The sequence below is a fragment of the Canis lupus genome, chromosome 11, assembly GCF_011100685.1.
Source record: "Canis lupus familiaris isolate Mischka breed German Shepherd chromosome 11, alternate assembly UU_Cfam_GSD_1.0, whole genome shotgun sequence".
Lineage (NCBI taxonomy): Eukaryota > Metazoa > Chordata > Mammalia > Carnivora > Canidae > Canis > Canis lupus.
In genome coordinates, this window is record NC_049232.1 from 60966492 (window position 1) to 61027439 (window position 60948).

The 60948-nt window shown below is 37.2% G+C and overlaps 2 protein-coding genes and 1 pseudogene across 2 annotated transcripts; 2 read left to right on the top strand and 1 right to left on the bottom strand.

Annotated features, from left to right (window-relative positions):
* Positions 1-115: 115 nt before the first annotated feature.
* LOC100685799 lies at positions 116-927 on the top strand (annotated as a pseudogene).
* A 26140-nt stretch (positions 928-27067) lies between these two features.
* On the bottom strand, positions 27068-28030 carry OR13C1 (olfactory receptor family 13 subfamily C member 1). Its single transcript, NM_001256444.1, is given in 1 exon segment — positions 27068-28030. A coding segment is annotated over 1 exon segment (963 nt).
* A 15997-nt stretch (positions 28031-44027) lies between these two features.
* Positions 44028-44966, top strand: OR13D1 (olfactory receptor family 13 subfamily D member 1). The gene is given in 1 exon segment (NM_001389020.1): positions 44028-44966. A coding segment is annotated over 1 exon segment (939 nt).
* Positions 44967-60948: the final 15982 nt, after the last annotated feature.

Here is a 60948-nt window from a genome sequence, read left to right on the forward strand (position 1 = left end):
GGTGAAAGATCTGTATTCTGAACACTGTAAAACATTGATGAAAGAAATTGAAGATGACACAAAGAAATGGAAGGACATTCCATGCTCATGGATTGGAAGGCCAAATCTTGTCAAAATGTCTATACTACCCAAAGCAATCTTCACATGTAATGGAATCTCTATCAGAATCTCTATCAGAGCTAGAACAAACAATCCTAAAATTTGTATGGAAGCACGAAAGACCCCGAATAATCGCAGCAACCTTGAAAAAGAAAAGCAAATCTGGAGCTGTGGTGGGGCTTGCTGGGGTCACGGTGGAGAATCACTGCGAGCTGCTGCTGCTGCAAGCCCGGGGTGGCCTCGGGGCGGGCTCGGTGCCCTGGCCCAGGACCCCCGCCGCGTGTCCAAGTGGGTCCGGCTCAACGTTGGTGGCACCTACCCCCTACCACTTGGCAGATGCCATGCAGGGACCAGAAATCCTTCCCGTCCTGTCTGTGCCAGGCCAACCCCGACCTGGACTCAGACAAGGATGAAACTGGTGCCCATTTAGTCGACAGAGACCCCTACTTTGGGCCTGCGCTGAACTACCTGAGCTCAGGAAGCGGGTCATTAACAAAGATCTCGCAGAGGAAGGAGTGTTGGAGGGAGAGGAATTTTACAATATCACCTCACTAATAAAACTTGTAAAGGACAAAATTCCAGAACGAGACAGCAAAACCTCCCAGGTGCCGGTGAAGCACGTATACCGTGTGCTGCAGTGACAGGTGGAGGAGCTCACCCAGATGGTGTCCACCATCTGATGGCTGGAAGTTCGAGCAGCTGGTCAGCGTCGGCTCTTCCTACAACCACAGGAGCCAGGACCAGGCCGAGTTCCTCTGCGTGGTCTCCAAGGCCAGTGAGCCCAGTGAGAAAGCCAAGATTGTGCAAGAACGGGGTTCAAGGATGTGAGAAGCACAGCGTTGACAGCTGAAGGCACATTTTATCTTGTCCCAAGTTGCAACGATCTGCCATGTGGAGGAAGCTTGGCCCTGCGAAGAAACCTGCCTTTGACAATTCTCCATGGAGATCTGGGTGTGGATCCTTCTTTTTGCCTCTGAGGTGGGCGGTGAGAGAGGGGACCACCTGCCTGAGACCTTTTCTTGACTCAATATGCTACCTCTAAAACTACTTTTGGATAAAAGTTTCCCATTAATTATTCATATCCCAATCCAATAATTTAAGTATATTTTCTTTTATTGCTTTAGTATGTTTAACCAACTTGGAAGATTTATTAATTCAATCCCCCCTGGGAGCAGGCGTGCTAGCCAGGTGGGTGTCCCCCTGGGGGCCTCTGCTCAGTGTTCCCCATGCTGCATGGGCCCAAGGCAGGAAGCTTCCAGCCAACCCCTGTAATCACAGAAGGTCATTTGAAGGACAGCACTCTTGGTGCTAACATAACATAAACAGTCTGTGACAGAGCCTGGGCCTTGCTGGTAGGAAGTGGCTGCAGCGCCGTGGCCACAGGCTCTGGGTGCCCACTGGTCACCGCACACGTGCACCAGGCCCTGGTCCTCGGGTCAGGGAGTCCACTCTGCCTTCCAGGCAAAAGAGGTTGGCAGTTTCTTGCAGCCCCAGCAGGTGACTCCTGAGAGGTGGCCTCCGCCCTCACTACTTCCCAGGCCTCATCCCCGAGGCCCAGCCTCCTTCAGAGCCAGGCTCCCCCTGCCTGACCACATCGGGAACAGTCGAGGCTTCTCCACTTACATTTTCCAGGCAAGAGAACTTTGCATCCCTTCTTCCCCAGGGTGGACAGACGACCCAGCGTTTTTACTTTTTAGAGATGCCTCAAAGTGTTGCTGATGCATTAAGTCATTGAAGGGGAGGTAGAAGCTTGTCGGGTTTGGCCCAACCTCGGGCCTGGGTCCCGGGGCTGGGACTCCCGGTCACCCTGAAAACCAGATATTTACAATGCATCACAAATCTCTCCCTCTCGCTGGCTCGCTCGCTCGTCTTCTTTGCCTAACTATGCAGTTCTCTCTGGGGTTTGGGGTGTTTGAGACTCACACGACCTGCACGGGCTCTGCCCACGGGACATGACGTTGGACCTACTGGAATCCCTGCAAAAAGCACTGCTCGCAGGCTTTGAGGACAGACCTTTCCTAGCTGCGGGGGGCTGCAGGGGGGCAGCTCTCCGCTTCCTTGCCGGGGCCACCCCCGGGTGCTTAGTTTCCAGGGCTTCTGGAGGCTCCGCCTGTGTCCTCTTCTTTGCCAATAACCTGATTAACCAAGTTCTCCGGCACCTGGGACTTAGCTCCTCCTTCCTGTGCGGTCTGTTGTCTGTTGTTAAATGTTTGGCTTCACATTCATCCCAGTCTTTCTGGAGGACACATTTGGGCCCGGCAACCGCCCCCCAGGGGTGCCCGGGTGAGAGCAGCCCCAACCTGTGCATGCTCTTGGCCACGTGGCGTCGTTGGATTTGTGATCTTGACATAATAGATAGGCTTGTGGTTTTTTTATTTAAAGATATTAAGACTTAATTCACTAAAATTTATTCTGAGGGGATATTTATACTTTTATACTTTTTTAGGTATCCGTATTTTATCAGCTTACAGTTTAATGCCTAAGTTTCCCCTGAAAATAGCAAATAAAATTGTGTATTTATGAATGAGAGAAAAAAAAAAAAGAAAGAAAAGAAAAGCAAATCTGGAGGCATCACAATTCCAGGCTCCAAGTTATACTTCAAAGCTGTAATCACTAAGACAATATGCTATTGCTACAAAAACAGATCTATAAATCAATAGAACAGAACAGAAAAGCTAGAAATGCATCCACAATTATATGGTCAATCAATCTTCAACAAAGTAGGAAAGAATACGCGATGGGAAAAAGTCTTCAACAAATGGTGTTGGGAAAACTGGGCAGCAACATGCAAAAGAATGAAACTGGACCACTTTCTTACACCATGCACAAAAACAAATTCAAAATGGATGAGAAACCTAAATGTGAGGCAGGAAACCATCAAAATACTAGAGGAGAACATAGGAAGTAACCTCCTTGACATAAGCTGTAGCAACTTCTTTCTAGTTATGTCGCCTGAGGCAAGGGAAACAAAAGGAAAAATAAATTATTGTGGCTACATAAAAATAAAAAGCTTCTGCACAGCTAAGGAAACAATCAACAAAACCAAAAGGTAACCTACAGAATGGGGGAAGATATTTGCAAATGACATGTGATAAAGGGTTAGTATCCAAAGTAAAGAACTTATCAAACTCAACTCCAAAACACAAATAATCCAATTAAGAAATGGGCAGAAGACATGAATAGATGTTTTTCCAAAGGAGACATGCAGATAGGGATCCCTGGGTGGTGCAGTGGTTTGGCGCCTGCCTTTGGCCCAGGGCGCGATTCTGGAGACCCGGGATCGAATCCCACGTCGGGCTCCCAGTGCATGGAGCCTGCTTCTCCCTCTGCCTATGTCTCTGCCTCTCTCTCTCTCTCAATCTGTGTGACTATCATAAATAAATAAATAAATAAATAAATAAATAAATAAATAAATAAATAAATAAATAAATAATTAAAAAAAAAAAGGAGACATGCAGATAGCTAACAGACACATGAAAAGATGCTCAAGGTCACTCATCATCAGGGAAATACAAATCAAAACTACAATGAGATATCACCTTACACCAGTCAGAAAGGCTAAAATCAACAACACAGAAAGCAACAGGTATGGGCAAGACTGTGGAAAAAGGGGAACCATCTTACACTGCTCGTAGGAATGTAAATCAGTGCAGCCAGTGTGTGTGTGTGTGTGTGTGTGTGTGTGTGTGTGTATATATATATATATATGTTTAGAGGGAATATAATTCAACATAAGAAAGGCCATGAAAACCCCTCATGTATTGTGTATATATCTCATGACCCTTCATATATATATATATATATAAATATGTATATACATGAATTCATATATATAAATTATATATACATATATAAAATAGGATTATACACACAATGGAATACTACTCAGCCATAAAAAAGAATGAAATTTTGCCATTTGCAACAACATGGATGGAGCTAGACAGTATTATGCTAAGTGAATTATCAGTTGGATGAAGACAAATGCCATATGATTTCCCTCATGTGGAATTTAAAAAAAACGAATGAACAAAGGAGGGGAGAAGGACAGAGAGACAAAACAAGAAACAAACTCTTAACTATAGAGAACAAACCTATGGTTACAAGAGGGGAGGTGGGTGGAGGAGGAGCTAAATCGGTGATTGGATTAAGGAGTGAACTTGCAATGAGCACTGGGTGTTGTTGGGAAGTGTTGAATCAGTATATTGCACACCTGAAACTAATATGACACTGCTGTTAACTAACTGGAATCTAAGTAATAACTTTTTTAAAAGTAGCAGGCAATGATGGCAAAATTACCTAAAACTTCAAATCCTATGGGAAATAAGTAGAAATTTCTAGGTACTGTCAATATTTTTTTTTCTTTCCTTTTCCCAAACAGATTCTGGGTCTCCATCTTACAAAGAATTAAACAAAAATACAGGAAGCATTTCAAACACAAATGTATTTAAGACAGTACTCTTTTGAAGAATGGAATATTTGGAATCTATCAATTACCTTTAAAAGGAGGTACTCTAACATTGCAAGAGAAATATAAATAATGACCTATGCTCTTCGTTTAAAGCATAAAAAGAGATGAGTGGCTTCCTGTAGGAATTATTGTAAGTAAAATCTTTAGTCAGTAACAATTTGGGGACTGAGTACCAAATATAGTCTCAGCATAAAATAATTATTTTCTGAAAATAATTTCCAAACAGAAATAAACATTTTGGACATTTTAAAAGGGAAGAAATAGCATTTGACCTGATCTGTATCTTGCCTAAAATGGTGTCAGTATAGACTCCAGATTACTGATGCTTGTTCAAAGACTCTATCATAGAGTTTTACTGGTGAACTAAAAGTAGGTTGATTAGGCTCGTGCAGTAACTCAAATTTCATTCTTAAAGAGTACTGAACAGGAGTATATCTTGGCCTATCCACCTCTTTGTGTTCTCTTTGTAAACCTTCATAGTTTGGTGCAGCTTACATTAGATAAGGGTTCTCTCTCCCATAGCCAATAGGGTTATAAACTTCCTTCTAAACTGACTACGTGGTATGATCATTGTTTCCTTAGGGAGCAGCACAACTTACTGTCAAATGGCTATCACAAGGCAAATCCTATACCATCTCCCCAGCCTTTGTTTGAAAATACTAAGTAGTGATTCATCCAATGGATCAATTAATTTATGTATCTAGGGAAATATTTTGTAACTCTGGTTAAAAACATACCAAGCTGTTTTGAAAATGTCATTCTGTGATTCATTTACTATAAATAGGGAGGTTATTTGTTAATATTTACTGTCTAATCTTTTTTCAAATAATAAAAAAAAAAATTGTTCCATGCCCTTTGGCACACAACCCAGGTGCTCACCCAAAGTTCTTTCTTTAAAAAAATATTGGCCCTAACTGTAAGATGAATAACTTTCAGATGGATGGCCTATGCGCGTGCAATTTGGTTGTTTGTACATCTATAATCTAAAGAACATGAAACTGTTTGCAATAAAGTACATAGAACTCTTACTGCCAAGTCTTACCAGAATGTTCAGTTTCACACTGCCTACTATCCAGCTACTATTACACACGTAACTGAAACACCAATGGCTCTCCAGAGTATTAGAGAGAGTTGCATAAGAGGCCTTGTGACTCATGTGTGTTCTGTAGAAAAGCAGCATCAGCATCACCCAGTAACACATTAGTAAATGCACATTTCAGAAGCCCCTTCAAACCAACTGAATCAGAATCTATATTCTTCAAAGATTCACTCAGGTGGTTCACATATGTCCTAAAGTCTGCGAGATGCCCCTAGATCAGTGGCTTTCCTCCTTATTTCCATATTTAAATCATCTGGAGAGCATTATTCTTTTTTTTTAGTAATAAATTTATTTTCTATTGGTGTTCATTCTTAAAAAGGTTTCCCACCCTTTAGCTAACTCATAGAATTTTGGGATGACAATAAAGTGTAATTAAAAAATACATGAGATTTAAAATCAGAAAAACCAGATTTGAATAGCAGCTTATTCACTTATGATTTTATATAAATTTCTTCTCTCTGGATTTCATTTTCTTCAGAGAATTATAGTGATAATAAAATAAGTAATATGTGTGAACACATTTGTAAGCTATAAAACTCTAAACAAATGATACTGTTAGTGACTGTCAAAGTGTAAAATCAAGTAAATCTTTGTTGAGAAAAATAAAGTATGCTATCTCTAAAATATTGATTTTTAAAGTAGAGTTTATGGATTGATTGCATAAGAAATAGCAGATATTTGTTAAAATGCAAATCATTCTTCTCTGCCTCGGACCTTGTGCATCACAATCTCAGAAAACAGAACACGGAAGCCTGAATTTTTAATAAGTTACCAATGTGCATCAGCTGCTTTATGAGCTAGAAGAGGAATCCAACAAACTAATCCCACTGCTGTTACCACTACACCAGTAAGGCTTACATAGTTGTTGGACCTCCTACCTCACTTACCTTTTACTTTATATAATATGGGACCACCCATTTAACTCCTATGTTGTTTCTTTTTCTGGCTTATTCCAGGTGTGAAAGAGAAAAATGGAAAGGATTAATTGGACAGCTGAAATTGAGTACATTCTGAGAGATCCCTACGAGTTCCAATGAATTGACAAAAATTCCTTTTTGTCATTTGGTTAGTGGTATCCCTGACAATCTCCCTAAGGAAAAGCACATTGGTCACCTTAACCCTCCTAGAAGACTGCCTCCACATGCCTCTTCATCCTGGATATCTAGTATACATTCTCTTTTGTACCCTCGATGTGACAAATTTCCTACCATTAAAAACAAAAACAAACAAAAAAAAACCCTTTCATTCACAGGTTGTATTAGATAAACAACTCTCACTTTATGTAATGGGGTCCACAGTGTGTTCCTGGGAGTGATAGCATATGGCTTCTACATGGTCATTGGAAAATCTCTGAAATAGCCCATCATCATAAACAAAGCACTTTGTGTTTAGTTTAGATAGCAGCTACAGACATGGTTTTCTTTTTTTTAAGATTTTATTTATTTATTCATGAGAGACAGAGAGAAGAGAGACAAGCAGAGAAAGAAGCAGGCTCCATGCAGGAGCCTGATGTGGGAATCGATCCCAGGACAAGGATCATGCCCTGGGCCGAAGACAGGCACTAAACTGCTGAGCCACCTAGGGATCCCCAAGATTAGGTTTTCTCAGTGGAATGACTCACATTAAGAGTCTTCCTTCACAGGATCCCTGGGTGGCGCAGCGGTTTGGCGCCTGCCTTTGGCCCAGGGCGTGATCCTGGAGACCTGGGATCGAATCCCACGTCGGGCTTCCGGTGCATGGAGCCTGCTTCTCCCTCTGCCTGTGTCTCTGCCTCTCTCTCTCTGTGTGACTATTATATATAAATAAAAAATTTTAAAAAAACAAACAAACAAAAAAAAAGAGTCTTCCTTCATGAAAGAAGTGTCATTAATCATTTTGTGTGAAAATACTGACTTTAATAAAGCTAGCCTGAACCAGTGTTTCCTTGAATAAGAGTATATTAATGTTGGAAAATGTAATATTTTCATTTGTTCCATTCCTGCTAATCTCCTTTTCTGTATTTTCATCATCTGCATTTTACTGAAAATTACTTCAGCTAAAGGAAGAAAAAAGGACTTTTCCACACATGGAAGAATGGTGACTATATCTTATGCGACAGTCCTTTTCATGTACATGAAGCTGAAGTCCAAAGATACAGACTTCAGACAAAGTGATTACCCCTTTCTATGAGGTAATCAACCCCATGCTCAATTTTATCATCTATAACCTGAGAAATAAGGAATTACTTGGGGCTATGAAAAAACTAAGTAGACGCTGGTTCTGAAGAAAATGATGAGAAACTGACATCCTTGAGTTCACGCACAAAAGAAGCTCACACATTCTGAGGCAAAGTTTTTCAATATAAAGAGAACAAAGGAAGGTCATATTAGACTCACAGAACTTCAGAGTTAGAACTTCAAGAACAATGGTCTAATTATGTCACTGTCTGAAAATGACTATGACCTCATGGAAAGGTAGGGTTAAGTAGTCTAAGAAATAGAAGTAAACTTATGGGAACAAAACAAAAAAATATTTGAAATTAAGCCTTTCCAAGAAAATCCAACACATATAGCTACTTAACAAATAAAACATATATTTTTAGTAGCTTTTACTTGAGATACTTTTGATATATTTGTTTGTCCTTATTTTTTTTTTATTTTTTTTTACCCAGAGACCTCATTTGGCACCAGCCTACATTTCCAACTACACATTTCACTTTCTTGTTTCCTGCCTATAATGCCCCCATCCCCTTTGTACATACTGTACTCCACTCACTGGATAGTTACCTGATTATTTCATGTTTTTTCTCACCTAAGGACAAAAGCAAATGCTATTTCCTCTGCATTGTCATATTTCTCCTTCTCTAATGAAGTCAGCAATGACAGAAGAAATAGGCCAAGTGTTATGTCCTCTGTAAAACCTTCCAATAACTCCCTTGAGTCAGGTCTTCCCTTCTCAATGCTATCCTGACCCTTACCTCCTACAGCAATTTTTCTGTTATATTATAACCATTTGTTAGCTTCTGAAATGTTCCCAATGGCAGAACTATGGCTCACTGTTCTCTGTATTAAGTACAATGCCAAGTTAATTAAAACTAGTGGGTAGTCATTAACTGTTGAAATGGAAAAAGAATAGAAAAATTACAAGTCCAAATATCTGAAATACCACTTAGGGAAATAAGAGAAATGGGCTCTATCTATTAGTTCATCTCCAACTACAATTCTGAGTACTTTTGTAAAATAGCAGCTAATCTTTAAGTGTAGGAGAATATAGGAGACAATAAAAGTAGAACTGAGTAAAATATGCTGAAAAGGTCCTAAAAATGTCTTCTTTGCTTGACTATTGAGTTGTAATATGTAGTGGTGTTTTGTAAGGTAATCCCCTTGGATTTTATTTCTACTCTAATTCTGTACTATAAACTCAGATTTCATTTCTAAGAACAAATTTTAAATTAACTCCACATACAGGGTGGTGAGATTTCTGAAGAATGCTGTCAAAATCCCTTGGAAGACAAAGATTTTTGGTTTTGTTTCATTTTTAACACACACTGTCCCACACACATTTTGTTTGCAGCACAAATGAAAAGACCCTGATTCAAAATCAAAATTCAAAAAAAAAACAAAAAAAAAAAATAAATAAAAATAAAAAAATAAATAAAAAAAAAAACCAAAATCAAAATTCAGAATCAAAATGGTAATTCTCTTTCAGAGAAATGGTAACATCAGTAGTAGACAAACTTTTATTCGCTTTTTAAGAATTTCTCACAGTTTTTTTGTTTCCTCCTGATATATTGCTTCATATTTAATTTACTCCTCAGTAAATTAGCATAGGAAATATATACAGAAAATAGACTTAACTTTTGGCTGCCATTTAAGAACTATGCAACCTTTATATGGGCCTAAATTTTCTTATGTGCCTTACAAAGCCATCTGAAGCTAATCTGTGACGATGTAATTGTCAGCACTGAATCACCAGCTCCTACCTAGTACATACACTTTTGAATAAATAAGAGATGTAATCAACACAAAAATGAAGGCAACGTTGGCATTGACAATATTGTCATTAATTAATGAAAATAATTTTAAAATATTACATATTATGACACCTAGCACACCACATAGTATATATTATGCACTTATTAAATAATATTGCCTTATCCATCTATTGTCTTCCTCATTTGCTCTCTGATTTCTTGAAAATAAGACGTTAAACAAGAACTCCTGGGTGTTTATATTTGAATAAGACAGTGAGGGAAAATCATATGTTGCATTTTCCACCAGCATTAGTTAATAAAAAGGAACTTAATTTTTTTAATAAAAAAAGAACTTTAAATGGCATATATAACTTATCTAGTTACCTTGCACATTTTACATACATATGCATTATTTAAATTTACTTCTCATCCCTTTACTTACCTCCCTTATTTCTTTTCTGACTTCTGGAAAATAAGGCAATTAATCATTAAGTCCTAGATAGTTATATTTGAATAAGGTACAAAAAGGAGGGAGCATTAACAAAAAGTGACCAAAGAGGATGACACACTTAAAAGCAGGTAACTCTGAAAGTCAGACTTCATTTTATCTAATCAAGGAAAGAATGCACTTGGGTTATACTAAGGGTACAAAGAGACTAAAAATCAAACAGAAAAAAGGAAGATAATAAAACGTAATAAGTCCCACCCATGATCCAAGTGCCTTCACATAAAGCCCCATTTAACCCTCAAAAGGATAATAATACATCCAAATTGGACTTCTGAGTTATTCTATATTATTTAACCTTATGGTTATGCTCGATTCTGGCCTCAGGAGGATTTCAAATTCATTGTAGCATATTACTCATTCCAAATATTAGTTTTACTTCATTTATGAGGTAAATTAAAAAACAATTCTGTACTCTGAATTATAGAACACTTATAAAAGAAATTAAAGATGACACAAGGAATGAAAAACATTCCATGCTCATGGATTGGAAGGACAAATATTGTTAAAATGTCTATACTACCCAAAGCAATCTACACATTTAATGCAATCTCTATCAAACTACCAATAGTATTGTTTGCAGAGCTAGAACAAACAATCCTAAAATTTGCATGGGAACCACAAAAGACCTTGAATAGCCAAAGCAATCCAGGAAAGAAGAAAAGAAGAAAAGAAAGAAAAGAAAAGAAAAGAAAAGAAAAGAAAAGAAAAGAAAAGAGAAAAGAAAAGAGAAAAGAAAAGAAAGAAAAGAAAAGAAAAGAAAAGAAAGAAAAGAAAGAAAAGAAAAGAAAAGAAAGAAAAGAAAAGAAAAGAAAAGAAAAGAAAAGAAAAGAAAAGAAAAGAGAAAAGCAGGATCACAGTTCCAGACTTCAAGATACATTGTGGAGGCTGAGAAAATTAAGGCCATTCCACCTTAAATTCAGCATTAGCACAAGTAAAGCCATTTCAGGCCCCTGTGAATAAGAGCTAAACTTTACCTTACTTCAGTTACAGGAAAAAAACAGCTTAACGCCTTTGAAAGCCCCATATTAGAATGAAAACAGAGCTTAATGCCCTTGAAAGCCCCATATCAGAATGTAAACAGAACTTGAGAAATTCCTCCACCCCTCTGGAGGTCCCCTAGACCAGCCCATAAAACTCAACTGGAACCCACCTCAGGGTCCAAGTCCCTGCTCCAGTTTACTTGGACCCAAGCTCCAGTTTGTTAATAAAGCCTCCTGTACTTGCATCGGTGCCGGCTCCTTAGTGGTTTCTCGGATTCACAATCTTGGGCACAACAATATTACAAAGCTATAACCAACAAGGCAGTATAGTACCAGCACAAAAACAGACTCATAGATCAATGGAACAAAACAGAAAACTTAGAAATGCACTCACAACTGGGGCACCTGGGTGTCTCAGTGGTTGAGCATCTGCCTTTGGCTCAGGTCATGATCTCAAGGTCCTGGGATTGAATCCCACATCAAGCTCCCCCTGGGAGCCTGCTTCCTCCTCTGCTATGTCTCTGACTCTCTCTGTGTGTCTCTCATGAGTAAATAAATAAAATCTTTTTATATGGTCAATTAATCTTGGACAGAGCAGGAATATCCAATGAAAAAAAGACAGTCTCTTCAACAAATGGTATTGGCAACACCGGACAGCAACATGCAAAAGAATGAAACTGGACCACTTTCTTATACCATACACAGAAATAAATTCAAAATGGATGAAAAACCTAAATGTGAGGTAGGAAACCAACAAAATCCTGGAGAATACAAGTAGAAACTCCTTGACCTCAGCCATAGCAAGTTCTTACGACACATGTCTCCAGGGGCAAGGGAAACTAAAGAAAAAATGAACTCCTGGGACTTCATCAAGATAAAAAGCTTCTGCACAGTAAAGGAAACAATCAACAAAATTAAATGGAAATCTACAGAATGGGAGGAGATATTTGCAAATGACATGTGATAAAGGATTAGTATTCAAAATATATAAAGAACTTATCAAACTCAACTCCCAAAGCATAAATAATCCAATTAAAATGGACAAAAGACAAGAATAGACATTTTTCCAAAGGAGACAAGCAGATGGCTAACAGACACATGAAAAGATGCTCAATGTCACTCATCATCATGGAAATATAAATCAAAACTACAATGAGATATCACCTTACACCAATCAGAAAGGCTATAGTAACAACATAGGAAATGGCAGGTATTGGCAAGGCTGTGGAAAAACATTACACTGCTGGTGGGAATGTAAACTGGTGTAGCCAGTGTGGAAAAGAATGTGGAGATTTCTCAAAAACTTAAAAATACAACTATCCTATGACCCAGCAATTGCACTGTTAGGTATTTACCCAAAGGATACAAACATATGATTCAACATATGCACATGCATCCCATTGTTTATAGCCACATTATCAATAATAGCCAAATTATGGAAACAGCTCAAATATCAACTAATGAATGGATATATAAAATATATGTATATAAAATGGATATGTATATATACAAAGAGGATATATACACATATACACACAATGGAATATTAGTCATAAAAAGAACAAAATCTTGCCATTTGCAATGACATGGATGGAGCTACAGTGTATTATGCTATGCAAAACAGGTCAGTCAGACAAAGACAAATATCATATGATTTCACTCACATGTGCAATTTAAGGAACAAAACAGAAGAACAGGGGGAAGAGGGCGAAAAAGAGAGAGAAACCATAAGAGACTCAACTACAGAGAAGAAACAGGATTGCTGGAAGGGAAGTGAGTGGGGGATGGGCTCAATGGGCAATGGAGAGTACGAAAGGCACTTGTCGGGATGAGTACTAGATATTATATGTAAGTGATGAATCATTAAATTCTACTCCTGAGGGATCCCTGGGTGGCGCAGCGGTTTGGCGCCTGCCTTTGGCCCAGGGCGTGATCCTGGAGACCTGGGATCGAATCCCACGTCGGGCTCCCGGTGCATGGAGCCTGCTTCTCCCTCTGCCTGTGTCTCTGCCTCTCTCTCTCTCTCTCTGTGACTATCACAAATAAATAAAAATTTAAAAAAAAAAAAAAAAATTCTACTCCTGAAACCAATATTACACTATATGTTAACTAACTAGATTTTAAATAAAAATTTGGAAAAAGAAACAACATAAGTATGATCACTTAATGAATGAGGGAGCAGTCCATCACAGGGAAAGTCAGAGATGCAAACATTCTAGTCATAAAATATGAAGGAGGAGGGGCAGAGCAGGATGGCGGAGGAGTAGGGTCCCCATGTCACCTGTCCCCACCAACTTACCTGGATAACTTTCAAATCATCCTGAACACCTACTAATTCGGCCTGAGATTTAAAGAGAGAACAGCTGGAACGATATAGAGAGAAGAGTTTGTGCTTCTAACAATGTAGGAAGATGGGGGGGGCGGTAAATAAATAAATAAATAAATAAATATCCAGGGGGGAGGGGCCCCACAAGGAGCCGGCCAAGGTGGGCGGCGGGAGCCTCCAGGACTAGGGGAGAAGCGGGAACTTTACCAATCTTCCCTGACAGAGAGGCACTCGCAGGGAAATCGGGCAGGATCCCAGGAGGAGCGGGGGACCCCTCAGGCTCCTGGGTCACTAACAGAGGAGGGGTGCCCCGGGGGAGAGCGCCCAGCACCCTGCGGGCCAAGCTCCCTAAAGGGCTGGAGCAGCTGGCAGTGGCTCCGCAGAGGGGGCTGTGCGGCCTGGAGCGCGATCCCAGCAGTGCGGGCAGCAGAGCCCAGGGCGCGGGGAACACAGCCAGGATCCTGCACTCCCCCCGGGACAGGCAGAGGCCCGGAGGGCCCAGGACAGCGAGGTCACCCCTGCCACTGGGCGCCCCAATCTGTGCAGGTCAGCGCCCCTCGCCCCCGGAGCATGCACCCCCCTGCGGACTGGGAGCTGTGGGAGTTACTGCAGGAGCCGACTCTAGAGCTGGAGAGCTGGCTGCCGCCACTGTTGTTGTTCCTCCTGGTGTCACCTTGTTCCTGGGAGGGTCGGGGCCACCAGGAAACGGAGCCCTCACGAGATAAACAGCTCCCACTGAACCCGGCACCTGGCAGGGGGGCGGGGTAGCTCCCGCAGGTGCTCACACCTAAGAGTCAGCACAGCAGCCCCTCCCCCAGAAGACCAGCTGGAAGGACAGGGGAAGAGCAAGTTCTCGATGGAGCAACCCTGGAAAGCTCCAGAGGAATTTGAGGGATTTATAGTATATAGAACCAGAGGATACCCCTCCTTGTATTTTGTTTTGTTTTGTTTTTGATTTTTCTTTTTTCTTTTTGTTCGTTTCTTTGTTTTTTCCTTTTTTTCTCTTCTTTTTTCTTCCTTTTTCCAGTACAACTTGTTTTTAGCCATTCTGCACTGAGCAAAATGGCTAGAAAGAACTCACCACAAAAGAAAGAATGAGAAACAGTACTCTCTCCCACAGAGTTACAGAATTTGGATTACAATCTGATGTCAGAAAGCCAATTCAGAAGCACAATCATAAAGCTACTGGTGGCTCTGGAAAAAAAAACATAAAGGATTCAAGAGACCCTCATGACTGCAGAATTTAGATCTAATCAGGCCAAAATTAAAAATCAATTAAATGAGATGCAATCCAAACTGGAGGTCCTAACGATGAGGGTTAATGGGGTAGAAGAAAGAGTGAGTGACATAGAACACAAGTTGATGGCAAGGAAGGAAGCTGAGGAAAAAAGAGAAAAACAAAAGATCATGAGGAAAGATTAAGGGAAATAAATGACAGCCTCAGAAGGAAAAATCTACATTTAATTGGGGTTCCAGAGGGCACTGAGAGGGACAAAGGACCAGAAAGCATATCTGAACAAATCATAGCTGAGAATTTCCCTAACTTGGGAAGGGAAACAGGCATTCAGATCCAGGAGATAGATGCCCCCCCCAAAATCAATAAAAACCGTTCAACACCTCAGCATTTAATAGTGACTTGCAAATTCCAAAGATAAAGAGAAAATCCTTAAAGCAGCAAGAGACAAGAGATCCCTAACTTATATGGGGAGAAATATTAGATTAATAGCAGACCTCTCCACAGAGACCTGGCAGGCCAGAAAGGGCTGGAAGGATATATTCTGGGTCCTAAATGAGAAGAACCTGCAACCAAGAATACTCTATCCAGCAATGCTCTCATTCAGAATAGAAGGAGAGATAAAGAGCTTCCAAGATAGGCAGAAACTGAAAGAATATGTGACCAACAAACCAGCTCTGCAAGAAATATTAAGGCGGACTCTGTAAAAGAAAGGGAAGTACAAAGAAACAATCCACAAAAACAGGGACTGAATAGGTATTAAGATGACACTAAATTCATATCTTTCAATAGTAACTCTGAACATGAATGGGCTTAATGATCCCATCAAAAGAGGCAGGGTTTCAGACTGGATAAAAAAGCAAGACCCATCTATTTGCTGTCTACAAGAGACTCATTTTAGACAGAAGGACACCTACAGCCTGAAAATAAAAGGTTGGAGAACCATTTACCATTCAAATGGTCCTCAAAAGAAAGCAGGGGTAGCCATCCTCATATCAGATAAATTAAAGTTTATCTCAAAGACTGTAGTAAGAGATGAAGGGGACACTATATCATACATAAAGGATCTATCCAACAAGAGGACCTAACAATCATGAATATTTATGCCCCTAAATGTGGGAGCTGCCAAGCATATCAATCAATTAGTGACCAAAGTTAAGACATACTTAGATAATAATACAGTTACACTGGGAGACTGAAACATAGCACTTTCTGTAAATGACAGATATTCTAAGCACCATATCTCCAAAGAAACAAGAGCATTAAATGATACACTGGACCAGATGGATTTCACAGATACATACAGAACTTTACATCCAAACGCAACTGAATACACATTCTTCTCAAGTGCACATGGAACTTTCTCCAGAATAGACCACATACTGGGTCACAAATCAGGTTTTAACCGATACCAAAAGATTGGGATTGTCCCCTGCATATTTTCAGACCATAATGCTTTGAAACTAGAACTCAATCACAAGAAGAAATTTGGAAGAAATTCAAACACGTGGAGGTTAAAGACCATCCTGCTAAAAGATGAAAGGGTCAACCAGGAAATTAGAGAAGAATTAAAAAGATTCATGGAAACTAATGAGAATGAAGATACAACCGTTCAAAATCTTTGTGATACAGCAAAAGCAGTCCTGAGAGGGAAATACATCGCAATACAAGCATCCCTCAAAAAACTGGAAAGAACTCAAATACAAAAGCTAACTTTGCACCTAAAGGAACTGGATAAAGAACAGCAAATAAGTCCTACACCAAGCAGAAGAGAGCTAATAAAGATTCAAGCAGAAATCAATGAAATAGAGACCAGGAGAACTGTGGAACAGATAAAAAAAAAAAAAAAAAAAAAAAACAGGAGTTGGTTCTTTGAAAGAATTAATAAGATGGATAAACCATTAGCCAGCCTTAATTAAAAACAAAAGAGAAAAGACTCTAATTAATAAAATCACGAATGAAAAAAGAGAGATAACAACCAATACCAAGGAAATACAAACAATGTTAAAAACATATTATGACCAGCTATATGCCAACAAATTAGGCAATCTAGAAGAAATGGACACATTTCTGGAAAATCACAAACTACCAAAACTGGACCAGGAAGAAATGGAAAACCTGAACAGGCCGATGACCAGGGAGGAAGTTGAAGCAGTCATCAAAAACCTCCCAAGACACAAGAGTCCAGGGCCAAATGGCTTCCCAGGGGAATTCTATCAAATGTTTAAAGAAGAGACAATACCTATTCTACTAAAGCTGTTCGAAAAGATAGAAAGGGATGGAATGCTTCCAAACTCATTCTATGAGGCGAGCATCACCTTAATTCCAAAATCAGACAAAGACCCCACCAAAAAGGAGAATTATGGACCAATATCCCTGATGAACACAGATGCAAAAATCTCAACAAGATACTAGCCAATAGGATCCAACAATACATTAAGAAGATTATTCACCATGACCAAGTGGGATTTATTCCTGGGATGCAAAGCTGGTTCAAATCTCATAAAGCAATCAATGCGACAGATCCTATCAACAAGAGAAAAAACAAGAACCATATGATCCTCTCAATAGATGCAGAGAAAGTATTTGACAAAATTCAGCATCCATTTCTGATCAAAACTCTTCAGAGCGTAGGGGTAGAGGGAACATTCCTCAGCATCTTAAAAGCCATCTACAAAAAGCCCACAGCCAATATCATTCTCAATGGGGAAACACTGGGAGCCTTTCCCCTAAGATCAGGAACAAGACAGGGATGTCCACTCTCACCACTGCTATTCAACATAGTACTGGAAGTCCTAGCCTCAGCAATCAGACAACTAAAAGAAATAAAAGGCATTCACATTGGCAAAGAAGAAGTCAAACTCTCCCTTTTTGCAGATGTCATGATACTGTACATAGAAAACCCAAAGCCTCCACCCCAAGATTGCTAGAACTCATACAGCAAATTGGCAGTGTGGCAGGATACAAAAATCAATGCCCAGAAATCAGTGGCATTTCTATACATTAACAATGAGACTGAAGGAAGAGAAATTAAGGAATCAATTACACCCATTTACAATTGCACCGAAAAGCATAAGATACCTAGGAATAAACCTAACCAAAGAGGTAAAGGATCTATACCCTAAAAACTACAGAACACTTCTGAAATAAATTGAGGAAGACACAAAGAGATATAAAAATATTCCATGCTCATGGATTGGAAGAATTAATATTGTGGAAATGTCAATGTTACCCAGGGCAATTTACACGTTCAATGCAATCCCTATCAAAATATCATGGACTTTTGTCTGAGAGTTGGAACAAATCATCTTAAGATTTGTGTGGAATCAAAAAAGATCCCGAATAGCCAGAGGAACATTAAAAAAGAAAACCAGAGCTGGGGCCATCACAATGCCAGATTTCAGGTTGTACTACAAAGCTGTGATCATCAAGACAGTGTGGTACTGGCACAAAAACAGACACATAGATCAGTGGAACAGAATATAGAATCCAGAAATGGGCCCTCAACTCTATGGTCAACTAATAGTTAACAAAACAGGAAAGACTATCCACTGGACAAAGGACAGTCTCTTCAATAAATGGTGCTAGGAAAATTGGACATCCACATGCAGAAGAATGAAACTGGACCATTCTCTTATACCATACACAAAGATAAACTCAAAATGGATGAAAGATCTAAATGTGAGATAAGAATCCATCAAAATCCTAGAGGAGAACACAGGCAACACTCTTTTTGGACTTGGCCACAGCAACTTCTTGCAAGATACATCCACGAAGGCAAGGGAAACAAAATCAAAAATGAATTATTGGGACTTACGATAAAAAACTCTGCACAGCAAAAGAAACAGTCAACAAAACTGAAAGACAACCTATAGAATGGGAGAAGATATTTGCAAATGACATATCAGATAAAGGGCTAGTATCCAAGATCTATAAAGAACTTATTAAACTCAACAGCAAAGAAACAAACAATCCAATCATGAAATGGGCAAAAGACATGAACAGAAATCTCACAGAGGAAGACACAGACATGGCCAACAAACACATGAGAAGATGCTCCACATCACTTGCCATCAGGGAAGTACAAATCAAAACCACAATGAGATACCACCTCACACCACTGAGAATAGTGAAAATTAACAAGGCAGGAAACAACAAATGTTGGAGGGGATGTGGAGAAAGGGGAACCCTCTTGTGCTGTTGGTGGGAATGTGAACGGGTGCAGCCACTCTGGAAAACTGTGTAGAGGTTCCTCAAAGAGTTAAAAATAGATCTGCCCTATGACCCAGCAATTGCACTGCTGGGGATTTGCCCCAAAGATACAGATGCAGTGAAACACCAGGACACCTGCACCCCAATGTTTATAGCAGCAATGGCCACAATAGCCAAACTGTGGAAAGAGCCTCGGTGTCCATCAAAAGTTGAATGGATCAAGATGTGGTCTATGTATACAATGGAATATTCCTCAGCCATTAGAAATGACAAATACCCACCATTAGCTTCGAGGTGGTTAGAACTGGAGGGTATTATGCTGAGTGAAGCAAGTCAATCAGAGGAGGACAAACATTATATGGTCTCATTCATTTGGGGAATATAAATAATAGTGAAAGGGAATAAAGGAAAAAGGAAAGAAAATGAGTGGGAAATATCAGTGAGGATGACAGGACATGAGAGACCCCTAACTCTGGGAAACGAACAAGGGGTGGTGGAAAGGGAGGTGGGGGGGAGGTGACTGGGTGACAGGCTCTGAGGGGGGCATTTGACAGGATGAGCACTGGATGGTGTTATGCTATGTGTTGGTAAATTGAACTCCAATAAAAAAAATATTTAAAAAAATATGAAGGAGGAACTTCTGATTTCTGCTGCTTTCACTATGGCTGAATAAGCTCCCATCAGACTCAAGCATCTCAGAGATGATAAATTTTGAACAAAATTTTTATAAGAAATCACTGTGTCAAAGTAATTTTTCAGGGTAAGTTTCACATTTTTATTCCTATGGGCTCAACTAGGCACTGTATGAAATAATAAAAACCCTAATAATAAGCTAGCATTCCTTCTGGATAAACCTCAGAGTTCAGGGAAAACATAGCCAGTGTAAAGTCAGGGGAGAATTCCAGAAAGGGAAAATACAAAAGAGGAAACATTAAATTCTGTGTAAAAATCTTGGTCCAGTTCTCTGCCCCCTGTGCCATGTATGCACAGTCCAGCTAAAGATGAAAGAACAAAAATCTTGAACTAAGATGTGAACTGTTAACAAAAAGACTGTTAACATTTTGAGTCAAATCAGGTTTATCTTTTTTTTAAGAGTTTATTTATTTATGCTTGAAGAGACAGAGAGAGAGAGACAGAGAGAGAGAGAGAGAGGCAGAGACACAGGCAGAGGGAGAAGCAGGCTCCATGCAGGGAGCCTGATGTGGGACTTGATCCTGGGTCTCATCCAGGGTCACGCCCTGGGCTGAAGGCGGCGCTAAACCACTGAGCCACCGGGGCTGCCCAAATAGGGTTTATCTTAAAGCCAAAACCTCAAAACTATTCAGAGGAATTTAATGGAATTCAGAATTTCCACCAGATCACTTTTACAATGTCCAGGCTACAATCCAGAATTACTCAACATACAAAGAATCAGTAATGTGTGGCGCACTCTCAAGATAAAAAGGCAATCAATGGAAACCAAACCTGAGGTTGCCTAAAGGTTGGAATTAGCAGAAAGGGTGAGAAAGCAACTATTTAAGCAACTACTGATAACTGCTTAATGACATAAAAGAGAATATGCTCACACACACAAAAAAAGACATCAAATTTCAGTGAAGAAATTAAAACTATACAAAGAACCAAATGAAAATTCTAGAAAAGTATATAGCAGAAATTTAAAAATCTACCACATAGGTTCAACAATAGAATAAAAGTGATAAAGAATCAAATACCTGGAGACAAAATCAAAAGGCCTAACACACATGTAATTAGTATGGAAGAAAGAAAGAAAGGAAATAATAAATCAATGAAATATCAACAGGCAAAATCTTTAACAAAATATTAGCTGAGCTCAATCATACATTAAAAGTATAATACGCTATGATCAAGTGGAATTTATTCCAGGAAAGAAAGTATGGTTTAACACTCGCAAATCAATCATTATTATACATCACATAGACAGAATGAAGGATAAATTCATGTGATCATCTCAATAGATCCATTAAAAAAATCGACAGTCAACATCCATTCCTGATTAAAAAAAAAAAATCTCAATAAACTGAGTATAGAGGGAACATACCTCAAAATAATAAAGTTCATATATGACAAGCCCTCAGCCAATATCATACATAATCAGTGATGAAAATCTGAGCTTTTCTTCTAAGATCAGGAGCAAGAGAAGGATGTTCAATAATCCCTCTTTTTTTTTTTTTTTTTTTTTTTTTAATCCCTCTTTTTTTTAACATAGTATTGGAAGTCACAGAGTAATGAGGCAAGAAAAAGAAATAAAAGCCTTCTAAGTTGGAAAGGAGAAGTAAACTGTCTCTATTTGCAGATGACATGGTATTATATATAGAAAACCTTTACTAAAGGCTCCACAAAGAAGTTCAAAACTAATAAACGAATTCAGTAAGGTTGAAGGATGCAAAATCCATATACAAAAATCAATTATGCTTCTACACACTATTAATGAATTAGCAGAAAGAGCAATTAAGAAAACAATCCCATTTACAATTGCATCAAAAATAAAGTACCTAGAAGTAAACTTAACCAAGGAGGTGAGAGAGACTAGTACACTGAAAACTATAAGACATTGATGAAAGAAATTAAAGACACAAATAAATAGAAAAATATTCTGTGTTCATAGATTGGAAGAATTACTAATGTTAAAATGTACATACTACCCAAATCTACAGATTCAATATGATCTCTTATCAAAATTCCAATGGCATTGTTCATTGAAATAGGAAAAAAAAATACCTAAAATTTATATGGAACCAAAAAAGACCCCAAATAGAACAATCCTGAAAAGAAGGTTTCTTGTTTAATGTCCATTTAAAATACCATCAGTGGAGTCTGGGTCACTCAGTCTATTGAGCATCTGACTCTTTTTTTTATTTTTTTTTTAGTTCGATTTGCCAACATATATCATATCACCCAGTGCTCATCCCATCAAGTCCCCCACTCAGTGACTGTCACCCAGTCACGCCACCCCCCACCCACCTCCCTTTCCACTACCCCTTGTTCATTTCCCAGAGTTCTCTCATGTTATGTCACCCTCTCTGATTATTCCCACTCATTTTCTCTCCTTTACCCTTTATTCCCTTTCACTATTTTTTATGTTCCCCAAATGAATGAGACCATATAATGTTTGTCCTTCTCCGATTGACTTATTTCACTCAGCATAATACCCTCCAGGTCCATCCACGTCGAAGCAAATGATGGGTATTTGTCATTTCTAATGGCTGAGGAATATTCCATTGTATACATAGACCACATCTTCTTTATCCATTCATCTTTCGATGGACACCGAGGCTCCTTCCACAGTTTGGCTATTGTGGACATTGCTGCTAGAAACATCGGGGTGCAGGTGTCCCGGCATTTCACTACATCTGACTCTTAATTTCAGCTGAGGTCATGATCTCAGAGTAGTGGGATCAAGACTTGCATGGGGCTCCACACTCAACACTGCTTGAGATTGTCTCTCTCCTCCTCTCCCTCTGCCTCTCCCCGACTCACAAATCTTTAAAAAAATAAAATTAAATTAAAAACTACCATCAAAAATACTAAAGAATAAACAGAATTTACTTCAAAATAAGAGTTCTATATCAAAACTGCAAAACTAGAGAAATTAAAGAAGAGTAAAATAAATGGATAGACACACCATATTGGTGAATTTGCTTAGTATTTTTGAACTAATTCTCCCAAAACTTATCTTTAGAATTAACATAATCTTAAGCATAACCCCAGTAGCTTTTTCTGTACAAATTGATAGATGATAATAAATTTTATGCTGAAAGAACTTGGCTTTCCCACAAACCTCTTTGTATTATATTTATGTTCTATTCTATTTAGTTTGATCAAAAGATAATATTTTTTTTCAAAAGATAATATTTTGGAGGATGGAACGATGAAAAGGTCTAGCCACAACAATGCATATCTAAGAAAGTACAAATATTGCATTAGTACATCACGAAGAAAGAAACTCTTAGAATTTACCAATTTCTCAGCCTGGTAGAAATTGAAAAACAGTATTTCTGAGCAACTCTACTCTGTGACCAGGGCCACAATATCATTTATCATCCAAACCAGCAAACTTTTGAACCTGAACCAGGGTGTTACTAACAGTTATACTGGGACAGCAGACATAACTTAGACTATTGCATGCAAATCAGGTTATATGATCATGCATAGATTATGTCATCAATACAAGTTAAAATAAGACATTCTTATGGTGTTCCTGGCATATTTTATCAACAAAAGACCAGTAATATTCCTTCTAGCTTAGATCCTTGATCCTTGATAGCCCTGAAGTCTATGTTTCGGAAGACTAAGAAACCTTTCCACCAAAAAGCCTGAAGCCCAAGAGCTAATATCCACCTCACTTTACAAATCCCAGTCTGTGGATAAATGACACATTTTTCAACCCATACAGATGGCATCTTGTTAGTAAGACACTGTACGTGAATTTAGAAGAAATCGAACAATCCAGAAATCTCTGTCTTCATTTGAAATTACTACATTATTTTTCCTTTAATAAGGACAGGAATGTATGTGGATCCATAAAAATAATTTAAGTCATTCATGAATATATTAGATGTGTCCTTTTGTATGAAAAAGGGAAGGGGGCTAATTATGCTCTATTGGTCCTTAACCATTGCCCCAGCTTAAGACTCTTAAACCAGAAGGAGCATAGCTGTGAGCAGATCTGGAAAGAAGAACCCTCACTTGGACTTACCCTCCTGGGAAGTTTTTTCTCAAAGAAAATCACAGGAAAGCCACAGCAGTGTGGCTCTCTTCCAAGAATAAGTGTTGGAGTCTAGCAGGACTTTAAGGGAGCAGAAAGAAGCCAGTTCTGAATTCATGAAATCTTTCTATTGGGTCCATCTTATTAGTCCTTTTAGTTTTTATTCAGAGTTAAAAACATATCCCTGGTGACCTCTTACAAATAAAGCACCAAAACCTTGTTCTGACACCTGTCTTTCAGCAAACTTATGGATTAAGTCCCTGTCTTCCTTTGAAAATGTTGTTCTGTTGTGCTCTTCACATGGAATGTCTGTCCCCTACTTTGCACTTGGGAAAAGATTACTTATCCTTAAGACCCAGGTAAAATGTTTATGACTCACTCCTGGAAAATGTTTTCCTGTGACTTTAGTGTTTTTAGTGTGATCATGGATTTTAATCACAGTGTATACTGGTTTTATTTAATTTTATCCCATTTCTGCCACTGGAGGAACACTAGTCAAGAGCAAGATGCAAAGCCTATTTGTCTTTACTTTTCCATTCCTTAGTAAAATGCATTGCTTTTCCACACTCTGGAGATTTGGGTCTTTGAGTAAAAAAATATATATATATGTCTTAAACATCACTTTCGAATGTTTTTCTTCTGAAAAGTATTATAAGCTCTTCTAGTAGCACATAAAATCAAATTATATCTGACAGCATGCACAAATTCACTTCTATTCAGCAGAAACAAATCTTTCAGTTTCTCAACAGAAGCATTTATGTCTGTCTTTATTTTCAATTATTTTATCTTTTCATTCACTTTAGCATGACAAATGCATCTCTTCCCCAGTATATTCTATATTCAGTTCAATCAGCAAATTTCCAATAAATCAATCAACTAACCAAATATTGTATTTGTTGAGTTCTGGTAACAACCTAAAAGCACTTATGGAAACTATGTTATATTACTAGGCTATAGTAGGCCATAGAAAAAATAAAGGATCTAGTCCCTGCCATTGAAAAACTAATGAATAAAATAATTAATGATATCTATCATTTTCTAGTACTTGAAATTCTCCAACATAAAGGATTTTCACATAAATGAGTTCGTTGGATAGCCATCTCACATTGACCAAGTGATCCATTTAAATTGGATTTTAATAATTATGAAAGTTCCAGAAAATAAGTGGATTCAGAAATTTTCCAATAACATATGCTCCAGATCTCTTCACAATGTCCTTTACATTGTCATGTGTGAAATATCTGTAAGCACAAATGAATATACGTAAAGCAATGTGAGTACTAAACAGTTCAGGGGAGAACAGCATAGGAATTAGTCACTTACATTAAGCACCTGGTGAAGTTTAAATCCAAATTTAGAAAAAAAGAAACAGAAACATAAAGAAAGAACGAAGAAGCTTGCACTGAGGAATCAAATTGGCTCTTTACATCACATGAAATATTTAAGCAATACCATCTTCAAACAGCATAGAGCAAAATAGACATTGGTGCATGATTTGAGGCATTTTTCTTTCAGATTTAAGGGCTGGGAAGATTTTCCACTGAGGAAAAAGATATGACTTCTTGGAATGTGCTCAGCTATGTGGAGACCTGATGTATCCTCCTGGGCTCCAGAGAAAGAGGGTCATCACCTCAAACCTATAGAAATATTGACTTCCTATCTTAGTATCTGAAGCCTGAACAATTTGGCTTCAAGTTGCCCTTCCAATCTTCTCCTCTGTTACCAACCAACAATACAACCCAAGATCAAACTAATCGAAACCTTAGTTGTGGTCTATATCTTGCCACTTGCTATATTCTCTGTCTGAAAAATTCTTCTGCACAAGACTACTAGAATTGTTTTTCCAGTTCAGCCGAGCAGAAAGTCCCTTTCCCTTCCTAGAACTCCCTGTTCTAGAGGAATTTTCTGTATCCTCTTTTAACAGCACTAAACCCACGACATTATAATTGTGACCCACTTAAGTTAACCAATCTTAACAGCTAGTCGCAGCATGGAGAGATGACAAAGGAAATGGAATCCATCACTAAATGTCTTAAAGAATACTTCATATCTTTACTGAAATTTCCACGAGATAGAGAGAGATGGGTCACAGAACACCAGTACCAAAGCTTTCTATTTAGCCATATTTTCCCTTTTCTCTGATTCTATTTTTATGATATCTCTTTAAGTATCTCCCATATCTATCTTCCAAATCTTTAGTATGCACTGCTTTCTTCCTCATTGCATTATCCCCTCTTTCTCATTGTTCTCTCTTATTTCTTTCTTAGAATTGGTCCAAGTCCTTTTAGATGAAGATCAGTTTACTCCTTTTAAGCTACTCCAAGTCCACCGTTACTCTGCTTAACCCCATAAAGATCCAACATACTATGAATGCAAACAAAAGATCCAGCTTAGAAAGTAGGGGAAAGGGAAAAGCTATGAAAGTCTTTAAAATTTTTGTCCTCAATTTAAGTGTCAGTCTGCATTCTCAGGGACTGTGCACTCCTTGATCATGTTTTGGGTTTTGTCTCAATGTGTTTAGTTTTTTGATAACACCAATAGTTAGCATAATGGCTGAGACAAAATAGCTCTTCAGTAAATACTGGTTACTTGAATAATTAAATAAAGGAATAAATGACTGAATGAATAGAAAGCTCATATTCTACAGGAAATTCATGTAACTGCAAAAATACCTAATTTATGACATTCTAAACCCATTATTACCATGTTCTCAGAGAATTATGCAAATAAGTTCTTTGGAAACTAATTTTTTGAGTCACTTAACAGTAACAATGATTTTCACTCAATGATGCCACTGCTCATCTATTAAAACCTACGATAAGCCAAATCTCCCTGTCAGCTGGGGTAGCTGTGCAATGACTCACATTGCCTCAGACACTTCTGCACAGAAGTATGCCTGCCAGTTTGCAGCGAAAAGGAAATTGCCCTAGGAAAAATAGCTTCATTTTACTACTCTTGTCTCTCTATGGCATACACACAGACCAGGTATCTAACACTTAAAATGCTCACACTTCTCCTCTATGTGATCAAAGACTGCCCCATTAGAAATTATTTTTGTTGATATTTATATTCCTCTTTATATTCCTAAAAATGATAAGACACTAGAAAAACAATGCACATAGAGGATGAGAATTTAAGCTAGTAAAATGGCACTTCCTTTCACATAAGATTATAGAACTCATTATTCCAGAGTTAAACTAAATTCTGTTATCCATGAGAAGGTGGATGATTTGGATGAGAATCCTTTTACCCATAAGTTGCTTTTACCCATAAATTACCCATTTCTCCTTAATCCAGTTATGAAGGAAAAAGTAGGCTCTACATTTCTCTCACATTTAAATATCAGGAACAGAAAAATGAGAATTTCAAGAATTAATTGTACCACCAACCCTTATATTTTCTTTGAAACCTCTAGGTGAGAACTAGTCCTGCATTCAGAAAAAAAGAATTTCTTTAAAAGCAGTCACATCGCCTCTGAGGAGCATTTCCGACACAGTACATTCTTCACAGCTTCTTTCACGTCTTTGTTCCTCAAACTATAGATGAGAGGATTGAGCATAGGTGTCACGACTCCATAGAATAGAGAGATGATTTTGTCTGTGACTTGTACTTTGTCTGCACCAGATGAGTCTTTAGCCTTGGGTTTTGCATACATGAAGAGGATGGTTCCATAGAATATAATCACCACTGTTAGGTGGGCAGAGCAGGTGGAGAAGGCTTTGCGCTTCCCCTCTGCAGAAGGAATCTTCAGGATAGTGGAGAGAATGAAAACATAGGAAACAAAAATGAAAAGTACTGGGACCACAAGAAAAATCATGTTAGCAATAACCATGCTAATGATATTTATGGAGATATCAGCACAGGCCAATTTTAAGACAGCCAAGATTTCACAAGTAAAATGATTAATGACATTATCCCCACAGAAGGGAAGCCGCATCGCAAGAGAGGTTTGCAACACAGAATTGACACCTCCTGCGATCCAGGACCCAGCAGCCATGGGCACATATGAAGTCTTGCTCATAATGATGGGGTATCTCAGAGGGTTACAGATGGCCACATAGCGGTCAAATGCCATCATGCTTAGAAGGACACACTCTGTGGCTCCCATAGCAAAGGAAAGAAACATTTGCACTCCACATCCAGAGAAGGAAATGGTTTTCTTTGATGTTAAAAAGCTGCTGAGAAATAGGGGAATAGAAGAACTGGTATAGCAAATATCCAAGAATGATAAGTTACTGAGGAAAAAGTACATGGGGTTGTGCAGGTGGGTGTCACAGACACTTACAATGATGATGACTCCATTTCCCAGCAGGATCACCAGGTACATACACAGTACCAGCACAAAGTAAATGGCCTCAAGCTCTGGATAGCCAGAAAGTCCCAAAAGGACAAATTCTGTCACAGAAGACTGATTGGTCTCTCCCATGTTAATATTTTCTTTGACTAAAATGACTTCTGCAACAGCCAGAATACATGTGGATCTGTTACAGCAGTGCTTGCAAGAGTTGTTTGCATCCTTAAGCAGCTTCCCTTAGGGGCAATATGGACTTATAACTGGATACATAGATAGCATAAGACTATATAATGATCCTCTAACCTCAGTTAGAACTTTAGATCTCATGGAGACTGTAGCTCAAAAAAAAAAAAAAAAAAAGCTTTTGTTAGAAAAGAGATTCAGAACACATACAACTGGGTTAGAATTGTGTATCTCACTTACATTATGAATCTGAAATTTTTTGAATGCCACATCACCATAACATTTTGATCAAACAATCCAAAACACAACTAATACATTAGCATCAGCGAAAATCACGGTTCTTCAGTTACTAAAACAAAATGGTGTATGAAGTCCTGCTTCAATGGTAACTTCATCTCAGTTTCAGAACTTTGTGGCCAGAAAAATGAGCTGAAAAGATACATTTTTAGAAAAAGAACTTTTGTTTAATTCAAACCTGGGGGAAAAGGTATACCTGTAATATCCTAAGGATATTAACTATAGACATTACTAATGGTTGTAAAAGAAAAAAAGAAAACAGTTTTTAGACATAGACAAAATTATTCTTGTCTTTTTCAGTACAAGTTGGGATGTCTAGGTAGCTCTACCACCCTGCCTAATACATATAATGAATTACAAGTTGATCTCAGAAAAACTCCAGTACACATGTCTCAATCTACAAACCATAATAAAGGTATAATCTAAGAAATTCAAGTGATGGGGGATTTACTCTTTTACTTGCAGGCATGAGAAAATACATATTATCTGTTCCCTGCACAGAAATCAACTTTGCTCAAAGAGCTGCTCTGCCAATCATTTTCTCACTGCATATTCAGAATACCCATAATAAGGAGATATAGGTTACTCAAAATATTCTTAAGCATTAGTAATATGTTACAATTATTTATATCCCCAATTCACTAGAATACAATGTTTCTACATTAAAGTGCCAGAAACAGAAGTCCTACTCTTTTGTGAGATTGCTAGTCTCATAAATTCCACCTCAATAAATTCAATAATATAACTAAAATAACTCTCTACTTCTCAGTTTTCATTAATAACAAGTAGCTATCATTGTTACAGTAAAAAAAAAAAATAACAAAAACAAAGAAACACAACAATTAACCAGTATAAAAACAGAACTGACTTCCAGTAAAATTGAAAGGTAGGGCTCTTTACAGTCACTTCACTAGTAAAAGAGCCTTTAAAGGACCACCCAATGGAGCACCAAACCAACTTAGAGTCTTTGCTGCTTTGAGGATTTTTCTAATCCCAAAAGTAATTTAAACTTTGCAGTGTGGATTGGTTAGAATTTAAGAACTTTCTAGCACTTTTGGGATGAAATCCCTTAGAAGCAATTAAAACAAAGTTGCTAATACAATTAAGTGTAACTCACAAAAAAACAAATAATTCTGACTTTATACCTTCTGGGAAGAGCAAATTTAGAAGTGCTACCCCAGGTAAAATGGTCAGGACACAGTCATCAGAATTGACTATATCTGATAGAGACATGTGGGGGTATTCTGTGATGCTTAGGTCAAAATGATACTTTGTTCTTAATAGATTATCTACCAATCACCTTTATTTTGACCTCTAAATCCTGGATTCTCAGAGTAGATAAACATTATTCTGGTCTCATTGCCCTCTCTAAATGGCCAGGATAATAGGTATGGTCATTTTAATTTTGCTCACTCATGCCCTCTATTTAAATACATACACAATACCCCAAACTTAACCTATTTGTTCTTCAGTCATGCCAACACTGGTATGACACAACATGAAACAGACCATATCAATAATTTCCATGATGTGAGCAAATCACATTTTACTTATGAACATGAAAATAAGTTCCAACTTGAAGGAGATAAATATTATGACATTTTCTATGACTATCTTTTGAAATCAATTACCAACATTTGAAGAATTCAATAATTTTACATGAATGTTATGAAATACTCGTTTAGCACAGAAACAAGCAAAAATCATCGTGAGTAGTCTTAAAAAGAAGGGAGTAAAATTTGACAACTGCATTCTTTCTTGACAGTGAACATTTTTTAAAAGTCACTGAGCAAAAGATGCAACATAATCTTGAGCAATGGGAAAGCAATTTATGCCATGAAGGATGGTATTATCTATTTCAACAAAATAAATTTAAAGAGCAATTCCAAGAGTTCTTAACGTTATGCTAGCATTTTTTCAGTATATTGACTCATAATCCAAATGTTAAGCATGTTTTCTCATTAACGTTCAGTGGACAAAGGAAGTAAATAGTTTTGATGTGAGCACAGTTAAGACTATGTAACAATACAAATGGAAGATAGGCCGTAACTGCAAGTTTTATAAGCAAATTACACAAAAGAATGTTAAATGGAGCCAAATACTTATAATTTAAAAGGTATGTAGAAGAGATGCTTATAACTTATTTCACATAACAGCAAACAATTTTAGTACAAATATTTCCTACGAAATATTTTTATCTCAGTGTACATATGCAAAGGCAATCAGCAATAATTCAAATTTAAGAGGGTGTTATCTATTTTCATTTGTTAACCTGGCAACCCCAACTTCCTGTGACCGGGATTCACATGAAACCCAGTCTAAGCCTGGGCTGCCTCACCAGCACCATGCCCAGGCATTGAGGAAATACAGGACCCAGGTGTCTGGGCAGTACTACTCACAGTAATACTGTGAGACAGCACTATTTTTAGAACTTTCAAATGAGGAACAGAAAGAGAATATTTGGTGTATTTCTCTAAACCACTCTAGTAGGTATAGGATTATACACCTGTTGTCTCAAATGTACCCAGCCACCACATAAATATCACTTACAGCTACAACCCTCATCCATCCCCAGGACAAATATGGTAAGAAGCAATCAACATGAACTCATAGGAGTTCATGATCAAGGACTTCTCTTCAACATTTCTAAGCCCTAGCCTCAACTTCTCCTTTTTTTCTATTTTACTTAAGTGTTTACTAATTGAGGCCTCCTCATTTCAAGAATAATATCTATTCTTCCCTAAACCCCATAAATTACTTTGGTCCCCTCTGAGGTACTACAGCCCATTAGAAGAATGGCAAGCAATACCTAGGGTCTTAATATCTGAGGTCGACTCCCATAATACCAACTGCCTGTCTATATTCCAAACAGACTTTGCCCTAGATTCCCCCTTTACCATGCTCTCCCTAATGCTGGGCCACACGTCAATGCATGCTTTTTCCTGAGGAGCTGACACATGCTACTCCATTTCTATAACTTCCAGGTCCTCTGTATCTCTTAGGTAGATGTCATTCAGATACCATCTTCTTGTCCTTTTACCAGGAAGCTAGTATACCTGTTCATTTTAGTCTGTGTACAGACAAACTAACAACATAGTTAAGTACAAGACACTGAATCTGGCTCAAGCCTCTTCTCTTCTCTAAAGCAAATTACTCCATGCAAATGTGACTATATTTTATCTGAATTGTGAACAAAATTTTGATTTCATGATAACTCTAAAAAATTTAGTTTCATCACCTTAAAGTTAGATTAAGAGCAATGTTTTCATGCATTTTTATTGAATAGACCCAAAACCTCACCTAGATCCTCTGGTCCTCAGTCTAAAATTTATCAAAGTGGTTATTGTTAGTCATAATGCCGCCACATCAGGATCAGTGTATTCAACTCATTTGATCACAGTCTCTCTCACACTCTCATCATTCTCTCTCCTGTTTGTAAGCTCTCTGTTCCTCTCACAGGTGGATTTTGTGCCTGGCAGCAGAAAATCTAGGAAGAGAGAAGAGTGGTAGGTTGGAAGGTTAGTAAAAGGTAGAAAGAAAATATCACATTATATAAGGAACAGAACAGGGACATCAAATTGGGATCAGTTAGCTAGAATTTAAGTGGGAAATACAATATCCCCAAAGCCAAGCAGTAAAGAATAAGAGGTGTGATTAAAAATAAACACATCAAAAAAATAAAATAAACACATCAGTAAATGTGACTGAGATAGCAAGAGATGGAGGAATGGGAACAATAACAGGTCAATCTAACTCAACTGAGTTGAAAGACAGGTCTCAGAAGGAGGGTTGTTTTTTAGTAACTTCTTAATCTAATCATTCAATAAACAATCTAAGAGTAATATATGTTCAGCTTCTGGAAAGCATAAAGTGGCATAATCTTCTGACTTTTTCCCCTACTCAAACATGGAACTGCTATAGAAATAAGATTTAAAATGTATCAATCTGAAGAATAGAATGAATGCAACTGGAAGAAATCCAAGGAAATAGTGTAGCCATTGACAAGAAATGCATTGTGGGAATAGTTTTGAATCAGGTTATTCTTTCTCTATTGCATTGCCATGAGGAAATTATGCTCCACCCTCCTCTAACCCTCACAAGCTAAGGTAGATACAATAACATCAGAGTGGTCCAGCACTAAGAAGGGTGAAGAGACAAGTCATTAAAAGTGCACACAGAGCAGCCTACCTGGAGAGTTCCCTCTTTCTGCTTTATCTCACTAAAAAAAGCTGGGATATTTTTTACAGTGAAGATATGGACTCAGAAAACGATAGCATCCAGATAGAGGTAAGGAAAAGAGTCAGGGTTTCCAGGGGAGGAAACATACTTGTACATACCCAATACAGTATAATGGGCTCTCTGCCTTGAGGAACCCCAAACTTTGAACTCACCTGAAATAGTACAAGTTGTGGCCTTGACCTTTTCCTTTTTCTAATAAGGTACACACTATTGACCAAAATACTGGAGGGGAAAATGAACTCCGTAGAGAAGAATAATGTGATAAATGGTGAACACAACCATTATAAAAGAAAGACAATAAAATGGGCAACTTAAAATCAACATGAGAAAGAATTCATTGAACAGAGGGAGCAAAAAATTTGAATGAGCAAAATAAATATCCTTGATGTGATAAGGAAGAATGTTTGTGGCATAAAGCAGGAATAAATAGTTACCAAAAAAAAAAAAAAAAAAGAATCACGTGGTAATAGGGTATGAAACATTTAACAGATCAAATGAGGAACTCAGTAAATGGAATATGTAGCACAATGAATACTGTGACTGTATAATGGGTCCTAAAATAAGCTTCAAGTACTTTCAAACAACTTTAATCATTCAAAGAATGTTCTTTGACCATATAGAATTAAATCAGAAAAAAAAACTTAAAGAAAATATAACTTTAAAAAAATCCCCAAATGTTAGGAATTTACATAATACACTCCTAGTAACATAGTATGGGAAAGAAATCACAATAAAGAATAAAACTGTTTTGAACTGACTCATAATGAAGATCCCAATAAAAATTTATGGAATTCAGCTAAAGCCAGTGATTAGAAGAAAATATATAGCCCAAAATACATATATTAGGAGATGATCTTTTTTTTTTTTTTTTTTATGATAGTCACAGAGAGAGAAAGAGACATAGGCAGAGGGAGAAGCAGGCTCCATGCACCGGGAGCCCGACGTGGGATTCGATCCCGGGTCTCCAGGATCGCGCCCTGGGCCAAAGGCAGGCGCCAAACCGCTGCGCCACCCAGGGATCCCAGGAGATGATCTTATACTCTAGCTCAAAGTTAGAAAAAAAGAACAAAATCAAATCAACATGTTTCCCCTTCATTCTCCTGTTGTGCCCACCCACCAAATTTTTTTATTTCCATTATAGTATTTTTCAGTTCTAATATTTCCACTTGGTCCTTTCTTCCATATCTTTTGCAAGGATTTGTTTCTCTGCTTAGGCCATCTATATTTTCATTTGTTTCAAGTATGTGTATAATTGCTCACTGAAGCATTTTTTTTCACTGAAGCATTTTATAATGGATGCACTAAATGTCAAATAATTCCAATATCTGCTCATTTTTTGTTGTAGCTGGAGATTGTCCTTTATCATTCAAATTGAGATCCTTTGTGTGAGGAGTGATATTCATTTGTATCCTGGATATTTTAGGTACTATGAGAGGCTGGATCTTATTAAGATCTATTTCAGCAGGCTTCCTCTAAAACCATGCCCTTTAGAGAAGAGAGTCACTATCTTATTCTTGCCAGATTCAGCAAAACTCTAGTCTCCTCACAAGGACTTCATGGCACAGCGGGGATGAAAGGATTCATAACTAGAGGGCCACGATGAAAGACTTGACTTCCCACTAGTCCTCCTCTGAAACCCTGCCCTTGCCCAGAGTGGAAGGGCAGATGGTAGAAAGTCAAAATCTAGGCTCCTCACTTGATACATGCTGAAGTAGGAGAGTAGAGTTGCAGTATTTTTCTCTCCTATTTGTCTTTCTATCCAACTATTTCACTTAGCATAATACCGTCTACATCCATATCACATTTTCTTTATTTTATGTCTATCTATCAATAGACACTTGGGTTGCTTCCATATCTTGACTATTGTAAATAATGCTTCAGTAAACATAGAGGTGCATATCTTTTCAAATTAGTGTTTTCATTTCCTTTGGGTAAATACCCAGGAGTGGAATTGCTGAATTCTATGATATTTCTAATTTGTTGAGGAACCTCCATACTGTTTTCCACAATTTGTATTCCCACCAACAATGCTTGAGGGTTCCTTTTTCTATATATCCAAATCTACATTTGTTGTTCTTGTCTTTGATTTTAGCCATTCTGACAGGTGTGAGGTGGTATATCATTGTGGCTTTGGTTTGTATATCCCTGATGATTAGTGATATTGAGCACATTTTTATGTGTCTGTTGGCCACCTGTATATCCTGTTTGGAAAAATATCTATTCAGGTACTCTGCCCAGTTTTTAATCAAGTTATTTGTGGGACTTTTGGTGTTTAGTTGTATGTTTTGTAGGTATTTTGGATATTAACCCTTTATTGGATATATCATTTGTGAATATCTTCTCTCACTCAGTAGGTTCCTTTTTTTGGGGGGGGGGTTCATCCACTGTGCAAAAGCTCTTTAATTTGATGCAATTCCAATACTTTTATTTTTACTTTTTCTTCCTTTGTGTTAGCTATTATCTTTTTTAAAAATATTCATTCCCTCTCTTGCTTCATAGTTTATCTCTTACAAATGATCTTGGGTCTCCTTGTTAAAGTCACACCCCTCTTACTAATAAATGTAATCTAGAGGTGGTAGGGTAATGTAATGTGAATGAAGTTAAAATAACAAGATCTGGAACTGTCATAGCAGAGCCAGAGAGCCAGTTGAAAGGATAAATGGAGTTATAGAAGGCAGTTTGGAAGGAATGGAAATAGTGTATTGGCCATTCAGATGAGGCTAGGCACCTATAGCTTTGATTATCACATCCTGTGTTTTCCCACCTCACCAATGAGAAATGTACTACACTGCACTGACTTCCATTCTATCAAAGGGGAATCTTAAGAAGAAGGTCTATGAGAGTAATGCAGCTTTACTCATTAAAAATAGGGAATGAATCATTACATTTGTATCTTCGGGGTAAATACACAGTAATGCAATTGCTGGGTCTTAGGGTAGCTCTATTTTCAACTTTTTGAAGAACTTCCATACTGTTTTCAGAGTAGCTGCACCAGCTTGCATTTTCCCACCAACAGTATAAGAGGGTTCCCCTTTCTTTGCATCTTCGTCAACATCTGTGGTTTCCTGATTTGTTAATTTTAGCCATTCTGACTGTTGTGAGGTGGTATCTCATTGTGTTTTTGATTTGTATTTCCCTGATGCTAAGTGATGTTGAGCATTTTTTCAGTAGTGATCCAAAGGGGCACCTGCACCCTAATATTTATAGCAGCAATGTCTACAATAGCCAAACTATGGAAAGAGCCCAGATATCCATCCACAGATGAATGAATAAAGAATATATATATATACACACACACACACACACACACATACACACAATGTAATACTACTCAGCCATCAAAAAAACGAAATCTTGCCATTTGCAATGATGTGGATGGAACTAGAGGATATTATGCTAAGTTAAATGAGTCAGTCAGAGAAAGACAATTATCACATGATCTCACTCATACGTGGAATTTAAGAAACAAAACACAGGATCATAGGAGAAAAGAGGGGAAAATAAAACAAGATGAAATCAGATAGGGAGACAAACCATAAGGGACTCTTAATCATAGGAAACAAACGAGGGATGGTGTAACTGGGTGATGGACACAGGGAGGGCATGGGATGTAATGAGCACTGGGTGTTATATAAGATTGATGAATTACTGACCACTACCTCTGAAACCAATAATACATTATATGTTAATTAATTGAATTTAAATAAAAAATAAAAATAAACTTGACCTAAAAAGAAAGAGAAAGCAGGTCACTAAAGTAGGAAGAAAAATATGCCACACTCCACAAATCAAGATTACTTAACATATCTTGTCCATAAATTTTCAAAATATGATTTTACAGTCATCTGATAAATCTGGTGTCCTTTAAACATTTTAAAAGAAATAATGTTACCTGTTATTTTAAGAGTAAATGGAAGTAAAAAGGAAACAAAGTTAAAAAGGAAACTATAGAATGGCAAGAACCAAAATGGCAACATCTACAGTTATAAGATGAGGGACAAGTGATTTTAAATTATTCTTGCTCTTTTACTAAATTGTATATGCATGCATCCACATTTAGTACAGATAAAACTAGGGTCAATGGGTTTGGGAGATAGTGTTATGGTTGATCATAGAAGGACAAGATTCAAATGAGGAAGAAAATAAATTAAACATGATGTATTGGGTTAGGAGGTTAGGTGAGTGTGTGTTTTCAAAATGTTTTCTCTCAGACTTAGGCTTATCTAAGCAGTAAACATAATATATACAAATGTGAAATGTTCACAAAGTGCTTAAAAGAAAAATCTGAGTTCTTGTCTACATGAAATATAGAATTTTTTCCTTTACCGTTGCCAACATGTCTTTGTGCAACTCAGAATAAAACCTTTTATGACTCCATACAAAAAAAAAGAAAAGAAAATGAAGAGAATCTCCAAATCCAGTCTTTTTCCATTGTCATTACACTCAAAAGTCAAAGATAAGTGGAGAATTACTGTTTCACTCTCTATTTACTATTCATTCCCAACTTTCCATGTAGAAATATTTTGACAACAGTTACAATTGCCTTTAAAAAATGACACAGGATAACTCAAAATATACAATTATTTCAGAAAATATATTAAAAAGTCAGCACTACGCTTTCAAGTTTATATGTAGTACATGCATATGAATATATTAAAATATTTATATATAGTTACTACAACTGAAATTATGGATGAATTTAATTTCTTTGGGGTTTTCCAAGTTTCTCAGCTTTTCTGTAATAAGTATGTATTATTTATTTAATCAGGAAATTTTGAATTTATTAAAAAAATAAATTCTTGTTTAATAAGCTAAACTATGATTAGGTCTTTGAAACAATATCCCTAAAGCTCAAAATGCTACTACTACCTTCCACACAATTTAGACACTCTTTAAATCACTTCTGGGATTACAAGATTCCTTAGAGGAAAAGAAAGAAGGATTTAATTTGGCTGCCAAAGCCATGGATAGGTCCTCTGGACATTTTTAGGGCCCAGAGATTAAAGAACACATATTTATTTACTACTGATACAAATTCAAGACAGAACATTTTAGCAGGGATGACAGCCTTACCTTTGGTCTGTTCCCCTTACCAGTACCCACAGTAATCTGAAATGTTGGAATTCTTAACAGTGGGCCTCAGAGTTCAAAAAGAAGAGGGCAAGGGGGTCAACTCGCTTGAAGAAGGACAACCACAATGAATTTATCATCTGGACACAAAGATGTTGGTGAAATTCTAGAAAAAGGAATGATATATAGAGATAAGTGTGCCTCTGTCTAAAACTACATCCTTTTTTTAGAAACTGGAGTCTCAAGAGGCCATGCTACCTACTGTGTGGAGAAAAGGTAAAAATCCTACCCTAAAAACTGAACAGAAAGTGTTGCAGTTATAAAGATTTGTTTCAGAAAGAGGAGAAATGGAAGTGATAAATCATAAATAATTTACGTTTTATATTTTTTAAAACTATTCACTTTGAACTGATTTTAAATTTTAAGAAAAGTTGCATAATTGGTTCAAAGAGTCCCCTTATATATTTCACCTAACCTCTAATGTTAACATCTTAAGGAACCATAGTACAACTATTAAGAATAAGAAATTAACATTGGTACATTATATTAACTATTGACTTTACTCAAATTTCACCAATTTTCCACTAGTTTCTTTTCCTACTCCAGGATCTTCTTCAGGATCCCACACTGTATATAATTGTTATTTCTCCTTTGTCTCCTCCATTCCAGTTTACAACTACTCCTCAATCTTTTTTCTTTCATTAATTTGAAAAGTTCTAAATAAAAAAATGAAAAAAGAAATATAGACAAAATAATAAATTATTATTAATAATAAAATAATAGAATTATTAAATCAAGGAAGTATCTTGAATATCTATGAACATAATTTTAAATTATTCATTTCCCCTAGGATGAAAAAGGGGGGAAAATGTCAGCCTGAGAGACTGTATTAAATTAACATGCATTCTAAACTCATTCTGTGCCAAAGACTATTATATATCAACATATAAGCTTCAAAATAATTCTATAAAATAGATGCTATAATGTTAATATTACAGATGACCCATCATGCTCAAGCAAGTTAAGTGTCTTGCCTGAGATCTGTATACTTATGAAGTCACAGAGCCGAGACTGAACTGGACTCTAAGTTCTCTGACTCCAAGCCAATTGTTCTTTCTATTAAGACATGGTATTTTTTCTCAAATAAATCTTATCAGCAGTCCAGACAAAGGGATAATAGGATTAGGACACAGTAGACTTCCATAGCACAACCATAGAGATAGTCAGAACATGTAGGATGAGCTAAGGTGAATCAATTCCAGGAGTGAGACTATTGCTCAGATAGAAGTTCCCATAGGTAAGAGCTAAACACTTTTGCTGTGTTTCTAGGAACAAAAAAAAAAAAAATTGCACTTGGTTTCCACAGTGAAAAAAAAAAGAGGATAATTCTCAATACCATGTAGAAAGAGAAGAAAAGACCGTGCTTTTTCCCTTTGCCTTTGTTCATTACACCTTATCCATTATTAATTTCTTTGGGGACACACAGGGCTTATTTATTCAGACAAGCACTGGGGATCTCCTGTGAAGGATGTTTCATATTGTGAAGAACAAAGTTGCTTTATAAACAATAGGGGACACTATGTCTGGAACTATAATTCAATACTCAGTGCTCCACATTTTCTCCTGAGGATGCCTTCCAGGATAACTGTCATGTAGCCTGATATAAGAGGCTCATGGGGCAAAATAGGAAATTCTGGCTGAATTTATATGCTTTATAGACAAACTTCTGTTGATAAATACAGGTAGAAGATAATAGATGCACATGACCCATAAATCTCAGAATTTTCTTTCCTTGCATAGGTGGTGCCCAATGGTGACAAATAATCTAGGGACAGGCCTTTTGGGGAAAGGAATAAAGCTTGGGGAGCCAAGAAATGGAAACTTTACCTTTTTATGAACAAAGAGGAAGAAGAAAAGGTAACAGAAGCTCCTGCTCTTTCCTTGTAGTCTTACGTTTCAGGCAGGTATCTCCTCTTTCTTTTTACCACGTGGTACTGTTGCTGCATCCTGTCCATATTGCTAACCTTGGTTACATTCCAGATAGTGGACTCTAGTAGTATCCCTTTGCAAAAATTGGGTTGTACCAATATGTCTTCCGAGAGTGGATATATTTGCGAGATGGACTGATTGAAATCAGAATATTAAATAGCATTAATTAGTGTATGTAATAAAGCACCAGAAAATCTCAAGTCAATTTCCAATCCATTGACTGTTCTTTTCCCTTTTAGGGTTTTAGAGAAAGCCAGAGCCAACAAATACCTGGACCTTTTGGCTTCTTCCATGATCTCCTAATCATTAGAAAGAATATAAAGACATCAATCTTTGCCCCAGGGCAGTTCCCTGTTAAGAAGAATTTAATTCTTTTTTTTAATTTTTACAGTCAAAAATATAGTTTTATTACAGAAAATATGAAAAATATGTAAAAGTTCAGGAAATTCTAAACACCTCAAACAAATCTGATAAAGAAAACCACAGTTAATATTTTGATGTGGTTTCTTTCAGCTACATGTATACAAAATTTATGTATGTATCATTTATATTGTCTGAGACTTATTTTATCTGAAATATTATATCACGAGCATTTTCCTTGTCCTTAATTATTTGCCAAGATCACAATTTTCTTTAAAAAAAAAAAAAGATTTTATTTATTTATTTATTTATTTATTTATTTAAGAGAGAGAGCACAAGAACAAGCTGAGGAGAAGTAGTTGGGGAGTGAGAGGAAGGGGGAGAATCTATCAAGCAAACTCCTCCTGAGCTTGGAGCCTGACACAAGGGCTCAATTCAGGACACTGAGATCATGATCTGAGCTGAAATCGAGTCAGATGCTCAACTGACTGAACCACTCCAGCGCCCAGCAAGATCGCAATTTTCAATGATATAACAAATGAAAGCATGTTTTCTCACATATTATAACAAGTCCCATCACCACAAACCAGATTTTCAGAATCCTTAAAAAATCATGACTATCTATTGGTTGGATATTCCAGAAAAATAATTATTAAATGATGATGATGATGATGATAAAAGTAATCTCCATGTGACTTATAGGGAAATACTTGCAGTTTCATCATTTAAAATCAAGTTGGCTCATGTCTAAATTACTAAGTTTTTATTAAGAAAGAAAATTGAATTCTATCAAATGATTTTTTATATCTATCTGGATGATCATATACGGTTTTTTGTTTACCCATTTGTTTGCCATGTTATGCTGATAAATTTCTAAATATTAACTTGGAATGCCTTGAATTTATGAAATCATTATACAGTTGGATTTGGTTTTATATTTACTTATGATTTTTACATATATATTCAAATGAGATTAAACCATAGTTTTATTAATACCTAAGCGTATAAAAGTTATTTTAGCTTGATAAAATGATTTATAAGCTGTTCCATAATTTTTTGGATATTATACCCTTTACGTAGCACAGAAATTATTTGTTTCTTGAAAGTATAACTTCTGGGGCAACTGGGTGACTCAGTCAGTTAAGCAGTTATCTGCCTTTGGCTCAGGTCATGCCCAGCGTCCTGGGATCAAATCCCATGTGGGGCTCCCTCCTTAGGGGGAGTGTGCTTCTAACCTCTCCCACTCCCCTTGCTTGTGCACTCTCTCTCTCTCTCTCCCTAATAAATAAATGAAATCTTAAAAAAAGAAAAGAAGGAAAGAAAGTATAACCTCTTCCCTTAGTAATCTGTGTCCAATGTCTATTTTCAGGATCAGTGTCTTTTTCCCAATTGGATTTCTGATACTACTACAGTATCTACTGTGCTAAAAGTTGAATAAAGAAATGGAAGTTTCTATGAGACAGGTCAACACAGTTTTGTGGAAGCACTCAAAATGAGTATCCTACCCAAACTAGTTCAGGAAGTTTTCCTAGAAAAAGGGAATAATGGGGCCTTTAAAAGGGGCCTTTCCAGTTTAAGATAAGAGCTTGTACAAAAGCATGAAGAGAAAAAGAGAATGATGTTCGGGGCACACTGTGAGAAGTTCAGTATGGCTATGGCAGAGCATGAGGAAGAAGGGAAGGTAGTAGCTCCAGAATTTCTATATTAGCAACATTCGGGGGTGACAATCTAGTTGCACAAAGGTTAAGTCCTCTTTTTTTTTTTTATTGGAGTTTGATTTGCCAACATATACCATAATACCCAGTGCTCATCCTATCAAGTGCCCCCCTCAGTGCCCATCACCCAGTCACCCCCACCCCCCCGCCCACCTCCCCTTCCACCACCCCTTGTTCATTTCCCAGAGTTAGGAGTCTCTCTTGTTCTGTCTCCCTCTCTGCTATTTCCCACTCATTTTCTCTCCTTTCCCCTCTATTCCCTTTCACTATTTTTTATATTCCCCAAATGAATGAGACCATGTAATGTTTGTCCTTCTATTGACTCATTTCACTCAGCATAATACCCTCCAGTTCCATCCAAGTCGAAGCAAATGGTGGGTATTTGTCATTTCTAATGGCTGAGGAATATTCCATTGTATACATAGACCACATCTTCTTTATCCATTCATCTGTGTGGAGGTTCCTCAAAGAGTGAAAAATAGATCTACCCTACGATCCAGCAATTGCACTGCTGGGGATTTACCCCAAAGATACAGATGCAGTGAAACGCCGGGACACCTGCACCCGGATGTTTATAGCAGCAATGTCCACAATAGCCAAACTGTGGAAGGAGCCTCGGTGTCCATCGAAAGATGAAAGGTTAGGTCTTCTTAAAATACTATATCAGGCAAGTAAAAAATAACCGGAGCACAGCTGAGTTTTCATATGGTATTAACATTGTATATCATAGGAACATATACAATGGAAAGATCAATGTTGGCTAGAAAAATCAAGTAAGGCAAGACTGTTAATTTCAACACACCTAAGGACCACAGAGTATTTCCAGAGGTAAAAAAAAAAAAGAAGAGCTGTGATAGGTAATATAGTGTTTTGATAAGAAAGCTTATCAAAGCTAGATTCTTGATCTAGACTGCCAGGTATTAAATCCTGGTTCTAGCTTCAAGATGTTGGGGAAGCTATTTAACTTCCATTTATCTGTTTGCTCCTTCATAAAATAGGAATAATAATAGCATCTCATACTGCTATTATATAAATTACTTATCTCATAGGGTTGCAATGAATATTAAATGACTTAATAGGGTAAAGTACTTATAACAGAGCCTGGCACATAGCTAGTTCTCAATTAACATTAGCTAGCTATTATTGTCCAGCCATAGGAATACTTAGCAACATTCATAAAATCTTTGTAACAGGCACTGTCATAAGCATATTTTATATATTCATTTATCAGAAGGTTTCTTGCTATAAAATAAAAATAATACAGAAGACACAGAGGTACATTCCAAATAGTATATATAAAGATTAAGAGAAAAAATTACTTATCATTAAATACTAGTATTATAGCATATTAACTTGCCTAAAAACATATAAAATTTGCATCAAGGAGTTTGGTGACAAAAAAAGAAGAAAAAAATTTCTTTTTTTTTTTTTTTAAGAAAAGAATTTCTATACTGATAGAGGAGAAATCCAGGTTCTGAAAAAATTGTACTTAATGTGGGACCAGGCCACTTAACCCCTGGAAGCTCCTTGCAACCAATCTCAAATAGTTTCAGATTAACTTCTAGACTGGCCCTTGAAAAATAGACACATGTCCATCTGAGAAGAGAAAATATTCAAAATCTGTCCGTTAAAACCTCAAACTTTAGTACTGTCACCTTAAACACACTACATAAATTTTTCTTTCTGAGTCAGTCAGGAGACTTAATTATAATCAATGATATCATTATAAAAGTATTATAATTACAGACACAATGTTTTAACTATGTATTAGACACTCAGATATTTCATGTAATTTAATATTCACAACAAATTGTTATTTCTTTCCCACATCACCGTGTACGGATTGAGGCTCAGAGAGTCACATACACAATCAAATGACATGGTGCTAACTGTACGTGATGTCTTATTTAAGAAATTGAACCAACTTCCTTTTTAAAAGATTTCAGAATATTCATCAATAATGAGATTTATATGTGCATTTAGAACTAAGTTGTCCCTATCATTTTATTAGAGGCCTGACACTTCACAACACAATTCTTGGGGTTATCAGTAGCTTAGCCTCTGCTACTGCACGGCCCTAAAAAGTACTGAACCTCTCAGTGCTTCACTTTCATCATCAATAAGTTAAAATTGTATTCGTGCCTTTCCTGATTCCCAGAGCTGAGTGAAAAATCAAAATATTGCAGGTAAAAGTAACGTTTTAAACTAAATTATAAATTTAAATTTCCTGAAGTCATACTTAATCTGAACTCCACAGGTGACATGGACACTTGAAGATGGGGAATTACTCAGCTGTGACTGAATTCTTTTTGGTGGGACTTTCCCAATACCCAGAGCTCCAGCTTTTTCTGTTCATGCTCTGCCTCATCATGTATGTGATAATTCTGCTGGGAAATAGCCTCCTCATCATCATCAGCATACTGGATTCTCGCCTCCACACCCCCATGTACTTCTTCCTTGGGAATCTCTCGTTCTTGGACATCTGTTACACATCCTCTTTTATTCCTACGATGCTCATCATATTTAGGTCTGAGAAAAAATCCATCTCCTTCATTGGCTGTGCTCTGCAGATGGTTGTCTCCCTTGGGTTGGGCTGCACTGAATGTGTCCTCTTGGCTGTGATGGCCTATGATCGGTATGTGGCCATCTGCAACCCACTGAGGTATCCCATCGTCATGAACAGGGTGCTTTATGTGCACATGGCTGCGTGGTCCTGGATCATAGGCTGTCTAAACTCCCTAGTTCAAACAGTGCTAATAATGTTGTTGCCTTTCTGTGGGAATAATGTCATTGACCATCTTACCTGTGAGTTACTGGCCCTTCTTAAACTCATATGTTCAGATATTTCCATGAATGTGCTTATTATGACAGTGGCAAGTATTCTTTTCTTAGTGGTTCCCCTACTGTTAATTTTTATTTCATATGTTTTCATTCTCTCTACCATTCTGAGACTTAACTCTACTGAGGGGAGAAAGAAAGCCTTTTCAACGTGTTCAGCCCACCTCGCTGTAGTAGTTTTATTCTATGGTTCAGCCTTATTTATGTACATGAAGCCCAAGTCAAAAGACACAAAGACAATTGATGAGATCATCGGGCTGTCTTATGGAGTGGTAACCCCAATGTTGAACCCCATCATCTACAGCCTAAGGAATAAGGAAGTGAAAGAGGCTATGAAGAAAGTCTTGAGTAGACACTTTCATTCATGGAAAATATGAAAGTGCTCAGGACATGTGAACACATTTGGGGAGAAGACATATTTTGGTAGTCAGAGATGAAGTCACAGAACTCAGTAAAAGGAGAGCATTGTGTTTGTAAAGTGAAATTCTCATTTTTACTGCAGAGGATTTCTGTGTAAACCATGTAAACCTCATGTAATATCTTTGAAGCAGTCCTAGTTATATGGAACCATGCCTCTTCGTTCCATAGAAGTCAAGATGGATGCTGTTCATGATGAATATCTCTCTGTCTCTATCTATGTATTGCCTCTTCTTTCTCTCCTCTTTTCTCCCTCTTCCTTCTTTTACTTTTCTTTCTTTGCTCTCTTCTTTATCTTCTTTCTGAGTCTCCTCAAGGTACATATGTATATATTGTTTTGGTCTATACAATATCCTCTCATCTTGTGAAAAAACACATCTTTTTCTTTTAAGGAATCAACAACCTTCCACTCTCTGTCCATATTTGACTGAGGCTGGCCACACTCTCTGATCAGACGATAAGCATGAAACACACACTGGTCCATTGAAAAATGAACATTGCCTAGCTACAGTGGTTCATTCGGGATAGCATATGACCTAAGCCACACAAATCATACTTAATTGCCAAAATGTTGCCTGTGTGTCAAAGAAGAGTCACACTTTTTTTTCCAACAGTCTCTAATAGGTAGAACATATGCTCAGATCTTCTGGCCATCTCTGTTAATATATGGAGAAAGTAGATTTAAGGGAAAGATTTAGGGTGTGCTTCATGTCAGTAACTCCTGGTTAAATGGCTCTAAAAACATTCATGCTTGTACTTTTCAGTTATGTGAGCTGATAAAGTTCCTTTAAAGCAGACTGAATTAATTTCCACTGCTTATAACTATATAAACCCTTATTAATGCATTTTTTTTAGTTTCAGAGGTAGAGTTCAGTGATTCATCAGTTGTATATAATACCCAGTGCTCATTACATCAAGTGCCTTCCTTAATGCCCATCACCCAGTTACCCCACCCTGCCACCCACCACCCCTCCAACAACCCTCAGTTTGTTTTCTACAGTTAAGAGTCTCTTATGGTTTGCCTCCCTCTCTGTTTTCCTCTTTTATTTTGCCTTCCCTTTTCCTATGTTCGTCTGTTTTGCTTCTTAAATTCTACATATGAGTAATGTCATATGGTATCTGTCTGACTTATTTCACTCAACATAATACCATCTAGTTCCATCCACATCATTGCAAATGGCAATATTTTATTCTTTTTGATGGCTGAGTAATATCCCATTACATACACACACACACATACACACACATACACACTACATCTTTATCCATTCATCTGTGGATGGACATCTGGGCTTTCCATAGTTTGGCTATTGTGGACACTGCTTCTATAAACATTGGGGTGCATGTGCCCCTTTGAATCACTATGCTTATATCCTTTGGACAAATACCTAGTAGTACAATTGCTGGGTTGTAGGGTTGGTCTATTTTTAACTTTTTGAGGCACCTCCACAATAGCTGCATCAGTTTGCATTCCTACCAGTAGGGTAAGAGGGTTCCCCTTTCTCAGCATCCTTGCCAACATCTGATGTTTACTGACTTGTTAATTTTAGCCATTCTGACCAGTGTGAGGTGATATTTCATTGTGGTTTTGATTTGTATTTCCCTGATGCCAAGTGATGTTGGGAATTTTTCATGTGTCTGTTGGCCATTTGTGACAGTATGGTACTGGCATAAAAACAGATACATAGATCAACAGAACAGAATACAGAACCCAGAAGTGGACCCTCAACTCTACAGTCAACTAAGCTTCAACAAAGAGGAAAGAATATCCAATGGAAAAAAGACAGTCTCTTCAACTCCTAGACCCCTGGAGTGAAACTGGATTATTTTCTTACACTACATACAAAAATAAACCCAAAATGGATGAAAGACTCAAAAGTAAGACAGGAGTCCATCAAAATCCTAGAGGAGAGGGGTGCCTAGGTGGCTCAGTTGGTTGGGTGTCTGCCTTTAACACCTGCTTGGGGCTCCCTATTCATCAGGGAGTCTGCTTCTTCCTCTCCTTCCGCTCCTCCTCTCACTTGTGCACATGTACTTTCTTGCTCAAGTAAATAAATAAAACCTTTTCTTAAAAATCCTATAGGAGAGGGACGCCTGAGTGGCTCAGTGATTGAGCGCCTGCCTTTGGCTCAGGTCGTGATCCCGGGGTCCTGGAATCAAGTCCCACAACAGGCTCCTTGCAGGAAACCTGCTTCTCCCTCTGCCTATGTCTCTGCCTCTCTCTGTGTCTCTCTCATGAATAAATTAATAAAATCCTTTTAAAAAATTCAAGAGGAGAACATAGGCGGAAACCTCTTTGACTTCAGCTGCAGCAAATTCTTTCTAGACACATCTCCAAAGGAAAAGGAAACAAAAACAAAAATGAACTATTGGGACGTCATCAAGATAAAATGCATTTTCTTACCTTACCTCATCCTCTCCCTCACAGGCTCCTAGTTCTAACTTTCTCTTCTGTATATCTCTTTTTCCTGATTCTTTCTGATACTATGTCTCTCCCTCTCACTTGTGATTCTCTGTTCTGTCTCTTTTATTCACTCGTGCTCTTTCATCCTCTCTCTGTCTCAAAAACTTGTCATTTTTAAGAATCACTGTTGGTCCCAAATTCACCAGTACTCAGGAATCACTTCTTCCTTTAGCACCAACTACAATAACATAACCTTCATTTTGCATCAATACACACAGTTTATCCCCCCTTGCAAATACTGCTGAGGACTTTTTACATTATCCTAGTTCTTGGTCATTTTTTCCCCAGACTCCTTTATTGTGCTTCTCCATCACTTTTCTGATTACCTTATAATTACTTTTCATTGTATTTAAGCTCTCTATAGCCCATTTCAGATCCAAAAGAGTATATGCAAAATCCATATACATTCAAGAGGTTGTCATGTTTAACTAACACACTACTTAGCTTGAGAATAAAATAAAGTGATGGAGGGGGAAAAAATTTTTAGTACTGAATATCAGTGCTCCTAGTATCTACCAGACATACTTCCTTACAAGGGCCTCTTAAAGCCATTTCCCTATTTAGCTCTAGGTTAGTTACCTGCCTCCTTTAAAAGCATTATGCTTAACCCAATAAAAATATATGGGAGACAATTAAAAGCATTCCTCATTGTGGTCCTTCTCAAAGGAGTGAGTCTACCCCCCAAAACAGATGGCAGCTTCTATTCTTATAACTACAGAAAAGAAGTTCAGGCACTTTTAAAAATGTGTCCTTGGAGAACCTGGGTGGTGTAATCGGTTGGACATTGAAGTCTTGATTTCAGCCCAGGTGATGATCTCAGGGTTGTGAGATCAACCCCCACATCGATCTCCACACTCAGCATGGAGTCCACTTGAGATTCTCTCTCTTCCCTTTGCTTTGCCCCTCTCCTAGCTTGTGCTCTCAAAGTAAATAAATAAATAAATAAATAAATAAATAAATAAATAAAAACTTTAAAGAAAAAAATTATGTATCCTCACTTAGAAATATTGGAGCCCAGCACCATGTCAAGTATACATGTCCTTCACTTCAAGAATAACAAACATGTGAATAATACAAAGCCACTTCTATCATCTTTACTAATTCAATAAAATAAAAGATTTCATGGTGAAAAAAAATTTCTCTGGCATACCTCTGAGACATATTATCAACTAAAACAGGCTATCTCCTCACTGTCACCAAAAATGATCTTGACTCCAATTATTTGTAGGATTTCAAATGCAATTACTAGATACCAATATCAGATATCAAGTATCCTAACCTCCTCCAAGGGAAATAAGTTTCTAATCTATCAAATAATATATAAAGGTCAGTTAACACAACAGTCAAATCTCTTTTTTTTTTAATTTATTTATTTATGATAGTCACACACAGAGAGAGAGAGAGAGAGGCAGAGACACAGGCAGAGGGAGAAGCAGGCTCCACGCACCGGGAGCCCGACGTGGGATTCGATTCCGGGTCTCCAGGATCGCGCCCTGGGCCAAAGGCAGGCGCTAAACCGCTGCGCCACCCAGGGATCCCAACAGTCAAATCTCACAGAATTAAAAGCATCTAGTTTAACACTTTGTGTTTGCATATCCTCTAACACAGCCATAATGGGTGATTATCCATCCTTTCTTGCACACCTCTAGTAATGGGAAGCTCACCACCTCCTGAGAACCTTAGTCAAAGCCAGTTTTAGAAACATCTTATTTGAAGCCAAAACATGTCTTTTATATTTTCTAATTTTATTCTTAGCTGTATACTTTAGAAAAATATCACATGAGTGATATTCTGAGTTTATTTTTAGAACTAGAATTAGAGTTTATATTTTAGAGTAGTCTATTAGCTTTTAGCATTAATATAGTTCAATTCATTCATTCAACAAATATATGAATATTTACACTCTTCTAGATAATGGCAAATAATATGATCATTAATGTCTGAAATGGATTCCTTCCACAGTTTGGCTATCGTGGCCATTTGAATACAGATCTGTTTTATTCTAAGGGCCATCACATACCTTTTGTTCCCTGCTACTATCCTGTGGTTATAGCTTGGACAACTTTTCAGCTTGGATATTACAACAATGTTCGAAGTGGTTTCACAGTCTCTGAATTTTTCCTAATTTTACGCAGTCTACCTTCCAGATTAATCATTCTAATTCAAAGGTGCTGATCATCACTAACTGTTCAAAAATTTCATCTGGCTTTTCAACTAAAATACAAAACCGCTGACATGATATTAATTTCTCTCCACAAAATGGTCACTACCTAAAATTCCAGTATTGTCTACTAGGGAAAACTCATCCATTCTCATTGTTTCAATGAATCACCAAAATATTATTAATCTAAATTTATAGGTACATCCCACATCTCTCTCTCTTTTTTTTTTGTTTTTTTTTGTTTTGTTTTGTTTTGTTTTACTGTTATCTCATCTATTTGCAACGAGTAGAGCAAAACAACTTGAGGGAGAAGACAAGATGGTGGAAGAATAGGGGTCCTCATTTCATCTGGTCCCCCAAATTTAACTAGATAACTTTCAAACCATCCTGAACACCTATGAATTCAACCTGAGATGTAAAGAAAGAACAGCTGGAATGCTACAGAGAGAAAAATGATGGCTTCTTACAAGGTAGGAGTGTGGAAAAGAGAAACAGAGGGGCTATATTGGAAGATAAATGGCGGGAGGGAGGAAGCCTTGTAGGCTGACTGCAGGAAAATGAGTCAGCCACAATCAGGAATTTTAGAAATCTGCTCCTGAGAGAGCCTTCCCTGCCTGAAAAGAGCTCAGTGGTGAAATAGGGCAAAATTGCAGGAGGGGCAGTGAAATCTCAGTATTTTGGAAGACACAGAAAGAACAAGAGAGCCCAGGAGAAAGCTCAACTTGTGCCATTAACCACAAACGGTGGTTGGATCAGGGGACTGATGCTGTCCTAATAAAGGACCGGAATGCAGCAACCCTCCATGGGCAGCTGGGAGAGGTTGAGCAGGTGTGCACTTGAGCAGGTGAATGCCCTGGGGTCCAGCAGGGGACAGAGCCGGCTATCTGTTCCCTCTGAGACAGGCAGAGCCAGTGAGCACACAGGATGTTGAGAGCTCTCCCACTGCCCAGTGCCCTTCATATTGTAGGAATCAGTCCCACACTCCTGCCCCAGGAGGATCTGAGCCAGTGCGCACTAAGAGACTGCAGTTCGGGACACTCTGGGAACTCTTAGCTCCCAGGCTGGAGATCTGGCTGCCCTCTTTTTGGTCTCCTCTCACCTGGGAGAGGTGTGGCTTCTAGGGAACAAAGGCTTCAGGGGGCAACAGCTTTACACCAGCCTGTCCACCTGGCAGGGGGGCGGGGCATTGCCACCCAGGCACAGACACCTGAGAATCAGCGCAGCAGGCACCTTCCCCAGAAGACCAGCTGGAAGAACGGGGGAACAGCAAGTTGACTGACCAAACAGCACTGGAAAGCTCTAGGACTAAGGAAAATAGTGTATAGAACTTGAGGGTTTTTTTCCTTATGATTTGTTTATCTTTCAGGTTAAAAACTTCCAATATTCTTTCTTTTTACCTGCCTTAACTACAATATTTTATCAACTCTTCACCTTTTAAGTTTTTTCCTTTTGACTTTCATATTTTTATAATTACATGTCAATAGATATTTTTGGCTTCAACATATTCAATTTTTGTAGATATATAAGGTTTGGTGTTTTTGTTTGTTTTGTTTTATTATTTTGGAATTTAGTACTGTCTAACGTACAGACCAAAATACACACAGAACCAAATGGAGCACCATGTTGGTCCACTCTATGAGATTATATTCTCTCTTCCTTCCCATTCCACCCCCTTCTTTTTTCTTCTTGTTTTTGTTGTTGCTGTTGTTTCTCTATATAATTTTTGCTGGCTTATATAAATTTGGAATTTAGCATCTTCCAACATACAGAACAAAATACACTAAGAACCAAGGGGATCACCATCTTGGTCCACTCTGAGACTATATTCTCTTTCCCCCACCACGTCCTTCCCTCCAACTTTTTTAAACTTTTACCATTTTTTAAATTTGTTTTTCACTTTCATAGCCTCTTCTTTTTCTTTTATTTTCTGGTCCCTGACTTCTTCAGAATTGTCTAGGGTGTATTTTACTTAGGTCATGGTTGATATTTTTTACTCTGCTTGCTCATACGGCCATTCTGCACTGGACAAAATGACTAGAGGGAAGAATTTGCCACAAAAGAAAGAACCAGAAGTAATACTCTCTGCCACAGATCTAATGGATATGGATTTAAGTAGGCTGTTAGAGATACAATTCAGGATTACAATCACAAAATTACCGATGGTTGTTCAAAGAAGTATAAAAGACTTTAGAGATTCTCTTACTGCAGAACTGAGATCTAATCAGGCTTAAATTAAAAATACTTTAACTGAGATGCAGTCTAAACTGGATGCTCCAACAGCTAGGGTTAATGAGGGAGAAGAGGAAAAATTAAAAAAAAAAAAAAAAGTTTAGGGATCCCTGGGTGGCGCAGCGGTTTGGCGCCTGCCTTTGGCCCAGGGCGCGATCCTGGAGATCCTGGATCGAATCCCACGTCGGGCTCCCGGTGCATGGAGCCTGCTTCTCCCTCTGCCTGTGTCTCTGCCTCTCTCTCTCTCTCTCTCTCTCTCTCTCTCTCTCTCCCTGACTATCATAAATAAATAAAAAATTTTTAAAAAATGAGGGAGAAGGGGGAATGAGTGACATAGAAGACAAGTTGAGGGAAAGGAAGGAAGCTGAAGAAAGAGAAAAACAGCTAAAAATCCAGGAGGAAAGACTTCAGAGATTAAGTGATAGTTTGTGAAAGAATAATATTCATCTCATCGGATTCCAGAGGAAGTGGAGAGAGAGGACCATAAACTATGTTTGAACAAATCATACCTGGGAACTTCTCTAAACTGGGGAAGGAAACAGGCATACATATCCAAGAGATAAAGAGGACTCCCCCCAAAAAAATCAACAGAAACCAATAAACATGTCAACATATAATCATGAAGCTTGCAAATTTCAAAGGTAAAAAGAAAATCCTAAAAGCAGCTGAAGATAAGAGATTCCTAATTTATATGGGGGGAAATATCAGATTAACAGCAGATCTATCCACAGAGACCTGGCAGGCCAGAAAAGGCTGATATGATATATTCAGGGTACTAAATGAGAGAAACATGCAGACAAGAATACTTTATCCAACAAGGCTGTCATTCAGAATAGAAAGAGAGATAAAGAACTTCCAGGATAGACAGAAACTTAAAGAATATGTGGCCACCAAACCAGCTCTGCAAGAAATATTAAGGGGGACCCTGTAAGTGAAGAGGGAGCCCAAAGAAACAATCTGTAGAAACAGGGACTGTATAGGTAATACATGACACTAAATTCATATCTTTCAATAGTTACTCTGAACATGAATGGGTTAAATGATCCAATCAAAAGACAGTATCTGACTGAATAAAAAAGCAAGACCCATCTATATGCTGTTTACATATTTTAGACTTAAGGACACTTCAGACTGAAAATGGAGTGGAGAATCATTTACCATGTAAATAGTCCTCTAAAGAAAGCTGGGGTAGCAATCCTTCATGTCAGATAAATTAGATTTTAAACCAGACTGTAATTAGAAATGAAGATGGACACTATATATGGTCTATCCAAGAAGAAGACCTAACAATTATGGATATTTATGCCTCTAATGTGGGAGCAGCCAATTATATCAATCAATTAATAATGAAAATAAAGAGATACATAGATAATAATACATTAATAGTAGGACATGGCACTCTCATTGAAAGACAGATCTTCTAAGTAGTAGACCACCAAAGAAATAAGGGCTTTGAATGACACACTGGACCAAATGGATTTCACAGAAGTATACAGAACATTCCATCCTAATGCAACAGAATACACATTCTTCTCAAGTGCACATGGAACTTTCTCCAGAATAGACCACATACTGGGTCACAAATCAGGTCGCAACTGATACCAAAATGTTGGGATTATTCTCTGTATATTTTCAGGCCACAATGCTTTGACACTAGAACTCAATCACAAGAAGGGATTTGGAAGAAACTCAAACACTTAGAGGTTAAAGAGCATCCTACTTGAAGATGAATGGGTCAACCAGGAAATTAGAGAATAACCAAAAGAATTCATGGAAACTAACAAAAATGAATGCACAAAATCTTTGGGATACAGCAAAGGTGGTTCTAAGAGGGAAATACATCTCAATAAAAGCCTCCCTCAAAAAATTGGAAAAAATCTCAAATACACAAGCTAACCTTACACCTAGAGGAACTGGAAAAAGAATACCAAATAAAGCCTAAACCAAGCAGAATAAGATAAATAATAAAGAGTAGAGCAGAACTCAGTGAAATAGAGGCCAGAAGAACTATAGAACAGATCAACAAAACCAGGAGCTGGTTCTTTGAAAAAAATTAATAAGATAGATAAACCCCTAGCCAGACTTATTAAAAAGAAAAAAGACTCAAATTAATAAAATCATAAATGAAAGAGGAGAGAGTATAACCAATACCAACCAAGGAAATACAAATGATTTTTAAAACATTGTGAGCAACGATATGCCAGCAAATTAGGCAAGCTGGAAGAAATGGATGCGTTCCTGGAAACATACAACTTACCAAAACTGAAACAGGAAGAAATAAAAAACCTGAACAGACCAATAGCCAGCAAGCATATTGAAGCAGTCATCAAACACTTCCCAAGAAACAAAAGTCCAGGGCCAGATGCCTTCCCAGGGGAATTCTAACAAACATTTAAAGAAGAAATAATACCTATTCTACTAAAGCTGTTTCAAAGGATAGAAATGGAAGGAAAACTTCCAAACTTTTTCTATGAGTCCAACATTACCTTGATCCTCAAACCAGACAAAGACCCCACCAAAAAGGAGAACTATAAAACAATATCCCTGATGAACATGGATGCAAAAATTCTCACCAAAATACTAGCCAATAGGATTCAACAGTACATTAAGAAGATTATTCACCATGATCACGTGGAATTTATCCCTGGGGTGCAAGGGTGGTTCAATATTGGTAAAGCAATCAGTAGGATAGATCACATCAATATTTACAAATTGCATATCAGATAAAGGCCTAGTATTCAAGATCTATAAAGAACTCACCAAATTCAACACCCAAGAAACAATCTAGTCATGAAATGGACAGAAGACATGAACAGACATTTCTCCAAAGACTTACACATGGCCAACAGGCACACAAAAAAATGCTCCATATCACTTTCCACCAGGGAAATACAAATCAAAACCACAATGAGATACCGTTTTACACCAGTGAGATTGGCTAAAATTAACAAGACAGGAAACAACAAATCTTGGTGAGGATGTGGAGAAAGAGGAAACCTCTTGCACTGTTGGTGGGAATGCAAGCTGATTTAGCCACTGTGGAAAACAGTGTGGAGGTTCCTCAAGAAGTTAAAAATAGAGCTACCCTATGACTTACCAATAGCACTACTGGGTATTTACCCCTAAGATACAGATGTAGTGAAATGACAGGACACCTGCACTCAATGTTCATAGCACAATGTCCACAAGAGCCAAACTTTTGTAGAAGCCTTGATGTCCTTTGACAGATGAATGGACAAAGATGTTATATATATATATATATATATATATATATATATATATATACACACACACACATATATTACATATATAATAATAATTACATATATATTATATATAATAAATATATATATTTATATATATAATGGAATATTACTTTAGCCATCAGAAAGGATGAATACCTACCACTTGCTTCAATGTGGATTGAACTGGAGGGTATTATGCTGAGTGAAATAAGTCAAACAGAGAAAGACAATTATCATTTGGTTTCACTCATATGTGGAATGTAAGAAAGTGAAAGGAACCATAAGAGAAAGGACAGAAACTGAGTGGGGAAAAATTAGAGAGGAAGACAAATCCTGAGAATCTCCTAACTCTGGGAAACAAACAAAGCAAAAGGTAAGGTAGGGGATGGTAAGTGGGTGATGGGCATTAAGGAGGGCAGATGATGAGATGAGCACTGGGTGTTATAGTATATGTTGGCAAATTGAACTTAAATAAAAATTGTTTTAACTTTTAAAATTTGTTTATACTTATCACTAAAGTATAAGAGAAGAAAGAAGTTCTGTAAATAAAAGAAATGTGTAAATACTGTCAGATCTAAAAATACTTTCACATTAGGTTACTTCTAGAGATCTAGAAATTATTGTTTCTCCTCAGCAAATCTTGAAGGGAAAAAAAGGAGTGTTTCTATATGCAGATAATTACAAAATAAAAATGCCTCTGGCAAATCAATCAATCAATCAGGTAAAACACTTTTTATTCTGTCTCCCTTTCTGATATTTCCCACACATTTCTTCTCCCTTCCCTTCTATTCCCTTTCACTATTATTTATATTCCCCAAATGAATGAGACCATATAATGTTTGTCCTCCGATTGACTCATTTCACTCAGCATAATACCCTCCAGTTCCATCCACATCGAAGCAAATGGTGGGTATTTGTCATCTCTAATGGCTGAGGAATATTCCATTGTATACATAGACCACATCTTCTTTATCCATTCATCTTTCGATGGACACCTAGGCTCCTTCTACAGTTTGGCTATTGTGGACTCTTAACTCTGGGAAACGAACTAGGGGAGGTAGAAGGGGAGGGGGACGGGGGGTGGGGGTGAATGGGTGATGGGCACTGAGGGGGGCACTTGACAGGATGAGCACTGGGTGTTATTCTGTATGTTGGCAAATTTAACACGAATAAAAAATAAATTTATTATTAAAAAAAGTAAAACACTTTTCTTTCACTCATCATATTATCTTATACCATATTGTCTTCCTGCCATTTTCCCTTTACAAAATGCTGCTTCTTCATGAGTTACTCCCTGCTCTTTTGATAATTTCCAAAATTCTTAAAGTGAAAGCTTGACATCAGCAAAATGGAACAATATAAGGTCCCCAACTCTAGTCCCCACACAGAAACATGGACTTAGTAACTATCCATAGAGCAAAATGTCTTTATGGAAGCTTCAGGATCCAGGTAAGAGGATGGAACCTAAGACTGAGGAAAATCATTTGAGAAAGCAGGCCAACATCCCAGCAGCAGGACCATATCAGCTGTGGACCTGGCAGACCCAGAAGCAGCCCTATCCACCTGTGGACTCAGCGCTAGCACTGCATGTTTTTGGACCTGCCACTAGCCCTGCTCTTAAGCAGAGTTGGCAGGAACCACACCCAAATGACTCCCACCGATAGTGCCTACCCTCAACCACAGTTCTGACTATGGACCTGGAAGCAGCCCCTAGTTTGAAAACCAGTCCCATCTACCCAGGGACCCAACACGAGCCACACATGCATAAACCCCTAGAAACAAGCCCACCAACCAAAAGCCCAACTGCAGACATAGAAGCAACCCTGTGACCCAGCTCCAACCCCACTGACAGAGATCCCAGGGGTAGTCCTGCCTGTCTGGAGATCCAACAGGAAAGGTCATTACCTTTCAAAACCAGTCTGCAAAGACTGGAAGAGGTTAATGCTCCTTCAAATGCACAAATACCTATACAAGGCTACAAGGATAATGAAAAGTCAGACAAAAATGATACATCCAAAAAGGAAAAGCCAAAGAGGGAAGGAGAAAACCTATGGAGGTGATGGATAAGTATATATTGGTAGTGATGGTTTTACAGTTGTGTAGTTACCTTTAAACATATCAAGTTGTACAAATTAAAAAATCTAGAGCTTTTGGTATATCAATCATACTTTAATAAAAGTAGTTTAAAAATTCTTTAAATGACCTGCAAATTTGTACAAGATCTAGATCCTATGTAACTCTTCAGACTCCTCTTTCACTCCTGTTTATCTCCCCCACTACTCTGCACTCTGTGTTCTAGCTGAACTTCTTTTAATTCTTAAAACTATCACTTCTCTCTCTCTCTCTCTCTCATTCTCTCTCTCTCTCTCTCTCACACACACACACACACACTCACACACACACACACACACACACACTTTTCCTCTCTTGATGAAGCTCTTTTTATCCCAAAATCTAGGTGCTTGGATTCTGGTCAATGTACTCTGCCGTAATCCATGTTTATTTATTTATTTTGTTTTTGCTGATAAAATAATGATTAATATAATTCCACTCCTAGAAAGAGTCACATCTTGATTAGAGTCCAAGCTAGAAATCGGTTTCCAATTTCACACTGAAAGTCAACTTACTGTGTTGCATAGTTTGACGCCCTCACTAAGAGAGAAAATATGGATCACATCCATTTACTAATATAATAACTAAAGAATAGAAGATACACTATGTTTACAAAATAGAAGTTAAAATCATTTTACCATTCTGTCCAGTGGCAAAACAGTCCCAGAGGATTCAAGAAATTTAAATTGTGACATACTAAAAAAATGAAAATTAAAAAAATTTTAAAAATTAAAAAAAATAAATTGTGACATACTGTTAGGAATTTTTGACTTGTGATTACAAATATTTCTAACAGAAAAAAGCGTTTAAAGGTTATACTCTATATAAAGAAACCACCAAATGTCTTAGGATTATAAAAATAAATAAGTAAATGGTGGTAAATACTCAAGTTTTGAGATACTGTATCAACATTATTAGATAATTGGGTAACTCTTCAAGACATTTAAATGAAAATAAATAAGTGTGTCATTGAGGAAGAAGCTAGTATATGTCTCCTTTTTTGAGGAAACAAGGAAGCATTTTGTGTGACTTATTAGAAGGTTCAAAACAGAGAGGATTTTTTTTCACATCACCAAGAGATCATTCTTTATTAAACCAGTCTGTACAAGATTTCCTGAAATAGAAGATTTTATCTACTACTAAAAATGCATATCTTTTAAATTCACAGAAAATTTGTCAATTTAAACATGTGAGGCAAAACAGACTCTAATGGAGGCAAGAGTGACAAATGAATTTTTTTAAAGTGTCATTATAAATATCCTTAAACTTCTTTCAGAAAAAAAAGTTATCCTATTTAAAAAGAAAAACTTTTTAATAGATTGTTTACAACTCTGACAAGACAGTAATGAAAAATAAGTTTTAATGGTCCCTTTGAAACTTAGGTTCCTATACTGAATAGTTAACAATGTTTCACTGTTATTCCTGGGGGATAGAAAGAACCGGAGAGGGAAGAAAGTTAAGTATCAGAAAATTAACCAAATTTAAACTCTAAGTAATAAGGAGAAAGTCATAAATAAACTTCTGTCACAAGATACATTTCCTGCTAAAGTCTTCCATCTGTTTTTAGCTATTTCTGCAGGAACTATTGGTTTCCATGACCTGTCACATTGAATAGACCACAGTAAAAGACTTTTGTTATACCTACAATATTTTTCTGCAGTCACATTCAATACCCACAAGGCCATGAAGATACTTTTGATAATGCCATTCCTCTACATTCACAGGATAATAACCCATATATCTTGTAGCATTCTTAAAACAACTAAATTCTATAATCACTAACGTTTCTCAGGACCTATTCTGATATGGAAATGTAATGAGAACTAAGGGTTTGAAGTTCAACCCAAAGAAATTAAACTATGTTACCTGAATGAAAGAAGGAACTCTTTCTCTATGTTACTCTTATTCTTACATAGATATGGGATATGAAAATGATCAAATTATAGAACACTATTGATTAAGACTATTTAAATTAATAGTAGTTACACTGAGAATATGACTGAGTTTATTACAGGATATTAGTGTTACTATGTAGGCCCAATGTATATTATTAGTTTTTCAAACAAAAAATTAAGAATTTGAACAATATAAATAACACTACTGCTATTAGCGAGAAAGGGCTATTGAATATAAATTTTATGCATCAAATCTAACATTTAATTTTCAAAGGATTTTGAATGGTACAATAAATCAATGCCTCAGTGTTGGGGGCAGTGATGAAAGAAATTATTGAAGTAGACTAACAAGACTATACTTAAATAGCAAACAGAGCATTCATCATATTAATCTTTCTTAAAAATGGAATTCTGTCTTCATGGCAAATAGTTATTAACCAAAACAAAGGCCAGCACACTAGTTGAAGTTAAAATTCAGGAACATAAAGCAAAAGCAAATTACAGAAGAGAAGAGAGACAAGCAAGAAAATAATCATGTAAAAGAAGACAAAATTTTAAGAAATTCTTATGCTCTGTTTTCTAGCATCAGGTTAAGGTAGGGAATTTGACTACCTTGTCTGATAAGCTGTGTTAATACAATGAGGAAATCATAATAAATTCCAAGTATAATGATACAAGAGTATAGTGAGTGCAGAGTTACATTATCTTTCAATAAGTATATTATAACTTGTTAGTATTTTCCCTTAATATCATTTCTCAGTTTTCAAAACACAGAATTTTCTTTGACTTGCCTCTTACAAAATAAAAAGCATAAACCCTAGGCTGTGACTCTTTGTATAGTTGCTAAGAAGACCTTTTCCTACTTTTTCTTTTATGTGTACCATATATACATAGCATATCTATACCATATTATATGAATTAGCAGGAATACTAACACCTCACATTTTAAAACATAAGTTTTTTATATTATATAAAATTATATTTTATATAATATATAAAATATAAATATAAAATATTATATAAATGAGCACTAATATTTATAATAATGCAAAATATGTTAGCAAACCTAGACCCACATGGAATTGGGCCTAAAAAGAAATCATGTTTTACACAAAGAGCATTTACTATTGTTTCTTAAAAAGGAAACAGAGAAACAATTTTAAAAGTTGTTGTTTAAAAAACAATAGCATTTACTATTTTAAGTCTGCTTTTAATAATAAGCAGTCCTATTATTTTTAAGAATAGTTTGTCATATGTATCTATTAATAAAATAGAAATGGCATCGAGAAAATAGAATTCAGATGATAATTGAATCATTTATCTGAAGTGAAATGACTCTAAACTATAAAGTAGCTAAATTATCTTTCAGGACTGAAGAAAAATAACTTTCCAAACAAAGACTAAGATATTTTTTTTAATCATTCACAGAACCTATTAAATAAACTATATTTTTTAAAGATTTATTTCTTTATTTGAGAGAGAGAGGAAGCTCACCCACCCACACACGCACACACACAAGCAGGGGAGAGGGATAGAGGGAGTGAGAGAATCCTTAAGCAGACTCCTCCTGGGTGCAGAGAGCTCCATCCCAGGACCCCAAAATCATGACCTGAGCCAAAAGCAAAAGTCTTACACTTAACCAACTGGGCCACCCAGATGTCCCTATTGAGTGAACTATTAAAGAATGTACCCAAGGAAGAAGAAAATTCAATTTAAATGGAAAGAGTGGAATAAAAACAAAAGAGCAACAGTCAACAGACTTAATAAATATATTAATAAATTTATAAAATTATTGCCTTCACTTTAAAAAGCAAAAAAAAAAAAAAGCAAATTTAA